General features: G+C 44.5%; 1 long non-coding RNA gene across 1 annotated transcript; it reads left to right on the top strand.

The window, feature by feature from the left end:
* Positions 1-18,728: 18,728 nt before the first annotated feature.
* On the top strand, positions 18,729-51,518 carry LOC131422062 (uncharacterized). The gene is made up of 3 exons (XR_009224019.1): positions 18,729-18,864; positions 50,152-50,318; positions 51,328-51,518. It is a non-coding gene; the product is annotated as an uncharacterized LOC131422062 (long non-coding RNA).
* The last annotated feature ends 20,571 nt before the right edge of the window (positions 51,519-72,089 follow it).

Below are 72,089 nucleotides of genomic sequence, written 5' to 3'. Positions count from 1 at the left end.
AGTTATGATAAACTCAGAGACCTACATGGAACAATGTTTTCTACGTCTTATCTCCCATGAGTAGTTCATGTCAGGGAGTATAGTCCACCAAGTAAACACTAAGCAGTGTCTCAAAAGCATCGGATACTAAAAGGAGGACATGCAGGGCTGGGTGTGGACCGCCATTCAGTGCCTTAGTGCAAAGAAGAAAGAGGTAAATGCATCCCTCTAGAGACTGGGATAAGAACAGGAGGTTAAAAGCACGAGGCTCCCTTTGTAGGTCTTTAAGCAGGGACGTGGAATAAAACTGTTGACACTGTGGATCATTGTTGGTTTTACAGGGAACTCATGAGGAAGATAAGGACATGAAATAATGATAATTATAATAACGGCAGCAAACACTTCTACTGAACCAGGCACTGCACTCTGAATGTTAATTCTGTGCTTGAACATACATTAACTCCCATAACCCTCAAAATATCCTGACGTAGTCAATGTTGTGCTTCTCATAATTTCATAGATGAAGAGACTGGGTACAGTGGCTGGAAAACTCAGCCAGGTTACAAAGCTGATACATGGCAGAGCCCAAGCTCAGTGCTCTTCTGTGATGCTCTTTGACTACAACTCCAAGTGAAGTCTCTAATGACTATCTTTCTCTCTATAATCCAATGGGGGAAACATCAAAATTCTTAACTCTAACACCCATGCTATCATTTAGGAAAAATTTGGTTAGGGAGAGATTTCTGAATAGTAACAATGACCTTCTATTTACTCTTCACTTATAGATCAGACATCAATATTCCTGATCAGTCCCCCAAGAAGAAACTGGGACTTTATTATGTCAAAAAGAAGAAAAAACAAGGAATAAAACAACCAAATTCTTTTAAACATCATTACACGAATGTGATTCTTAATTCCGTATTACAAATATAAAGTGCTTTCCTGGTTTGGGGCTCAATATAAAGCCGATGTTAATCTCATGCTACCTTCCCAGCCAATAACACAAAATATTTTAAGACAACAAAAGGCAGAAAGACAAAAAACAACCCAACAGAAAAATAAATATTACATCTGAACTCTGTACACTTTTTTAAAGATTACTTAAAAGTTAGATTTAGTAAAATTTGTATCTCTATCTTGCCTCTCCCAGTTATCTCTGAAGGTAAAGAAAAGGACTAAGAAAGGCACAACGAAGCCAGTTAGGGAAGCGAGTCAGCGGGAAGAGGTGAGGTGGCCGCCCCTCTGCAGATGACAGACAGAAATCTCCCCTGGGAGCCGTCTCAGGCCTCACAAGATGTGGAGCTTTGACCTCGGGCAGTGGCTACAGCTGGACGCCAGCAGCAGTGCTTCTCAGACTTCAGTCTACACGATAATAACTGGACAAGTCCAGTGTCCCTTCCCTGGAATTCTAACTCAGCAGCTTTGAAGTTGGGACATGAGAATTTTCCATTTAACAAGCCTACCAGTGATTTTCCTTGAGTTATTTGCAGATTATGACCAAAGGCACACCTTGAAGAGAAGCACAAACTCACTACCCAGTATGCACTGCACAGATACTTTGTGTCACACACTCTCAGAACATTCCCTGCTCCAGGGGTCCCACCTGCTTCAGCATCTTTGGGTCTGTGTTCTTCATCAGGAGGTTCCGAGGGTGGCAAAGCAGACAGGACTCACCTGGGAAACTGCCCTTCTGTGTAATTCAGTGAGAGCGTGGGCTGCCTGCAGCCCAGGTATAAAGTGGGTCTTGCTATATTTAAAAATAAATTTCTTTTCAATTTTATTGAGGTCATATGGCTTATAACTGTGTAAATTTCAGGTGTACATTACCATATTTCAGTTCTGTATAGACTGGATCATGTTCACCGCCAATAGTCTTGTTTTCATCTGTCACCATACATATGTGCCCCTTTACAGCTTTCCCTCTTTCCCTCTGGTAACCACAATCTCTACTCCTTATCTATGTGTTTGTTTATTTATTTTCCCAATATGAGGGAAATCAATCAGTATGTTTCTTTGTCTATATGACTTGTTTCACTTAGTATAATACAGTCAATGTCCATCCATACTGTCACAAATGGCATGATGTTGTCTTCTTTATGGCTGAGTAGTATTCCATGGTATATATGTATATATATCACATCTTTATTCATTCATCCATTGATAAGTACTTGAGTTGCTTCCCAGTGTTGGCTATTGTGAATAATGCTGTGAAGAACATAGGGACACATACATTTTTTTGAATTACTGACTTCATATTCCTTGGATAAATATCCAGAGGTAGAATAGCTGGATCTTATGGTATTTTTATTTTTAATTTTTTGAGTAATCTCCATCCTTTTTTCCATAGTGGCTGCAGCAGTTTGCGTTCCCACCAGTAATGTATGAGGGTTCCCTTTTCTCCACATCCTCTCCAACACTTAATATTTTTTGTCTTTTTAATAATAGCCATTCTGATGGGTGTGAGGTGATATCTCATTGTGGTTTTGATTTGCATTGCCCTAATAATTAGTGACGTTGAACATCTTTCATGTGCCTTTTGGCCATCTGTATACCTTCTTTGAAAAAATGTCTTTTCATAACCTCTGCCCATGTTTTGATCAGGTCGTTCATTTTTTTTGTTGTGGAGTTGTATGTGTTCTTTATATATTATGGAAATTAACCCCTTGTCAGATATATGATTTGCAAATGCTTTCTCCTAGTGGGTAGGTTGTCTTTTCATCTTGTTGACAGTTTCCTTTGCTGTGCAGAAACTTTTTAGGCTGATATAGTCCCACTTCGTTATTTTTTCATTTGTTTCCCTTGCCTACAAGAGACAAAGACAGACATTATATAATGATAAAGGGGACATTCCACCAAGAAGACATAATACATTAATATACATGCACCTAACACAGGAGCAACAAACTATGTAAAGCAACTATTAACAGACTTAAAGGGAGAAATTGACAGCAACACAATAATTGTAGGGGACTTCAACACCCCACCCACATCAATGGATTGGTCATCCACACAGAAAGTCAACAAGGTAACAGTGGCCTTAAAAGAAACATCAGACCAGATGGTCCTAATAGATATATAGAGAACATTTCATCCCAAAACAGCAGAATAAACATTCTTCCCAAGTTCACATGGAACATTCTCAAAGATAGACATATGTTGGGAAACAAAGCAAGCCTCAATAATTCTAAGAAGACTGAAATCAGATCATGCATTTTTCTGACCACAATTGTATGAAACTAGAAATCAACTACAAGAAAAAATTGGAAAAGTCACAAATATTTGGACAGTAAACAACATGCTACTGAACAACTATTGGATCAATGAATAAATCAAAGGAGAAATCAAAATGTACCTAGAGACAAATGAAAATGAAAAACAATACATGAAAACTTATGGGATGCAGCAAAAGTAGTACTAAGAGTGAAATTTATAGCAATAGAAGCCTAACTCAAGGAACGAGAAAAAGCCCAAATAAACAATCTAACACTGTACCTAAAAGAACTAGAAAAAGAAGAATAAACAAAGCCTAAAGTCAGTAGAAGGACAGAAATAAAAATCAGAGCAGAAATAGATGAAAGAGAGGCTAGAAAAAGAATAGAAACGTTCAATCAAACTAAGAGCAGTTTCTTTGAGAAGATAAGTCTCTTCCTTTTGAGGTAGAGATGGCATGTGGGCAGAGATTATAAGATCAGAAAATCCAGACGCTCAGTCGGAGAACTCCCTGAACTTTAAGCATCTTTTAAGCAATTTTTTAGCATCTTTAATACATTCAAATATGCTGTCCCTTTAACATCTGTTTGAATACGTGTGGCAAAGTCAAAGGACAGGCTGTACTAGGCACCAGAGGATGATAATACCTTCCCTGCCTTCAACAACAAAAGGTCCAGGAAACTGACTTATCTTAGGTCCAAGTTGGGAACTGTTTGGGAGAAATATAGTGAAAAAGTAAATAAACCAGACAAGAATAAAAGAATTGGACAGAGATCTGCTAGCAAAGAAAACTTTTCTCAGCTACAGACAAATAGAATCTGGACAGAATGAGAAGGCTCATAACTACACCTGGCACCAGGGAGTAAAGTGGAAATCTCACAAAGGAGGCCACTTTGAGGCCTATAAACACCTTGCAAAGCTACTCATTAGGATTTCAGAACAACAACATGTTTAGGATGTATGTGTTCAATATATGCATGTCCTGGGTTCTCCCTATGATATTTTCCTTACTTATATGTATATTTCGCTAAACTTTTGTTGATTATAAAGCAAAGCAAAGAGAATAAGAGTGTGGCAGAGGTAAAGAGCAAATTAAAAACAAAAAACATACTGTAGTCATCATGTTGAGACTATAAAGTAAACTGAATTGACTGATGGACAGGAGATGTTTTTTCTGTAATTTTTTTAACAAATTAAGAGATTCATAATATATTCTTCAGCATTGGCGGTAATATACAACGCATAGATGAGTTAGTTCAAGCTTTACCTTCAGGGACAGTCATTGACCCTTATAGAGAATTCAGATTCCAGGGGTCAGCTAGTCTTATATCAGAAAGTGTCACAATTCAGAGCTGGCTGTGCGTTTCAGCTATTCACGTCCCTTTAAGCTAGTCATATCTTGATAAGCACCACAGGCTTTGCTACTTAGCTTACTGAATATCAGAAATAGCTTTTCATTGGTAAAATGAGTGGTTCGTTTAATTAGCACCAATTTAGAAATGAGCTCTCATTGGTGAAACTGAAAGAATTCTGTATATGTGCATTGGCCAAAATATCAGAGAATATCCTCATACTTAGAGGAAGAAGGTAAGACTCGGGCAAGGGAGGATGTCAGGCGTGATGTCCTGACAGTGCTGCACCAGCTGCTGGTTTAGGAAAATGTCTCCCTGCCTGTTGCCAGCCATTAGGCACAGGATCCTGCCTCCTTCATATCTGTATCATGTGAACCTTTCATGGAAGTTGTAGCCGGGCATCTATCAGGGTAGCAAACTGCACATCCCCTGATGAATGCACTCTTGCTTAGAGTGCTTCCTCATCCTAATACAATGATTCCACTCAGTCTTGGACATCGCTGGCTCCATACAAAACAAGCGGCACCAACAGCCAAAGGGATAAATGGTTTCACTTAGGATTCCACGTTCACCCCAATACAATGTATGCTATAAGCACTCTATACAACCCCATGTAAACTACATATATACGGAAAGTTCAGTTGGTCCTCCAGGCTTTCAGCCACACCCCAGGACTCTCACACATTACAATGCTGTGATGTAATCTCAAAACCTCTCCTTCACCGCATGGCTCCAGTAGCAGAAAATAAGGAAAACACAATTTCTTTCATGGCTTTTTAGTGTCTACAGATGCCATCCCTTCAACCAGACTATCACTTATATTTTTCTACATGCCTCCCGTCCACCCCCGAATTTCTTCTCTCCCTGTTTCTTGAGTCAAACTCCACTTCTCTAGAAGGCCCTCCCTGGTCCTCCCCTCACAGAGTCTCATCAATCACTAAAGTCTGGTTGATGGCCCAGCTCACCTGGACCCCTCTGGAATCAGCACACAGACACGGCACACCTGCACCCCTCGTTTTGACAATAATGTTGTGCTTTCTGGAAGGGTGGCGGCTTAGCACTTTCCTGAGTGTATCTCATCTTCCCTCAAATGCACTGAAAGTCTCTTCAGCACGAGAAGTGTGCACACTTGTCCTGTCAATTCCCCACTCTTGACAATGTGATGATGACTGCATAACAGCCACTTAATGTCTATTGAATGAACACGCTTGTCAGGTAGAAAAATAAAGGAGATGGCTTGTCAATATGAGCAGCAGCTGTAGCTGGTAATCTCATATTTTCATCATTTGCTTAACAAGGGACCAAAAGATACCCACAAACTTTGTGGGTTTCATTTGAAAAACCAAGGTAGAAAGTTATCAGTTATATTGAAATAATGGCAATTACAGAAGATAAAGAAAAATATTGAGTAGACAAAAATCCTAGGATATCATCAATACTGGCGCCCAGACAGATCTCCTAATTTTACAAGGCCTCAGCGTTCTCATCAGGAAATCAGGAATGATACCCGCTCTGGCCCTGTTCATAGGGCTGGTGTGAGGCAGGAGCAAACACTATGCGGAAAGAGCTAAGACGATGACAGCTGTTATTCAGAAATAACACACCAGGAGTACCACTCGTTTTGACATTTTACAAATCTACGTTTAGGGCCGGCCCCGTGGCTTAGCGGTTAGGTGTGCGGGCTCCGCTGTTGGCGGCCGGGGTTCGGATCCCAGGCGCGAACCAACGCACCGCTTCTCGGGCCATGCTGAGGCCAGGTCCCACATACAGCAACTAGAAGGATGTGCAGCTATGACATACCGCTATCTACTGGGGCTTTGGGGGAAAAAATAAATAAATAAAACAAAAAAAAATCTATGTTTAGTTAGAATAATCACACATTATTTTCTGTGTTTAAAAATTTCTCCTCAGAGGAATTCAAAGTCATCACCATATGTCCACATCAAGGCCTCTCCAGAACCAGTGCTGAATCTTTGCTTTATTGTGAGAAGCTATTTGAGCTAGCTTGAGACTCCAGAGCTTTCTTGACATTTGTGTTGATTGTCACTGTTTTGCATTCACTTAATAAATTTGTTGTGGCATTTCCTCGACCATTGTGGCATGTCTTTTTCTCTGCTGTGTTTCTGTTTAGCATTTCAGAAATGTAGTTATTGGGGCCGGCCCCAATAACTGCTCGGGTTTTGAGGGGGAAAAAAAAAGGAGGAGGACTGGCAATAGATGTTAGCTCAGAGCTGGTCTTCCTCAGCAAAAAGAGGAGGATTAGCATGGATGTTAGCTCAGGGCTGATCTTCCTCCCAAAAAAAAAAAAAAGAAATGTAGTTATTTTCCAAGTAGGGTAATAAGCTCCTTGTCTGCAGACACTATATCCTATAACCCCTGTTTTCCCCAGGATATTACATATTCTGTATACATAACAGACACACAATGAGTACTAAGGAACTGATAAGTAAATGGCAAGCAATAGGATATATTGGAGCACATGAGAAAGCCATTTGGGGTAAAACTAATTTAGCCGGAGTTTGTTTTTCCAAAAGGGCCTGTCGCCTGCATTGTGTATCTGCTTTCCCATGTCCCAAAGAGAAGAGAATATGCCCTTAAGATAAGGATGCCCTCATTGACATTACCTTAAGCATGAGCATTTCTCCCTAAGCTAGGATTTGCTTGCTGCAGTCATCCTGTGACCACCTAGTTCGAGAGAACAGACCTGACACCAACCAAGCCCATCGAGACAGCAGACCTGCTCCCTGCTGTGTCCGTCAATAGTTATTCTGGCAGGGCAGTCTGACAGGGTGATCTTGTCACTATAGTAAAAGGGACATTACAATCCTATGTGATACATGCTCTTTGACAGCATATAACTGCTCTGTACACCCCACTTCGTTGATGCCCTTCCTTCCTTAGGGAAGGAAGGCCCTGGCCATGGTCCTCAAAAGGCGGCTCATAATAAACTCACTCCAATTTTGATTTATACATTGATTATGGATTATTTATGTAGACATTTGTTGGTGTAGTCATGGCAGGATTTCAGAGAAACCCACCAGAGGCCACCTGGAATCTACACTGAACTGGCATTGGGTACCAATAGGGGCCCACTGTGCCCTCCAGATCACTGCATTCTTCAGGTGACCCCAGTGAGTTCTCCTGAAACCTGGACCTCCTTATTGTAAGTCAACAGTTCAGAATTTATTTGAGCTGTTTTCAAGGCTTAAGGCTAGGTGTCTTAAGGTGTACTTGTACATAATCTAGGTTAGAGGAACCTAGGGTGGAATTCCTAGGAACGAGAAACCCAGGGGGAATTTCCTAGACCAGGGGAGGCTAGGGGGCAATTTTGGAGTGAAGGGGCCAGGCTGACCTTTTTAATTTCGCTTAAAATTGGGAAGAATTGTGTTTATAAGGTCTGAACAAAACTGCTTGATAGAGAAATGAGAGACTGAATCTGTTCAGCTCCGAAAAAAAGGGAGATTGCTCCTCCCGGCCTTTTGGGCATTCTCAGACCTGAAGCTGTAAAACTGCTAGAAGAAAACATAGGCAAGAGGCTCCTCCACATTGGTCTTGGCAATGATTTTGTGGATATCCCACCAAAACTGCAGACAACAAAAGAAAAAATCAACAAATGGGACTACATCAAACTTAAAATCTTCTACCTAGCAAAACAAACAACCAACAAAATCAAAAGGCTGGGAGAAAAGTTTTACAAACCATGTATCAGATAAGGGGTTAAATATCTAAAATTTATAAAAAATTTATACAACCCATAACAAAATTTATAATGAACTCATACAACCCAATAACAAAAAAAGCAATCCAATTGAAAAATGGGCAAAGGATTAAATAGACATTGCCCCAAGAAGATATCCAAATGGCCAACATGTACATTAGAAGGAAATCAATGTCACTAATCATCAAGGAAATGCAAACCAAAACCACAAAAATCTATCCTCTCACGCCTGTAAGGGTGGTGATCATCAAAGAGACAAGAGATAATAAGTGTTGGCAAGGATGTGAAGAAAAGGAAACCCTTGTGTGCTGTTCATGGGAATTTAAATTGGTGCAGCCACTATGGAAAAGACAGTGGAGGTTCCTGAAAAAATTAAAAATTGATACACTTCAGTATATTTATCCAAAGAAAATGAAAACACTAACTTGAAAAGATATATGCAACCCTGTGATTATTACAGCATTATTTATAATAGCTAAGATATGGAAACAACCTAAATGCCCATCAATAGATGAATGGATAAAGAAAACGTGGTATGGGCCGGCCTGGTGGCATAGTGGTTAAGTGTGTGTGCTCTGCTGTGGCAGCCCGGGGTTCAGATCCCGGGTGTGCACTGCCTCACCACTTGTCAGGCCATGTTGTGATGGAGTCCCATATAAAGTTGAGGAAGGTGGGCATGGATGTTTGTCCAGGGCCAGTCTTCCTCAGGAAAAAGTGGAGGATTGGCACATGTTAGCTCAGGGCTCATCTTCCTCACAAAAAAAAGTAAAGAAAATGGGGTATATATTTACAATGGAATATGATTCAGCCATAAAAATGAAAAAATCTTGCCATTTGCAATGTCATGGATGTACCTTGAGGTCATTATGCTAAGTGATATAACTGAGACAGAGAAATATAAATACCATTTGCTCTCAGTTATACATACAATCTGGCTCTGCAGTTTCTCACCAAACTGCCACTGGCAGGCCGAGTCAAGTACCAGTTTTCTTTAGCGAATCCAAGCGAATGCCTCTCAGAAAAGGCTTTTAATTGCAGTGTGTCTCGGAATTTATGTGTGAGACAGTCTTAATTCGTAGAGCTGAGGAAGGTTCTGCACAGTTTCAGATCCAGAAATGGAAGACAGAGATAGTTTGACTCAGCTCTAGAACAAGCCTCTAAGGGCTCTGCAGTTTCTTGCCAAACTGCCACTGGCAGGCCGAGTTGAGAACTGGCTTTCTTTAGTGAATCTGAGGGAATGACTCTCAGAAAAGGTTGGTAACTGCAGTGTGTCTGGGAAGTTATGTGTGAGAGAGCCTTAATTCCTAGAGCTGAGGTAGGTTCTGCACAGACTCAGTTTCAACAATGGAAGACAGGGAGAGTTTGGCTCAGCTCTAGGAATAAGCCTGTAAGGGCTCTGCAGTCTTCTTGCCAAACTGCCACTGCCAGGCCGAGTGGAAAACAGGCGTTCTTTAATGAATCCGAGGGCATGTCTCTTGGAAAAGGCTTGTAACTGCAGTATTAGTGGTGGCTGTGTGCCTTGGCAGTTCTGGTGAATGGCTGAAATTCAGTATTCAGATTATTCAATGCCATGATTTGGGATGTTCAAACAGAAACGGAGGCCCCTGTTCTGTGCCCAGATGGGAATTTATAGAGATATCATGAAGAGAGGTTCAAATTCAGTATACAAAATTCAGTTGATTTTCTATATACCAACAAATAATGGGAATATGAAACAATACCGTTAACAATACACACACATACACAAAGAAATCCTCAAGTGTAAATCCAATAAAATGTTTACAGATATCTGTGGAAAAAAATATGAGACACTCTTAAAAACAATAAAGGAAAAAATAAATCAATTGAGATATATTCCTTGCTCATGATCAAAAGTCACAATTTTATTAAGATGTCAATTCTTCTTAAATTGATCTAAAGATCCAGTGCAATTCCAATAAAAATCTCACCAAGCTATTTTGTAGATATTGAAGAACTCATTTGAAACCTTGAGTGGTCTAGACAATCCTGATGAAGAACAAATTGATGAACTCACACTTCTCAATTTCAAGATTAATTACAAAGTCAAGAGACTGCGATATTTTACAATACTACAATAATCAAGAGACCGTGATTTTTTTTTATAATTTTATTTATTTATTTTTTTCCCCCCAAAAAACAGTAGATAGTTGAATGTCATAGCTGCACATCCTTCTATTTGCTGTATGTGGGATGCTGCCTCAGCATGGCTGGAGAATCCGTGCTTCGGTGCACGCCCGGGATCTGAACCGTGATATTTTAAAAATAGGGCCGGCCCCATGGCTTGGCAGTTGGGTGCGCACGCTCCGCTGCAGGTGGCCAGGGTTTGGATCCCGGGCTCGCCCCGACGCACTGCTTTTCCGGCCATGCTGGGGCCGCGTCCCACGTGCAGAAGCTGGAAGGATGTGCAGCTGTGACATACAACTATCTACTGGGGCTTTGGGGGAAAAATAAATAAATAAAAATTAAAAAATAAATAAAAAAATAAAATGAATAGACACAGAGGTAAATGAAAAATCATGGAAAGTCCACACATAGACCTCTGCAAATACAGACAACTTGATCTTGATCAAGACAATAAATGCACTCCAACATAAAAAATAATAGTCTTTTAGGTCTTTAGTCTTTTAGTCTCTAGTCATCATCAACCATGGTGATGATACAAAAGGATGACCCTATGGAAATAAATGAACAAAGACACAAACTTTGCACCTTAGACATAAATTTACTCAAAATCACTCATCAACTTAAAATAAAATGCAAAACTGTAAAAATCATTCTGGGAAACAGGAGAAAATCTTCATGATTTATAGTTTGATGATTAGTTTTCATATACAACACAAAAAGCACCATCCATGAAGGAAATAATTGATCATGTGGACTTGGTTAAGTTTAAACTATCCAATCTGGGAAAGATGGCATTCACAGAGTGGAAATACAAACTCCTGACTAGGATAATATATTTGTAAAACACATATCTGCAGAAAGACCTGCATGCAAAATATTCAAAGAACCAATCAAATACTGCAACAAGAAAACAAACTCCCCAAATTAAAATAAATAGACCAAAATATGAATAGACAAGTTACCAAAAATATATATATACATGGCAAATAAGCAAATATAAATTTCTCAACAACAAGAAATTATTGGAAAATAAAATGCATTGTGCATTAAGAAAAAGCAAATTAAAACACCAATGAGATACTCTACTCTTCTAGTAGAATAGCTAAAAACCAAAAACTGACAATACTAGTTACTGGTGAGGATGTAGGACAATAGGAAATCTCATTCACTGCTGATGGGAATACACAGAGTACAACCTCTTAAGAAGACATCTTGCTAATTCTTGTGAAGCTAAATATAGTGTCACTATATGGTGCACCAATTGTGCAGCAATGTATTTCTCCAACTACTGTGAAAATATACATCCACACACAGACCCCTAAGAATATCTAAAAAGCAGCTTTATTCACAGTGGCCAAAACCTAGAAGGAACCAATATGTCCTTTAACAAGTGAATGACACTCAAGCGTGGGACACTGAGGGAAGACACTTGAGGCACACATGGGCTACAGGCACAAGGTAAGGAAACACACGAGTTCAGACAGGGGCTAGAGGAACAGTAAATGAAAACACTGGTTGTCTAGGTAGGCTGGAGGCACAGAGAATGTAGACAAACACGAGCTGGCATGGGCTGAAGCACAGCGGACAGGTATAAAATGTGGGCACAGGAGATAGAGACACTCGAGGAAATGTATGCGCTGCAGGTACATGAGAGAATTACATTAGTTGTCTGACATGGGTTTTAGAGAGAGGGGATGGAGACTCATATGGGTTGGCAAGGGCTACAGGAACAAGGAATGGAGACTTTTGAGAGGTGATATGGACAGAGGGGAGAGAAAATCTTGACAACACAAAAGGGCAGACATGGGCTGCAGTCATATGAGATGGTGACACTCGACACAAGATATGAGCTTCAGGTAGAGGGATGGAGACACACAAAGGCTGGCATGGTTGCAGGCTCATGGGCTGGAGACACTATGGGGCAGACATGGCTTGCAGCACAGAGTTTAGAAATACGCTAGGGAAGACAAGAGATACCAGCTACATCTGTGTGTAGCCTTAAATGAATGTATGAGTATGGAAGAGAGACAGGAAATCCACAATCTCAGCTTCTGTCTGAAGAATTAAAAAAGAACACTGGAAAAAATACAGATAGGAAACAATAATAAAGATAAGAATCAATGAAATAGAAAAATACTAAAGAAATAAATCAGGCTAAAAGTTATTTTTAAAATATTAATAATGTTAATAAACCACTAACAAAACTGATTAAGGAAAAGAAAAAGAAATGAAACACAAATGACCAGTATCAGAAATCAAATAAGAAGTATTCTCTACAGAGTGCTTAGATCTTAACGAGACACACCATTTTGTGAAATACTTAGCACTACGAATTAGACAGCAAAGGTCAAAATTCACTTTATAAAAAATCCATATACTGAAACTGACACACACAAAAAAACAGAAAATAGGAAAACTCACATATCTACTAAATAAATTGAATTGTTAGATGGTCAAACCAACTAATCAACAAGAACAACACTTTCCACAAGCAAAACTCTAGGTATGGGATTATTAACTATTCCAGACAATAGAGGGAGGAAGGAAAAAAAGTTCAGATTCCAGATTAGACTGAACACAAAAGTAATATAGATTTTATTCACATTGATTATAGTACAAAGATGATTCTTTACCACACAGGACCTCTGAAGTCATCTTTCCACTATACTACCCAACAAATTGAACCTAGAAAAGAACTGGAGAAAAAAAGCACAACACTTATTAAATATATTTATATATTTTTTATAATTTTATTTATTTATTTTTTTCCCCCAAATCCCCGGTAGATAGTTGTATGTCATAGCTGCACATCTTTCTAGTTGCTGTATGTGGGAGGAGGCCTCAGCATGGCTGGAGAAGCTGTGCGTCGGTGCGTGCCTGGGATCCGAAGCCATGGGGCCGGCCTTATTAAATATTTTTAATACAGTAAAGAAACTGAGGTTATCTAAACAGAAGAGGAAAATGCTAATAGGTGACATTTACCATCTTCAATGTATGAGGAAGTCCAGAGAAGGCTAAATTTAAAAAGTGGATATAAAGTGAAAATTATTTAACTAACACAAAGAAAAATTTTATTATATGGCAAAGTAATATAGCAGACAATCAACCAATCAATAAAAAACCAATTAATTAATGTATATCATTGATTAGAGATATCAGAACTGATTTCTGGAGTTAGTGGAGTATTTGTCCCCGGAAACTTCTCAGAAACAAACATCAAGGCATTTGTCCTGGATAGACTTTAGACCTTCTCCTGCTGGGGCTCAAGGCCCCTTCAAGTTTCTTCTGTAATTTTACTCTATTGCTAAATTAAATGAGAGAAGGCATAGTGAAGTCAAATATAAGTGTGGTCTGGGGGGTTCCTTAGAGGAGTGGCGGAGAAACAGTGAACACACCTGGGATGCCGCAGGGTTCTGAGAAGCAGAGCAATAAAAGTCTGTAAAGGGCTTGAGACATATTAGGTCCTCAGTAAATAACCATTGTTATCACTAATAATTCATTTCCAATAGTGTAGATAAAAGAAAGTGGGCTATTCTGTCAAAAAAAATCTTCCTCAAAAATGTCTTAATTGACTGAAGATTAAATAATCAAAGCTGGCTTTGTTTTTAATATTCTTTCCTAGCCAGATAGGGGTTGACGGAAGCAAGCAAAGGAATTGGGCAACACTTAGGAGAGTCACAAACCTTGAACTCAGAGTAATCTTTGCTTTAGTCTCTGAAAATTCAGGAGCCTCTAGATCCAAATGCCAACACATTGAAGTTGTTGGTGAATCTTGATTAGGATTTTGATAGTTTTGGCTGTCTGCTCTAGCAAAGCATCCTTTGAAACCTAAGGTTTCTAAGCCGGTGGTTCTCAATGTGTGGCTGGTCAGCAGCAGCACCTGGGAAATGGTCAGAGACGTAAATTCTCGGGTCCGCCATCCTACTGGATCACAAACTCTGGGATGGGCTCAGCACTCTGTGTTGTAGGGGACCTCCACACAGTTCTAATGCACACTGGAGTTCGAGAACCCCTGTCTTAGGAGAAGCCAGTCCTAGGTACAACATAGGGTTAGCAAGGATTCCTCTCTCACGAGGGCTTCTCCTGAGGCCCCATGGCCAAAATAAGGATTCTTTTTTATGGCCATAGGAAGAACTATCGGCTCAACTCCAGGTAGCCTTCTTCAGCAATATTTCCAATATGACCAGGAGCTCTGAAATTTGGATTCAAAAAAGAAAAAAATATAAAAAATTGGCTCAACGTTCAAGAAATTTTCCTGCTTTAGATTGAGGGTGGAGAAGTAGCTGAAATAGAGAAAATTTTCCCAGAACACTGATCTATCATTTCTTAATGGAAACCACTGAGTTCCTTCAGTGGAACTAAACAATGACCAGGAAGGTTATGGTTAGTCTGATGTGTTAGAGGAGAAAGAAACACAAAGATAAAGCAAAAAAAAAAAAAAAAAAAATAGGAGAGAGGAAGAGTAAGGAAGGGAGATAGAAACAGCGACCATCAGTCAGAGGTAGAGAGAGGAGGGGGAAGGAATAGAAGATGCAGAGGGAGAGAAGCAGCTGCCGCTCGGTAGGAAACATACCTGTTGACACGGTGCACGTGTGGCTTTCATAGAAAGGTGTAAGGTTTCTAAAAAGCAAAGAAAATAAAAACAAATCCATCCAATATAGTAACTTGTCCTAAATATTAATTGATCAGGTCTGATCACGCTGATGTCTTCCTTCTCCTTTATTTCATTCCTGTCTCAAATTCTATGTCCTGCCCTTGTCTAAGGCTTCAGAAACACACCACAATTCAAACTGTCACAAGGTGAACTTTTTAAATCATTTCAACTTCTTCTTCCTTGACCTTCTGCACAAAATAGATGCCCTACAGTGTTAGCTCACCTTTCGGTGCCTTTCAAAAAATCTTTAAACACTTTATTCTTAACAATACTGCTTTAGATTCACAGAGAATTGAACAGATAGTATGTCGGGAGAGGGAGAGAGTCTCCCTCTGCCCTTTCCCTTAAGGTTCTTATGGCTGGCCAAATAATTAACAAGACAGGTTAGCAGGAGAAAATAATACCAAGTTTAATAACGTGTATACATGGGAGAAACTCAGAAATGAGCAACTCGTCACTCTGTCTAAGCTGCTTGCTTAAGTATCGCAGCTAAAGGCGAGGAGCGTGTTGGGGGCGAGTAGTGGCTTGGGACTTCAGAGGGCAGGAAAACAATTCTTTTCAGGGTCATCTATAGATAATGTGGTCAGGAGACACAGAGTTTTTGATAAAAGAGGCTTGGTGCCTTTCCTATTGTAACCTCTATCCTACATTATCTTTACAGCCATCATGATAGAAGATCTGTTCCAGGAAGGAGCCATCATGTATAAATTCTTTAGGCAGTTAGTGGGGGAGGTCAAATGTCCCTCAGAGAAAACAATCAAGGTAAAGAGATATATTTCAGGGTGGCCAAACCTTGATCTCCCACAGTACATAGAGCTCCATACACCCACCGTACTGCCTCTCCCCTCTCTCCCAAGCGCCATCTCCCCTGTTATTAACACCTTGCATTAGTGTGATACGTTTGTTATAATGAATGAACAATATTGAAACGTTGTTATTGTTGGGGAAGTGAGAGAGAATCTCCCTCTGCCCTTTTCCTTAAGATTCTTATGGCTGCCCAAATAATTAACAAGACAGGTTAGCAGGAGAAAATAATATCAAGTTTAATAACATGTATATATGGGAGAAAGCAGGGACATTGCGTTTCTCAACACAATAGCAGAAATTCTCGTCTTAAATACCATGTTCAGCTAATGATAAAGGAGGATGTTGGGGGTGGGGAGAGTCAGTTACAGGAGATTATCACTAAAGCACAGTAAACAAGAGTAAGGTTATTATGCAGATTTAAGACCTCATTTTTCACATTGATATGTTTCTAGGAATGAGGTCATCCCCCCTCTTCCCAAATACAGAGAGGGAGATACCTTTACAAATGGAGATTTCCCGTATAAATGTAAATGTCTGTCTGGCAACTCCTTGCAGGGCCATCCAAAGAATGTGGCCAGAGACAGAACTTCTGAGAAGATGGGCTTGTTGGTGCCTTTTCTATTGTAACATCTATTGCACATTATATTACAGCCATCAGACAGAAGATCTGTTCCAGGAAGGAGTTACTATGTCAAATTCTTTAGGCAGTTAGTAGGGGAGGTCAAATGTCCTCAGAGAAAACAACCAAGGTAAAGAGATAGATTTCAGGTGGCCAAATCTTGATCTCTCACATTATGAACTACACTCCCTAGATTAAGGGTCACTCTTTGTGTTGTACAGTTACATGAGTTTTGACACACATATAGTGACATGTAGCCACCATTATGTACAGAACAATCTCACCACCCTAATAATCCTCTGAGCATCAGGTTATCTCTTAGTGGCTTTTTAAAATATTAACAGTTGTCAGAATGACATAAATTTTTACCACAAAAAATGTTCCACAGGTGTTAAGTTTTGTTAGTCTCACTATTATGATCACTATGAGAAATAATGAAAAAAATGAACTCCTATATAAACAGCAAAAATCACAGAATTTTAAAGATAAAAAAGATCTGGAAGATTAGGAAATCTTACATTCTTCAAGACCCTGCCCTCCAGTCTCTCAGCTTTCTGTGTCATTTATCTGCCGACTCCACTGAGGAGAAAGAAAGAAATCGATAAAGAAAAACAAAGCAAAAAACAAATTTTGGTTCTAAGTAGTCCTCTTGAGCCCGAGTTAATCAAGCGTGGATTCTTTTTTACTGCCTATTTGCATCAGGAACATAATTACTAGCTAGAGCCTAATTTGAGAATATTCATTAGAAATGAAAGATGTCATATCTAAGAACAGAATGGAATTCACTGAGGCTTTATTCTTGGGATATTTGTAGGATTAAGTCAGGACATGCTGTGAGAGTGATAAATAAGTTCTATATATTTTTCTTCTCCAAGACCATGGATTTCAGCCACACTTTATACCCATGTACTTTGCAACAATGAAAAACAATTAAACACTGACCTTGAATATTTTGCCCTCAGATACATTAGTCTTTAAAATATAAATTGAGCAATTTTAATCTAGATGAGTGAAAGACTATGGACATTTCTAGAATGTCACGTTAGGTCCTTTAGAAGTGAAGAATTGACTTTATAAAGCATTTCTATTCCTTGTCATACCTTGACAATCGTGCTACTGTGACTCTGTTTTAAAGAGGATAATGGCGGGCTTTACTTTGATTTGCACCTTTTTGTTTTAAGTACATTTACTTAATATTTCTCAGTCTCTTGAAAACTTTTATCATTAAGATCAACCTTCATTTAAATCACCAGACCTATTTGATGAAGGCGACGTGAATATTTACTAGCAAACTCCTTAGAAAATTACTAATTTAACCTTACTTCAGATGATCCATTGTAGAACTCAAACTGGATTTGCCAGGCCCCTCAGAATGGCTCATAACTGTGTGTTTGTACATTTATCTGGGAAGATATTATCCAAGGGTAATTGTTCTTCCCAAATGCTTTCTTTACCTCAAACAGCAATACTTCCAAAGTTTTAATGAATATGTGGCCAATTTGGTGAAAACCAAGTGACTTGTTTGTTTTTGCATGCCAATGAGATTAAGAAAATAAGTATTTTAACTATTGTTATTGATTACTAAAATCAGAAATTAAGAAAACAAACTTCTTTGTCCAAAGACATTTCTGCAAGTGAAATCGTCAGAAAAACTGACAGCTAGCCTCCCATTTTAACCACTCAACCATAAGAAATGTAATATGGTGGGCAAACATGTGAGTGTTGTCACCTGCACGAGTCCCCAACGCTGTGGCCCCATCACGGCCACAACTCAGAGGAAGGAGCCAGCAGAGGGGAGACAGCTGTGCCCTCAGCGTCCTTCCTTCCTAGGTCAGAACTCAGTCCCAGCTGCTCACTGTCTAGTCTTCTGGGGAAGCAGATAATTCTTCTGGGGACACGACACGACACATCAGGTGTTAAGGATGTCATTCTTCTTTTTTAAACAAATGTTAGATCGTGTAACGTGCTTCTCAGGACAGGAGGAGCCGCCTCAAGGGAAGGCAGATTTTCTCCAGGAGCTGATGGTCATCCAGGGAGAGCAGAGTCAAGGCCTGCAGAGTGCCAGCCAGCTCCCGCTCTCCCTCTCAGGTACACCATGGTCCCCGCACCCCCATCCCCCTCCCGGTGCCCCCCAGCGGCTCCCATTGTTCTTGGAGGCCGCGCATGCGCAGGACTGGCTCTCAGAGCGGCAGAGGGGCTGGGGAGCTGGAGAGCCCCGGGGCGTGTGCACTGGAGGCGGGGTCCCAGGTGCGCAGGTGGCTGCCTCGGAGGTTTGTGTAGGGGGATTGGCGGTTTCTGGATCCTTCCTCCATGATTTTCAGCACAGGGGAGCTCTCCTTTCTGCAGTGTGGAGGAGCGCTGGGCAGGAGGCGGCGCTGAGGTAGGCGGTGGGCGGCGGGCTGGGTGTGGAGATCGCCGCAGATGGCGGGAGCACGGTGGGGGGGGTCGGCGGATGGGGCCGGGGGCCGGGGCTGCTGGCGGGCTGCCCCAGGTGGGGGAGCCCAACTCTGTCCCTTGGAGGAGCAGAGGAGCGCCGCCTGGCTGGCGGGTCCCTCTGTCTTGGCGGGGCCCCACCCCGGCGGGGCCTCCTGCCCACCCAGCGGAGGTGCAGGGGGCGGCAGGGAGTCGCCAGCCCTCTGCTCGAGCCCTTGAGTTAGTGCTCCCCGGGGCCCGTCTAGGCCAGGTCTCGACATCCCGGGGTGAACACTTCCCTTCAGAAGATGGACTGTGGTCAGCGCTCCTCTGCCTGACTCCGCGCAGGCTATTGGGCTCCTCACTGCGTTCTTTAAACAAATAAATGTTCCTACTTCCTTGGGACCACCTTTATAGAAAAGCCTAGTCCCATTAATGGTTTCTGATAATTGACTCTATATTTGCAAGGGGAACTTTGAAGCCTGTGAATTGTTGTAAACTGCATTTAATGAAAGGAGCTTTAAACAGTCTTTGGTGCAAATTATGTAGCTTCCTAATAATAACTCACCTTCTGTTAACATAGACTGATGACTGATCAATTGATGATTGACATAATGTGTACGGAATTTTGGTTTCAGTGGAAAGGTTTTTCTTGGCAGTTGGTGCTAAAATTAAAATCGGATAAGGAGGAGGGTTTTAGAAGTAGTATGTAGTGTGTGTTTTGTCTCCATACTCATTTAGAATTGTAAGAATTTAGATTTGGAAAGCTCGTAGAGCAAGAATTTTCAAATTTTGATTTGATTGTGTCGGGGGAAGAGGTGGAATCTCCCTCTGCCCTTTTCTTTAAGGTTCTTAAGGCTGGCCAAATAATTAACAAGACAGGTTAGCAGGAGAAAATAATACCAAGTTTAATAACATGTATACATGGGAGAAAGCAGGGACACTGCTTTTCTCAACACAATAGCAGAAATTCTTGTCTTAAGTACCATGTTCAGCCAAAGACAAAGGAGGGTGTTGGGGATGGGGGGAGTCAGTTACAGGAGATTACCACTAAAGCACAGTCAACAAGAGTAAGGTTATTATGCAGATTTAAGGCCTCACGTTTCACATTGATAAGCCTCTAGAAATGAGGCCATTCCCCCCTCTTCCCAAAACAGAGAGGGAGATACCTTTACAAATGGAGATTTTCCTTATAAATGTAAATGATTGTCTGGCAACTTCTCGCAGGGCCATCCAGAGAAGGTGGCCAGAGAGACAGAACTTCGGATAAGATGGGCTTGTTGGTGCCTTTCCTATTGTAACATTTATCCTACATTATCTTTACAGCCATCATGATAGATCTGTTCCAGGAAGGAGTTACTATGTCAAATTCTTTAGTTAGTGGGGGAGGTCAAATGTCCCTAGAGAAAACAACCAAGGTAAAGAGATGGATTTCAGGGTGGCCAAATCTTAACCTCCCACAACTGAGAGGGTGAAAGGTTAAAAGGCCAAATACGGTAGGATTTCATTTATATGATATTCTAGAAAAGATAAACCATAGGGAAAGACAACAGATCGTTAGTTGCCATTAGTTTTAATATTTAGTTAATCATTTAGTTTAATAGTTTAATCATTAGTTTTAATGTTTCTGATAAAAAAATACATTTTATTGATAGCATCCTAATTATACTTTTGGATGATACCAGAATTTAACAACTTATGAAATTCTGCAGGAGGAACAAATGACATGTTGGTTATTGGTGTCTTGGAAGTGTAAGGATTGTTGGTAATGAATCTAAATAAGCATTGTTGGATTGTGAACTACTGATTTTTTTACTGGATTCTGTTGGACATGGCATATTACAAGTTTCAAAATGCTCTTTAAATTACTGTAGCAGGCTGAAGCTATTAAATTGTAATGTAAGATCTTTATAGATGAAACAGGCAAAAATACAGAAAGCCATTTATCTTTTTATCTTTGTTAAAAAATGAAGTAAATATTACCATATACATGAATGACTTCTGGCTAGACAGACCTGAACTTGACAAGACGGACTCACTAGTATGGTGAATTTGTTTTGGAATGTTAAAGTGGGAGAGGACATATGTTTTTCCTGAGGGTGACCCAAGTCAATATGGTAGGTTTTGCTGTTTATACGCTCTTCCTGAGTTACCATCTTGATTAAACAGCTTGTCATAGACGTACCAAGAAATTTGGGCCATTTTATGTATCAATATTTTTTTTAATAATTTATTTATTTTTTCCCCCAAAGCCCCAGTAGATAGTTGTATGTCATAGCTGCACATCCTTCTATTTGCTGTATGTGGGACACGGCCTCAGTATGGCCAGAGAAGCGGTGCGTCAGTGCGTGCCTGGGATCCGAACCCAGGCCGCCAGCAGCAGAGTGCGCACACTTAACCACTAAGCCACGGGGCCAGCCCTATGTATCAATCTTTTAAGATATGCTATTTCCCTGATAGTTTCTAATTTCAGGGTGTCTGGGAAAAACAGTTTCTGAACATAGGTACTTTGGAATATAATTTTTGATTGTTGACTTATTGAAGCATAGATTTGTGGAGTTGGAAATAATTTTAGTGGTTGTAGAGCCTAACCTCTTCATTTTCCAGTAAATGAAAAGTGAGGTTTCTCAAGTTAAGTCATCCATAGTCTGACTGCTACTTAGTGGCAGAGTTGGAACTATATGCTCAGATGCTTGTCTCCAGATTCCTAGTACAGTGCTGTCTGTGCTATGTACTATTAAGTAGACAAACCAGTGAGTTACCTTCCCAGATCATATATGTAGCCAGCAGGGTTGATTCTTTCCCATATGCATTTTTTGCTTTCTTTTTTAAATAACTACTAACCACAATTAATTCATTCCCATACCATGTTTAATAACTATACTTGTGTGTGTCTCCTCGAGCACACGTGGATTCCCTAGAATGGACGCCTGCCTGTGAGTGGATTGCTGGTCCAGAGGCTGATGTGCATCTGCAACTTGACGAGCTGCAGCCAAATCATCCTCTGAAGTTTTAACAATTTCCATTCTCGCCAACAGTGTCTGAGTCATCCTTGCCCTGGGAATTGTCAGATCGGCATTGTCAGATTTTTAAAGTTTTGCCAATCTGATGACTGAGAAATGATGTATTTGTTTTCCTCTTTGTACAACTGTTTTGACAAATGCATAGAGCTGTGCCACTACAACCTTCAATATACAGAACAGTTCCAGCACCCAGAACTCCCTTCAGCTGCTCTTTTGTAGTCAACTCTTCCCCTACCCTTAACCCCTGGCAACTAATGATTTGTTGTCTTTCCCTATGGTTTGTCTTTTCTAGAATATCATATAAATGGAATCCTACAGTATTTGGCCTTTTGAGTCTGGATTCTTTCATGTAGCAAAATACATTCAGTTTAGTGTTCATCCATGTTGTTGCCTGTAGCAGCAGTTCCTTCTGTTTTATTGCTGAATGTAGTATCTATTGTATGAATGTACCACAGTTTATCCATCCACCAGTTGAAGGACATTTGAGTTATTTTCAGTTTTGTCTTTTTTGACTATGAATAAAGCTGCTATAAATCTTTGCAAACAAGTTTTTGTGTGAACATTAGTCTTCTTCTCTTAGGTAAGCACCTAGAAGTGGAATTGCTGGGTCACATGGTGTGTGTATGTTTAACTTTATTTTAAAAACTGTTTGTGGTAGCAAAGTCATGGCCCAGAAAGATGTCCTAATCCCTGGAACCTGGGAATACATTAGTTTACTTGGCAAAGGTGAATTAAGTTTGCAGATGGAATTAAGGTTGCTAATCAACTGACTTTAAAATAGGGAGATGATCCTGGATTATCCAGGTGGGCCCAGTGCATCACAAAGGCCCTTAAAAGGGAAAGAACAGCAGGCGAGTAGAAAAAAGATGCAACAAGGGAAGCAGGGCCAGAGAGATGCCGAGTTCTTGCTCTTGAGGGTGGAGGAGGGGGGCCATAGGCTAAGGAATGTGGTTGTCTCTAGAAGCTTGAAAAGGCTAGGAAATGGATTAACCTTTAGAGTCCCCCCAAAAGAACCTAGCTCTGCCAACACCTTGATTTTAGCCCAAGGAGACCCGTGTCAGACTGTTAACCTACAGAACTGTAAAACAAATCTGAGCTGTTTTAAGCCATGAAATTTGTGCTAATTTGTTACAGCAGCATAACAAACTCCACTTGAAAGCTGTTTTCCAAAGAGGCTGAACCACTTTGTGTTCCTACCAGCAATGCAGGAGTGTTCCAGTTACTTTCCATCCTCATTAACACTTGGTATGGTCAACATCTTTAATTTTAGACATTCTAATATGTACATAGCAGTATCTCAATGTGGTTTTCATGTGCATTTTTCTCATGATTAATGACTTTGAGCATCTTTTCATGAGCTTATTTGCCATCTGTTTATCTTCTTTGGTGAAGTGTCCAATTCTGTGCCCATTTTAAACTTGGATTTTTTTATTGCTGAGTTTTGACAGTTCTTTATAGTCCTGTCAGATATGTGATTTGCAAAGGTCTTCTCCCAGTCTGTGGCTTGCCTTCTCCATCCTCTCACCAGTGTCTTTGGAAGGTCTGTGTAACGTAACTCGAGAGGCTCCACGTGACCTTGTCTTCCTTCGTTGGGAAACAGTGAGGTTGGAGCACCTGAGTCCAATCAGATGTTGATCAGACTTGGGGCTGGGTCTCACTTTTAGTAAACCCAGCCCTTCCGCTTTCCCCTGTTCCTGTTTGCTATGCTCCCCTCCCCCGCACAGGCGTCTGGCTCTAAGTCTGGTAGATCTCTGTCTCCTCGGGTTTGGGAGCCCACAGAAAATTCAGCTACGCCCTTCAGACATTTCAGTACAGCTCTGCAGCCTCCTACCTTACATCGCTTCACAATATGGTAAATTCCCTGAAGGTCAGACTAGCAGTATGTTGGACTTAGGCCACTTCCACCACTTCTGGAGGTTTCACTTTGCTTTATGGAAGCTTTGGCCTAGTTCCCCGGATTCCTGTGTGGCACCAAAACTTAGCACAGGTGCTGTGAGGAAGAGCAGTTGTGTGTCTGAAAGCCCTCAGGTTTCCTCTGCCACACCAGTCCTGCAGAATCACTACAAGTTTGCCTAGTTTCTCTTTTCTCTAGCCGAGGCTCAGACTGAGCAAGCCAGATCCTCAACAGGCACCCAGAATCAGAAAATGCTTCTGGGGGAAAGAAAGGTAAAAATTCTTGCTCACATAAAAGAGTTTTTCTTCTTTCTGGAATTTTAGTTGGTTGGTTCTGAAGTTCTCTGATGCTCTAAAAATATATCTATAATTTATCTGGCTTTGTCCGGTTTTGCAGCAAGAGTGCTTTCCTGTCCTCGTCTACTCTAAAACAGAAGTTCCCTTGTCATTAGTTTTTAACTCCATCAGTTATACATTGTCAATATTATTATTGTTTGGTAAAGTGATGCTTTCAATGATTTATTCAGATGTTTACCCTTTTTTATCCTCACAATCCATTTTTACATCTTAGCATTTCTTCTATCAATTTTTTGTTAAAGTACATTCATTTTACTTTTTAATTTTTTTCCTTGAGTAATATTAGCTCTGGGCTAACCTCTGTGCCAGTCTTCCTCTATTTTGTATGTGGGTCACCACCATGGCATGGCTGATGTGTGGTGTAGGTCCACTCTTAGGATCTGAACCCATGAACCCACGCCTTGGAAGCAGAGCGTGCTGAACTTAAACATCTACACTGGGTAGCTGGCCCCCTTAAAGTACATTCTTTAGAAGTTCCTTAATGAGCATTTATTGGTGGTAATACTCTTAGTAAATGTTTGCATAAAAACATCTGTAATTCACCCCAGTTCTTGAGATATGATTTGATTGGGTATACACTGAAAGTCATTTTCTCTCTGTATCTTTAAGATTTAATCCAACTCTCTCTTGCCTTCCATTGTTAAGAAATGTATCATAGGTCTAAATGTAAGTCTCTGTAAGTGTTCTGTCCCTCTGTGGGGCTTTGAATATCTTCTTTTGTATTTGGTGTTCTTTGGTTTCCCTGGATGGATCTAACTCTAGATTTATTTTTTTTAATTATGCTTGAGATGTGTTCACCTGCCTGAATCTAGAATAGAAGTCTTTTATTAATTCTGGAAATTTCTTTTTTTTTTTTTGTGAGGAAGATTAGCCTTGAGCTAACATCCATGCTAATCCTCCTCTTTTTGCTGAGGAAGACTGGCTCTGAGCTAACACCTATTGCCAATCCTCCTCCTTTTTTTTTTCCCCCAAAGCCCCAGCAGATAGTTGTATGTCATAGTTGCACATCCTTTTAGTTGCTGTATGTGGGACGCCGCCTCAGCATGGCCGGAGAAGCAGTGCATTGGTGCGCACCTGAGATCCGAACCCGGGCCATCAGCAGTGGAGTGCGCGCACCTAACTGCTAAGCCCCGGAACTGGCCCTGGAAATTTCTATTATGTCTGAATATTCCTTTAAATCATATATATATTTATATTACTTGTGAATAGCTTCTGTTGGACTATGAATGTCCTTTTTGTTGTGTCTTAGAGGAGGAGAGTTCAATAGGGGAAGCTCACTCTGCCATGATGTTGATGTCACTCTCTTCTATATATTTATATTATTTAATTCAAATATATGTACACATACTTATGTTATTTATACACATTCAATATATATTCATTATATATATTATTTAATTCAATATATTATATTATTCAATATAATGATTTATATTATCCAAAAAATGTACATATCTTATTTCTATATATGATCCTGTACTTGACCAAACTCAAGCCAGGCTCCATTGAGCCCTCTTCTTGACTAGGCCTCAATCTTATCCTATAATAACTACAGCCTCTCAGCACAAATGGTTTCACACCTCCACACGCATTATAAGACTTAAACACTGACACAGTTTCTAACAGCTCAAATCCACATCCCTAGGATGACCCCTGCCCCCTTAAAGAGTGTTGGCCTGAGAAAGCTCAAAGCAGCCAAAAGAACTGACTGTTTGTTCTGGCCAACACTCAATCATTTGCCTCTGACATCCCTTTCTTAGAGCATTTACCCAAAAGTGCTTACAACTGTGAATATTTCCTCTGTCCTTTTGAGTTTTATATATATATATATATTATATACATATATATAAATATATATTTAGAGACACTTATATATATAAGTGTCTCTAATAACCAAGGAATGCATTTCTCAAGGTCCTGAGAGCCATTCATTGAGATGAGGATAGGGTGTCTGTCTCCCAGACTCTGTGAGAGGAGAAAAGTGAAACTTTGATCATTTCCAACCAGCAGACACAACTGGCCAGATTACACTGCACTGACCAACACTCTGTAACTTTTCCCTCCCTGACTCTACTGAGCCCCTGCTCACCCCTCTGCCTGCTCCCTCATTCTCCCTTTCAAATGCCCAGTCACCTCTGTACAAATCAAATTTGAGTTCAGTTCACCCTGTTCCCTCTTCCCTATTGCAGTGGTATATTACTGATTAAAATCTGTCCTGACCACTTTCACTAGAGCCTGGTTTTGCATATATTCTACATTTAACACACATATAGATAATCTCAGGCATATGCATATATATTCAACATAACCATGGGTCCTCCAGGACCAGTTCAACTGACCCCATCTTATCAACAGAGTAGTTAAGAGTTTTCTTTCAGGAACTGAGACCCCTAGTCCAGTTCAGGCCAGTTGACACCACCAACCCATCAACTACACCTGCGCAAATGCTCGATAAATGATATTTTTGACATCAAGCAGCTAAAAGCTCCATCCTCAGATCATCGTAACACTGCCAATTTCTGAACACACATCCGATGAAGAGCCACAAAGCTTGACTTTGCTTGTGAAGATCATCAATTACCTCACTTCTCCTTGCTTTCAATCATCTACTTCCAAATGTCAGACTGCCCTGCCCTTCATCCCATAAATTGTGCCCCAAGCCCTGGATCGGGGAGACAGATCTGAGACAGACACATGGCCCCTGTCTCCTTGCAGATAAATCTCACAAAAATAAAGCTACAATTCTTTTCCCAAAAGCTGATGCCAAAATAACTGGCTTTTTTAATGTGCATTGGGCAAGAGAACCCCAATATTGTGCAGTAACATCAATACATATATATATATACACTTAATGGATGTTTTATCTTCTTTTTTTTTTTTCTTTGATGATGAGGATTCACCCTGAGCTAACATCTGTGCCACTCTTCCTCTATTTTGTATGTGGGCCACAGCCTGGCCACTGATGAGTGGTGTAGGTCCATGCCCAGGAACGGAGCCTGGGCTGCTGAAGTAGAGTTCTCTGAACTTAACCACTAGGCCATGGGACCGGCCCATGTCTAATTGTTTTGACGATGTTACTAGATATGCAATTGAAGTTTCACTATGATCTCTGGATTTCCTTGCTTCTCCTTTAGTCCTTCACTTCAGTGTATGTGTTTCTTGCTCCATTTTTCATGCTAGAGGATTTTCTCAAATATCAAGTGGTCCTTGGCTACCTGTTCATATTTCTGTGATGGGAAGAAAACAGCTGAGTAGGATCTCTGTGGGCCTGATGGGACCTGTGAATGTCTGGACTCAATGTTTCTTCAGGGGTGTTGAGTGTTGAACTAGTAACAGGCAAACAGTGTTGGTGCCCATGCTGATCTGTAACAACATACTTATTCCACACATTCCCACAATGACAGACATCCTCTGAACACATGGAAATGCTGACAACACACCCACACCCACATACACACTATTTGTAAATGACCATCAGCATTCAGTCTGTAAACTACATCTGATAATGCACACTGATACTCAGAACATACACACAAACTCACACACTTACAGACCACTCACTGTCTCAGAGCCCACGGTGACTTGAACTCTCTAAACACACACAGACATCAACAAAACACACCTTCACATAGATGCCATAATAGCTGTGCACCCTGTGACCATACAGAATTGCTGAACACACACACCTCCACACAACAAGGAGCACGGCCGTGCATGTGTGGTCTTGATCAGGAAGTTTTTCACACCTCAGCATCAACATGGACACCCCGGGGCAAGAGGGAGAGGCAGAGGGCACAGGGACAAAATGTGAGGAGCAGTCAGGAGGCACTTGCATAAAACAAATATGATACCTACAAAGCTGGTTGCTAAATGACATACGACTCAAGGATAGGAAGACCCAAGAGGATCTGAAATGGTACAAAAGAGGTGACTGATACAAACCCATCACAAGATATTTAAATGTAAGGAACAGTGATATTTTAAAAGGCACTGAGGATAGTCCATCAAAGCTTAGATATAATTTCAAACAATGAATGACATGGAATTCTGGCCAAAGAACAGCCATTATTGCTGTTAAAATTCCTATTTAAATGTTCTTATAAAATTATAGAAATACTCATTGAAAAATGACAAATGCTCATTGGTTTAAAACATTTCAGGGTAAAATTAATGCAGCTTCCACTTTTATTGAGTAGCTTTCCTGGGGCAGCTAGAAAAGCTGTACAATGCACACAGAACAGCTGTTTGAGGGGTCTTAGAACATCCCGTGCAGACAGGACTTGGGGGTCTACAATCTCTGAGATGAGGGAAGCAGAAGATTGTGAGCACCAGCTCCACGTGGCTTCTCCCCTAAGGCATTTGCTATTTCAACAGTGAGAGAAGAGAGTCTGAGCAGAAAGAGGAGGAAAAATGAACTGAAATTTCATTTCAGCCAAGTCCAGTAACTTCTGCTTCCAGTCAGTTGTGGTAAAGGCAGAGCAACAATTAAACGTTGATTTAATAAATACTGTAAGATTGAAAACACCAAAGGGATGTGGAAGCAAACAGGACTAGATGAAATAAAATTTCAAAAAGGAAAGAGCCTTTTTAGGTGAGATAGCCACACATGCCCTCACCCAGGGGAATTTGCTTAATCTGGACTCTGATAATCAGACCTGTCTTACCAGAAAACAATTGTAAATACAATCTGTCATAATTGGTCTATGTTAGCTTTTTAATATCACAAGCTTTGTTTGGCTGTTAATTTTTATTGCCTCCACTAGAAGACTCTGTAAAGGGAAAGACATTGTATCATTTGCCACATGATCTCCAGAACATTCTTCAGTTGGGGCTGTATGACTTCTATAAATATGTGTTAATTGTTGGTTTCATGAATGCTATGGACTGAATGTCTACGTAATCCAATTTCATAAGTTAAAATCCTAATCCCCGAAGTGATTGTATTTGGAAGTGGGGCCTTTGGGAGTTAATTAGCTTAGATGAGGCCATGAGTGTGAAGCCCCCATGATGGGATTAGTGCCCTTATAGGGAGATGGAGGGCCAGAGCTCTCTCTGCTAGATGAGGGTAGAGCAAGAAGCTGTCCTTCTGCAAACCAGGAAGAGAGCTCTCACCAAAAACAAATCAGCTTGAACCTAGATCTTGAACATCCCAGTCTTCAGAACTGTGAGGAATGCACTTCTGTTGTTAAAAGTGCCCAGTCTACAGATGGCCCGGCGGTGCAGTGGCTAAGTGTGGGTGCTCCGCTATGGTGGCCCAAGGGTTTGCAGGTTCAGATCCTGGGCACACACCGATGCACAGCTTGTCAAGCCATGCTCTGTCTGCATCCCATAAAAAAGTAGAGGAAGATGGGCACAGATGTTAGCCCAGGGCCAATCTTCCTCAGCAAAAAAGAGGAGGATTGGCATCAGATGTTAGCTCAGGGCTGATCTTCCTCACACACACAAAAGGAACCCCAAAAGTGCCTGGTCTAGGGGCCTGCCCCACAGCCTACTGGTTAAGTTCAGTGAGCTCCTCTTGGTAGCATGGGTTCAGTTCCTGGACACAGACCTATACCACTCATCAGCAGCCATGCTGTGGGGGTGACCAACATACAAAATAGAGGAAGACTGGCATGGATATTAGCTCATGGTGAATCTTCCTCAGCAAAAAAAATAAAGTACCCAGTCTATGGTATTTTTGTTATGACATCCCATACAGACTAGGACACTGAGTGTGTGAATAAGTTCGTTTAGATTGACGATCCTTCTTCTACATGACACATTATTGCCAATGATCCCTAAATTGGTGTGAGTCAAATTCCCCTTAAGGATCATAAAGACTTTAGGGCCCTTCTCCCTAGTTGTGCACATATTGCTACATATGAAAACATGTTGCATCATGTGTTTTATCGACACCTTAGTCTTACACCTCATCCCATTGGCCTTCAGCGAACTTCAGTGTTACAGCCAGTGCTTTGGGCAATAAAAGAAAGTCCCTGGACTGAAGAGGGGTCGGTATCCATCGTGCAGCTCCTGTCCTCTGCCCAGCCAGCTCCAGCACAGGGTCAATTTACAAGATGGGCTTTCCTCCAGGCAGCTCTGTGTTTCTCCCAGCCTGTTCTCATTTAGGATGATCTCACCAGGAGCAATGAGTGTAAATTTGGAGGGAAGAGCTACAGAAGGCATCTGCCAGGGGAAATTCTTTGTGGTTACATGGTCTAGAATATAGACACCTGGCTGCTCTAAGGTGTCTTGAAAATGGAAACCTTCTCACGTCTGTAATATCCTTCCATGTCTTCTTTCCCCTCCATCTCTCTGTTCTTTGTGGAAAAATTCCCTTGGCAACGACAATAAAAAAATGAAAGTAGGGAATGGCCCATTTCCAGTCTCAGAATTCTGTGAAATTTTACTGCCTATCCCCAGTCTCCCAGGACTGACACCTTTTTTACTCTTTTAAGATTAGATTACATTTTAATCTCCTTTAATCAAAGTTTTCTCTCATCCTGGTTATGTATATACATGTTCTAATACATAATATTGAAAACATTATTTTTGGCCCTACAATTTCCAGATTCATTCATAGTTGTTTTCTGATGGATGCATGACTTTGTAATTATGTTCATAACTCCATTAACTATAGAAATTGACTAAATGATGAGTAGTAATGTACTAATACAGGAAAATGGCCCATTTTTATTCAACATAAAGTTTCATGTTTTCATCAAGACAAATACACGAATACTTAATTGTTCAGCAAAAACTCTTCCTGTGTACATGTAAGCAATTATAAATCTATTGAAGTTGGTTTACCTTGTCGATTATTCCTTATTTCTGAGTTGTGCATTCAGCATTTCCATGAACACTTTAGAGTCCTGCATCTTTATCCTACCATTTTAAATACTAGGTCATCGACAAAAGTCCACATGACTTGTTCAGTTGTGTGCTAGTGGGTCCTTTGTAGGGTGTCTTCCCAGGTATGTTTTCACAGGGTCATCGACAAAAGTCCACATTACTTGTTCTGTTGTGTGCTAATGGGTCCTTTGTAGGCTGTCTTCCTGGGTACGTTTTCCAGTGTGAACTCCAGCTGATGGCCTTGTGACACTGATGTAAATACTGTTGTCTCCACAGATCATGGGGCCAATGATGTGTGGTCCTTTACGAAGTCATATATAACCTAATACTTTTCATTCAATTAGTGTAAGGCATGCTATGGAAAGTAGATTGGGGACAATTAATAAAAGATGATTGATTATGAACATGCTGTTAGGGAGAAAAATTGAACCTCTGGCTATACAGGTTTACGTTTCATTCAATTAATCAGCCAGCCTAACAAACCCCGTTCATAGGCAGGGCTATATACATATATATATTAGATTAAGATTATATCATCTATTAGTTTGAATGTGCTTTTGTAAAGTACGCCTTGTTTCTCTTGCCCTTTCTTACTGGGAGAAATATGGAATAGATAGAAACTGCCTGGATTACTCTGGTCTGAACTCAGATCACATAGGACTTGAATCATTCAACAAATGAGCCATTAATAGTGGCTACACCACTGGGATTTCCTGATCCAACATCGCAGTCATACACCCTATTGTGGATATGGACTCTAGAATAGGATTGTGCTGTTATCCCGAGGCTAACTTGTTCTGTTGATCAATATTTTGGATCAATAAGTGATGAAATATTTTGACTAGTTGGTCTAATCACTCAGAGGTTATTTTCTTCTCTGAGGTCACCCTAACCAAAATTGTTAGTCCATTTAAGATTTGTTATCCCTTGATTTGGCTTACTTTTTTTTTTTTTTGAATTAATTGAAGCTCCACAGGGTCTTCTTGTCTTATTTTGTCATTCCTGCCTCTTCAGGGAAAGGTCACTTTCACTGATTAAAAGTAAAAGAGAGTAAAACCCTCGAGTGGCTGTTATTACAAGTCCTCATTTAGACAACAAATGATGATGCTGCCTTTGCAGGGTCCAGTCACTGCGGCCTTTACACCGTGTCACTGGGCAAGCAGTGCCTGTAACACCAGAAATGCCAGAGGAGATGCTTTTGGTAAACAGGTGGGGGCTGTGTTTGCAGAGTTTACTTTTTTAAATCTTTCCTTGAATGCCTACCTGTGTTGGGTTAACAATTAATGTAATAAATAATTATTGGGTTGAGTTTATTTTATTGTTAACTTTTGGTGATTATCTGTTATAAGATTATGCAAGGAGAAATAATTCTTGTTGCTTATAGTAACAGTACTACTTCTATGAATTAATAGATTAATGCAGTATTAGATTAGGAGTTAGTTTCTGTGATTGAAATTAAGATAAGTATATTGTTGAACCTGAAGGCTTTCTTAACTGGTGGCTGAATTTAGGCCAACTAGGGTATTGTTTGTACTCCCTCTCTAAGGAAGGTTGTATCCTGTATCTAAAAGGCTGTACCTCTTTAGGGCTGGGTCTGGAGGAGGGTGGAGTCTGGACAAGTGTGGGGCTGGCTCTGACCCAGAGGGATGAGCAAGAGACACAGGGCACCTGCTGCCACACACAGCCGCAGCAGACATCACCCATCAGTCACGACATGCTGGGCTGCAGAGCCCAGAGAGCCCCCCAGTCCTCAACAATGTGCACTCGGAAGCCACTCCCGGGCAGAGCAGGGGACTGTGATGAACACATTTGCCATCCCAGCTCCCCTAAGACATGCTCCAGGCCTCCTTTCCCCACTTACTCCGCCAGCTCCTCACTGTCCTCGGGACTCAGGCTTTCAAGGCCCGCCAGCAGGCTGCTCCAGCACTTCTCCTTCCTTACCACCGCCTCCCCTCTCTGCTCCCACTCTAGTTCTAGGGCAAGTTACCTGTGGCTCCTGAGTGCTGCTCCTTGGCCTGGAAGGAGCCGCATCCTTCACCCTTCCACCCTGTGCACTCCTACTTACCCTTCAAGACTCGACTCCAGTGATGCCTCCTCTGGAAGCCCTCCCTGACGCTCCATCTCCCCAGGCCTGCTCTGCCTCCTGCCCACATCCATCACTGCCAGGAACCTTGCTGGGCCCCCTTGTCTGGTCTTCAAGTCCAAGCCCCTCAGGAGGGGAGGAAATGCTTGGGCTCAGGGCAATGGAGCAGATTCCTGGACTGTGGTGACACTGCCCACCTCAGGAGAGGTCATTCTTTGGGGCACTTCCAACTTGGACCCAATGCAGCTCAGCTGGAGCCAGGACACAGGGAGGCTGGCTCTGGGCCCAGCAGGTCACAGGGTCAGCCTAGGGAAAAGGCACAGGGGCCACACAGAGGGGCTCAGGACAGAACTCCAAGTCAACAATACCCTTGCTAAGGGCAGCAGGGGCCAAAGGCAGCTGCGCAGGGCGCACGAGGGTCTGGCGAGCTTTTCATCTGCTCAGAGAGTCCCAGGGCTGGATAGAAGGAACTCAGGAGGCCCATCTGAGGTGGAGGTCACCTCGGGGGCACGCAAGCAGAAGCTGAGGGTCCCACAGCAAGTGGAATCTGAAGAGCTGACTCTCAAAGTCCTAGTGGCTCTAACGTCTTCGAGTTGGAAGTCAGTCCCCTCAGTCACAGCCTCTAGCTGCCCCCTCACAGGGTTGTGCCTCTCAAACACAGCTCCCAAGGAGAGTGGAGGCTGAGGGTGAAGGCAACCTCCTACCCGTGAGAACTGCTATGATCACGGCCTCCCGCAAGGGGCAAAGGATGATGAGCAAGGGACAGAGGGACTGACCCACACGACTTCCCCTCGGATGCTGAACATGCTTGTGATTCACGGGGCCAATCAGTATCTGTCTTCATCCTCCACTCCTCTCTCCCCAAAAGGACATGTCAGTGTTTACTGTGACATCCACAGACACATCAAGGGCATCTGGGAAGAATCATGTGTACATCTGGAGAGAAGGGAACTGTGAAAACCAGTAATATCTGCATCCATGTGTGCAGATACCGACATCTACATACAGCTGTCACATTCCTCCAGCAGCCCTGGAATACTCCGCAATCATGTTGGCAGGTTTTTGGCACAAGGTAGCCAAACCAACTGGTGGTGTCCCCGAATGCCACCACTGCTGGGGCCTACCTTGAGGTTGGGGGGAGGCAGGGTGCCATGCCCTGTCTCACAAAAGTCTGGCTGGTGTCCAGGTGGGTCTCATAGCCTTTGATGATCATGCACTCCATGGCTATGTTTTCCTGGATGATCTCTGTCTCGTTTACTTCATTGTGCATTATCCTGTGGGGACAGAAAATAAGTCAGAGACAGGCTGCCCCCACCTCTCAGGGAGAAGGGAATGCCGGGCCTCTGGCCAGACCTAGGAAGAAGGCCTGGCACCCAAGATGCTCAGGTGGAGACTGTGGTCACGGAGGGGGAAAGAGCATGCATATTGAATACCTGCTGTGCTGGGCACTCTATGGGCATGAGCTCACATCATCCTTCTGACAGCCCAAGGAGACAGGTGTTCTTATTTCAGAGAGAAGGAAATGGAGATTAATAGCTAGAAAGCAGGTCTGATCTGAAAGTGTGAACCACGTGGAAAAGAGACGGCAAAACTGAGAGGAGGACGGGAGTACAGGAAACAACATTTCTTCATTACTCTGTGCCCCACACCACTACTGGTCTTATCTCCATCCATCGAACTCCACCCACCCATCCTGCCTCAGGGCCTTTGCACTTACTCTTTCCACCCCTCCTCCAATGCACTTTATACAGTTGCTTCCTTAATGTTCGGCCCTGGAATGGCTTAGTTTTTGAGCACCTGGCAATCGCACTGGCTCATGGAAAGACTGACTCCCGTAGGCTCCAGCACTTCTGGGGGGAAGTAGAACACACCTTGCCCCTTAGTCTGAGAATAAGGACAACTCTCCTATTTGTCCTGTTCTGACTGCTGCAACACTCCTCCTCCAGCAGGTGGCGCCATTTAACTGCTTTTTAAAAATAGCATTGGTGGGAAAAGAGGCCTGTGAGTTGCCAACTTTGCTCAGAGCCTTGGTGGGTTTTCAGGAATCTTAGGATGTTAGTAATTTTGTGGGGAGGAGCGTCTGGAAAAAGTACCCCACCTACTCCAAGAAAAGCACAAAACCTCTTATTTGTCTGCTGATGCCTCAAATTCTACAAGCACGACCAGATCACCAAGAGGGCTGGTTAATGTGTGTGGTAGTAGACACTGTCCAATTTAACCCTCCCAGCAATGAGAGATGACACTGGTTGAGCTGGATCCGTGATTAATGAACTCAGCGTGATGAGCAATTACTGGGCCCCTCTGACTCTCAGTTTGCTCACCTGTAGAAGGTCAGAGTGAGGATGGAAGAGGACGCTGATGGTGCTCAGGGCAAGCTACCCCAGGAAGCACCACTCTGGTATGTGGATTATTTCGAGCTGAAGACAATAAGGACTCAGGGAACTCAGGAAGAATATTTGAGTTTCCCCTCCCAAACTGCCTAAAGAATTTAAAACAAAAGATCTGTTTCAGGAAGGAGTTATTATCATGACTGCTATAAAGATAATGTAGGACAGAGGTTACAATAGAAAAGGCACCAACAAGCCCATCTTATCGGAAGTTCTGTCTCTCTGGCCACATTCTCTGGATGGCCCTGTGAGGAGTTGCCAGACAATCATTTACAAGGGAAGTTTCCATTTGTAAAGGTATCTCCCTCTCTGTATTGGGAAGAGGGGGGATGACCTCATTTCTAGAAACTTATCAATGTGGAAGGTGAGGCCTTAAAACTGCATAATAAACCTTACTCTTGTTTACAGTGCTTTAGTGATAATCTCCTGTAACTGACACCCCCACCCCCAACATCCTCCTTTGTCATTGGCTGAACATGGTATTTAAGATGAGAATTTCTGCTATTGTGGAGAAACGCAGTGTCCCTGCTTTCTCCCATGTATACATGTTATTAAACTTGGTATTATTTTCTCCTGCTAACCTGTCTTGTTAATTATTTGGCCAGCCTTAAGAACCTTAAGGAAAAGGGCAGAGGGAGATTCTCTCTTCCCCCGACAACGCATTTCACGTGCTGAGCTCAGGCCCAGCCCACACGGCAGGTGCTTGAATAAAGGGCAGTGATCACTGTTGCTATTATCACTGGTTTCAAAGTTGTTATTATAAAACTATTATCATCCGTTGTTTTCTGGTTATCAGATTGGGTCATGGAGATGGGGTATCTTCCTTAGGAGCCTCAGTCCGTCACTCCCAGCAATGCTCTCAGCAACCCAGGCCCTAGCCCTCTTCTAGGGAGGCACCTTTCAAAGATATGCTAGTTCCCTGGAGATGGACTCATATTTGGAGGTGAGCAAAAGTAAGCAGAACCATTTCTTTTGAAGAGGGTGGGGATTTTGCTGAGGAGGGCTGTATTTGCTACAAACAAGGGGGCGATCCCAGAGTAGCAACACTAGTTTCACTGTTAGACAAGTGCCAGCTGCAGCTGCTCAGGACTCCTGCCAGCCCCGGCTGGGTTTTGTGCTGAGAACCACACCGTCCACGCAGCTGGGGAGGAGTTCCCAGGGCCGCAGGCTCCCGGGGGAACTGGAACTGATGACCTGGGTTACAGTGAGCCCAAGAGATGAGGTTCAGGAGAAAAAGCGGGACAAAGGCCAGAGGTAGGAGAGAGCCAGCCCCAGGGGAGGAGTGTTTCTGAGCACAGCCAGGGAGGGTTTCTTATCTGATGGCTTCCTGCCGGGCTGGGAGCTTGCCTCAGTCCCCAGAGGGAGAGAGGAGGATGAAAGGGCTGCTGTCAGGCTGATAGGAAAACACTCTTCTGTGCCAGTAGGGCTGTGTTCAGGCCAGGTACAGGTGATCAGGTGGGACAAAGGACGAGTAGGCTGTGGGAAAGGGGATCAGGATCTTAGAATAAATGCCTTGGCACCCATGTGCCTTCCTCACCGCTGCCCGCACCAGGACAGGGCATCCCGCAGGGATGAGGAGCCTCGCTGGTGTCCCAAGTCTTCTCCTTGGGGAAGTGTGCAGGATTTGGCTACTTGCGACACGAGAGGACTGGGGTCCCCACCCCACAATGGTTTCTGTTAGTCTACAATCACGCTCTGATTACATCTGCTCCCTGAATGAACCTCCTCTCCGGGGCCTGTGCCCTGCCCTGGTCCAGCCTGGTCCTCTCTCTGCCCAGCTGGGATCCGTGGCCCTAGTGGCTGCCGCTTGCTGGACTCGGGAAGCCATTTAGGGCACTGAGTGGTTGGCAGAGCTTGGGACAGCACCTCACACGCTGCAGACCGACCCTCCTTTGCAGCTTCTGGCAGCCCATCACTGAGTACAAGGCTGCTCATCATATCTTGGCCTCCATAAGGTGCAGAGCCCAGGGCCTAGCTCATGGTGCACATCTCGTTCCTGCCTAAACTCACTCCCCTGGTGATCTCACCAGTCTTGTGACTATAATCCCAACTCCGAGCTGATGGCTCCCGAATGGCTCACTCCCTTACACTCCAGACTCAAATGCCCTGCTCTCTTCTTGTCCTCTCCACCACTGTTATCCATCTCAAGTTCAACATGCCCCCAGTTAAGCTCCAATGAAACAAGAAAGATTCCCCCTCCACACCTGCCCCTCCTGCACCTTTCTCCATCCCCGTTAGCAGCAACTCTAACCTTCTGCTTTCTCAGCCAAAAACTCTGGAATCGCCCTTGACTCCCATCTTCTCTCTCCCCACATCTAATGCATCAAAAACTCCTGTTGGTTCCATCTTCAAAACACACCCTGAATGTGAACCTCCTCCTCACCTCCACTGCCACCACCTGGTGCAGGCCACCGTCAACTGCTGCCTGGGCTGTTGTAGGCGCCTCCTCCCTGGTCCCCCTGCTTCTGCCCTGGCAGAGGAAGGTTCCCCCTGGGCTTTGGAGACTGAAAGAGGGGCAGCGGAGGGGCCTTGACCAGAGGGCTGGGGCCTCTGACACTGGACAAGTCATGGGCTTGCCCACTTGTGACACTGCCTGCTGTTGACTGCAGTCTTGGGCTCATGAATGCCCACCACCCAGGCTCCCCTCTGGGGCTCCTATACCACAGGTTGTGAGACACTGACACTGGAGAACAGAGGAAGTTGGCAGAGTGCCTGTGAGTCCCTGGGCCGATCCCCATCCTGGCAGATGGGCCCACGTGAGTGCCCAGGGCCCTTCTTCGAACCACAACTGTGCCAGGGACAGCACACCACCCACACCGTCCCACCAACTGCCCCCTGGGCTTCAGCTGTGAACTCAGATTGCTCCGGGGACCCTGCTTCCAGGTGGGGCAGGCTGGGGGTCCCCCAAACACCACCTCCTGGGATCCTAACCTGAACATGAGATTTACCATCTGGGGCTCAGCAAACTCCCGCTGGGGAGCATCCTCAGCCCTGGCCTGTCCACTGGCGGGGGCACCCGGGAGGCGAGCTCACCCAGACAACCCCCCCAGTTTAGCCCTGGCGTCGTCCAGGCTGTTGGCTGGATGTGCATGTGAAAAGTGGGCCAGGAGCTCGTGCAGTGTCAGAATGTGCCTGGGAATCTGCAGGAGGGAGAGGCAGGGGGAGAGGGACAGAGGCAAAGATGAGGAACAAGAGAGACTGTGATGAAGCAAGTCAGAGAAAGCAGCAATGTAGAGAGGGAGAGAGAAAGCAGATGGAGGATGGTTCTCTGAACTCCCAGCACTCCCATGAGCAGGGCTGAGGACGGATACACACAGCACTTCTGATCTCAGACTCTAATGTGGAGACTTTTCCAGGGTCTTGTCTAGGGCAAGAGCCCAGAGCTTGAGGCTCTAAGCCAGCAAGAGGAAGGGCCTGGAGGTGGGCTCAGGACCAGGAGCTCCCCCTCGCCTTCCCACACTGCCTGCTCTGTGGAGCTGGACAGGCCTGTGGTCCACTAGGTCAGGGGCTGGCTCTAACCCCATTCTCCAGGCAGCCCAGAGCTGGGGCCTGTTAGGGCTTGGGCTCTCCCGGCCATGGCCCCCTGGTGCCCCCAGCTGTGGCTTCCTCCCAGATGTGGCCCTCACTGTCATGGCCCCCAGTGGGCTCCCCGTGCATTTGCCCTCAAGGACAGGGCTAAATGCCAGCTGGAACATGGGGTCAGTAAGGAAGGTCTCCAAAACTCTCTCCTTGCAGTCAGTTTGGCCTCATAGTGCTTCAGCAGCTTGTCAGTCACTGTTCTGCTTGCAGTTGGCCAGGGTCTGCAGGCTGTACTGCTGGCTGGATACTAGCTCCTGATAGAAATTGAACACGGGCAGCAGGATGGCCAACAGGTCTGCTCGGTGAGATGCCCCACAAACCCTCGGTCACCCAGCCCCACCCACGGAGGTCAAGGCCAGGCTCAGACCTCCCACCCAGAGACACCCTTGCCTTTGGGGATGACTGACACCACTGCCCTATCCAGGGCCAGATAGGTGGCCCCAGGCATTGGGACCACATCAGAGTCACAGATCTTTATAGAGATGGGGCTCTGTCTACTCTGACACCTGTGTATTGGAAGGTCGGAGAGGGCTGTTGTGGGTGCTGTGGTGTGCCCCACTGCCTGAAGGGTCTGAAGGGCCACCCAGCTCCGGAGTTTTGGGGGTTCAGCTGAGGCCTCTGTGGTAACTGAATTGCAGCTCCACATCCCCCTCAGCCCTGGCTCCCCCAAGAGGCCTCCCAGAGTGCCCCACCAGTGACAGAAGTGACCCATCCGTGGTCATAAGGTGAATCAGTAGCTGGCCTGGAACCAGCTCTCTTGAGTCCCCCATTCCAGGGCTTCTCCGCACATGACATGCCCTCCCGGGTCATGTCCCCTCAGCTCTCCGTCCCTTTATCTGTGTGTCCCTGTCCTTCCATGCCTCCCCAGGTTCAGCAAGGTGGGTCTGTTGCTGGCCCGCTCTGTCCCAACCTCCTGGATACACAATACCCTGCCTTCCAGCCCCTGAAAGCCCAGCCAATCTCCCCAAACCTGCCCTTCAATACTTGATTGGCAGGGATGAACCCACTGAAACCTCTGCTTATAAACTCCATTAAAAAAGAAAAACGTACTTCCTTTGCGATAAACTCTTAAGTAGGAGCTCTTACACTACCCAAGGGACAGCACCTTCAATGACGCAACTACAGGAAGTGCAGACCTTTTCCTTCTAGGTAGTCTTCTCATTGTGACCTTGGGGAAAAGCGGGGCTCTCTGACTTAGGAAAGTGAACAATAAAAGGGTCACACTCAGTGTGGGAGAGGCGCTATGCAGGGGTCCTGCTGTGCAGCCCTCGGGGCCATCAGGACGGTGCAGCCAGCTCGGAGAGCAGTGACGCAGGGTGAACGGAGTGGGAGCCTTGACCGTGCTTCTACCTTTTCTTTGTCATTCTACTTTTGGAAACCTGTCCCAAGGAGACGCTCTCTCATATGAACATTTCAGATGCAGAGATGAGTGTTTCTAGTAGTTGCGACAACTGTAAGAGCCAATGATGGGAGATGGCTACATGGATGAGGGCATGCTCACAGGTACTGGAGCATCATACAGCCATCAAAAAGCATGTGCTAATCTTAAGTAAAAAAAAAACACATTAATATTCAAATTCAATATTCATATGTGTGACATTATGTAAATCAAATGGGGGGGGAATCCCAAGATCTGTGTATAGAAAAGTTTGAGGAAAACACATCAATGTGTTTACAGTGGTTATCTTTGAGAAGGAGAACTATGGTTGATATAGCTTTTAACATTTTCTGCTTTTCTAGATAGTCAAATTTTCTCAAATGTGTTCATATATATTATTTTTAAAAGGGAAAATAGATAAGAAACTAAAAATATCTCTTCTTCCTAGAAAAACAGCTTTTGCCAACTTGTCTTTCCTCTTCTGCTCCCTCTGAGGGATTATGTGAGTTTTTAAGGGGCTACTGTTACAGTCGGGGAGGATGGAAGTGCCGCCAGCCTGGAGGAGTGGGCCTTGGAGAGGGACTTCTCAGGTGGTGGCTGGGGACCTCTGCCAGGGCTGGCTGCTCACCCAGGCCCCAGTGGGCCAGCTGGAGATGCAGGTCTTTGGGCCTTGGTAAAGATGTGGTGCAAACACACAATGGCCTCACTGACAGAGGAAGCACAGTATAAGCTCCGGCCATGGAGTTCCTGCCCCTCAAAGGGCCTCTGCCCCCAAGTCCCAGCAGAGCTGAGGGGCCCAGGGAGAGGGCAGGGGCTGCCACCGTCCGTGGGACTCTAGCAGCAAACACCTTTCTCAAGTGACACCTTATGTGAAAACCACATCAGCGGGATAGACTATGTAACTTGTGGGGCCCAGTGCAGAGCAAATATGCAGGATCCCTTCTTTAAAAAATGACAAAATTTCAAGATGGTGACAGCAGAGCTCTACACCAAACACAGGCTTTTCTAAACATGGGTCACACTCCCCAGAAGCCGGCAGAGGATGGGAGCTGCTCTCGCTGCCAGCCTTCCTGGCACCCTCAGTGCCCACCTGCTGGGGTGACCCTAAAGGATCTTAGAGGAACTCAGGGCTCTAGAGAATTCAGAGGAAATGCCACTGATGGTGTGAAAAGAGCTAAGGCTTGAGACCCACTCAGAGCAGGCTCAAATCCGCCTTATGCTGCTTCTCAGCTGTGTGACCTTCAGCAAGATGCCTAACATCTCTTAACTTCAGGTCTTTCCTGGAAAATCTGAAGGTGAAATGAGGTCACCCCTGCAAGTAATGGGACAATTTGAGGGCCTGATGCAGAGAAGGTGCTCAGTAAATGCTAGCTCTCCACAACCCCATTTTGAGGGAAAACAGAAAAGCAAAAACACCCAGATTCTCCCATGCAAGTGCCCTGTCACCACCTAAAGAGCACTGGGAAACATGCCTTCTCACTGGCAGCTTAGCACCAGGCTGGGTAATGGCCCTCTGAGCACCCCTGGCAGCCACATTTGCTGTGGCTCCCCTCCCAGCATCCTCCTCTCCACCCATGCTCCCCAGCCAGCCAGCTCCAGAACACAGCCTGAGTCTCCTCTCCAGGGTGAGCTGTAAGGATGCCAGAGAGACTTCTGCTACTTCCTGCAGCCCCCTCCCCTCCCAACTGTTCCTCCTCTGCCTCTGCTCATAAACCCCATCTCCTACCACCCTGGAGAACTGGGAACTTCTCCAGTGTGTCTGGGGTTTGAGCTGAACGACATAGGGGATGCCATAGGGACTCTGTCGTACACCCCATTTGTGGACAGGAAAACAGGCCCAGAGAGAAAGTGTGAACCCCCCCGGGAGTCAGGGCAGCCCCAGCCTAGGAGCCTGTCCTCATCTCCCTGCCGTGGTCTCTGTCTTTCTCTGCCACATCAGATGCCCCTCCCTGGTCCCATTGTCCACGTGTGCTCTCTGCTCCCTCCTCTGTGATGACCCAGCACTTTGGCTGTTGGAGGCCCCTGGTGTTGTCCTCCTCGGGGATGTGTCACAGGAGGCTGTCCCCTCTCCCAGCAGTGTGTTGCCTGAGGGCAAACCCCCACCCTGGGGTCTCACTCCCTCAGTACAACAAGAGCAGGAGTGGAAGGTGCTAAATGGGTGGAGACATCCCTGAGCTGTGTGGCAGACGTCCAAAGATAGTAGCTCAGGAAATCACAAACACGCCACAGAGCCAGCTCTGCTCTCTTTTCAGGGCACGTGGCTTTGTCCCCTCAAGGCCACTTGCTGAACCGCAGGATGAATGGGCTCTGACAATTGAGTGAATGGAGCACTTTGAAAGCAAAATGGGACAGTTACCCTCTCTCCAATTCTGGGTTACTAAAACTGCCCCGGCCTGTGCTTGAAGAGCGGCTGAAAATATCTAATGGAGAAATATGCATTGCTGATGCAGGCTTTTCTATTTTTTCGATTCTCTGAGACCCTTGGCACATGAAAAAATGGCTGTTCTTGGATCTGAACTCTAAAGAGCTAAGGGACTCACACACAGGCTCGTGGAGAGCTCAAAGACACGTGAATGCCCAGTCAGCACCCTTACTGTCCTGATGTCATCACCCTCATGCCAGTCTGCTGTCTTTGCCAGTTCTGGTATCTGCACGTGGTATCCTTTTCTCTTTAGGCTGGAGGGATGTGTGTGTGTGTGTGTGTGTGTGTGTGTAAGACTAGTCTGTATGTAAAACTGATGGCGCTCTTCTCAGATACGTCTACGAGACATCTACTCCCCAGGGACAAGAGCAAAAACCAGATGCCGTCAGGTCAGGCACTCTGCTCCCTGCATAGGCAACACTGGCAGTCTGGGAATCTGATTTAAGGATTGGGCCAGGTTGGCAAAGCTCTGGAAAGCTGTGAGCCTGGGGACCCTGCAGAAGCCTTGGACCATGGCCCAACCCTGCTACAAACCAGTGTCAGGATGGCGGCAGGAGCCCCAGCCCCACTGAGATCGCAGAGGCCTCCTTTCCCTTATCCTGCAGGTCCCTTCTGGGGATGCATTTGCTTTGGATCTGGGTTTGCTTGGCTGACATCAGGGCCTGCTCAGCTGACCCTTGTCAACGATGTCCATGGAGAGTTTGGAATTTGGCTTACACCCCAACTCGCCAGCTAGAGTCCAGCTCTGTCTGCCCAACTGGGTCAATGCCTGGTGTCTCAGCTGAGCCCTGCCCACTTTCCACCCCACAGTCTGACCTTCTTGGCCCATCAGAGGCAAACCCTCATTTGTCACACTCCTTAGCAGCACTGCTCATCGGCTCCTGCCACACCCCAGTCCCCTCTCTGGAGACAGTGTCTTTAATCCAGAATGCATTTAGTCAGTGCAGTCATTGGTGGAGGAATTAGTCCTGGGTTTTCTCTCTTTTGTTAGCAAAGTTTTGCTAAAGATCTCTGCACTTCTTGCTTTTCCAACATCTGCCACACAACTCAGTTCTCTCTCCTTCATTCTCCATTCCCTCTGGCCTCTTCCAAGCCTAAGAGATGTCCATCTCTGTCTCCCTTTGTGCCAATCCTGTCAGCATGTCCTGATGGAGTCTCTGTGGTGGGCACCATGCTGGGCATGGGTGAGACACAGCCAGAGGTGGATAAGTCAGATCCCTTCCCTGGAGGAGCTTCCAGCCTAAGAAGAGGGTCAGATACCCACAGAGGTAACTTATACTCCAACAAGGTGCACACCTCCTGCAGTGGGAGGGTCTCACCATGGAAGCCACAAGCGCTACCCAGAGGTTTTGCAGGACAAATAGGAGCCCAACTGCGCTGGCCCCGTGGTGTAGCAGTTAAGTGCACGAGCTCCGCTGCTGGCGGCCTGGGTTCGGATCCCGGGCCTGCACCGATGCACCTCATGTCAGGCCATGTTGTGGTGTCATCCCATATAAAAGTGGAGGAACATGGGCACAGATGTTAACCCAGGGCCAGTCTTCCTCAGCAAAAAGAGGAGGATTGGCATGGATTTTAGCTCAGGGCTTATCTTCCTCACAAAGAAAAAAAGGAGCCCAGCAAGTGTGTTATAGAATGGAAGGAATTGGAGCAGAGGGGATGGTGTGAACAAAGATGCAGAGTACGACAGGGTGTTGAGTGCAGGACAGCAGGGTTGGGGATGGCAGGAGGAACATGGGAAACAGGACTCAAGGCACAGAGTGGGCCCTGCAGAGGGGCTGACTGGGGAGGGGTCAAGGCGGCTCTCTCCATGTCAAAGTTGGTTTGCAAACCTGATTCCATGGCTACAGTTTTACCTTAAACCCTGAACTAAAGATCTCTGCAGTTTCTTGCAGAGTCAGGCTTGCAGGATTCTGAGTGCTACAAAGTCAGGAAAATATCACCACCATCTCTAAACTCCTACCCTGCCCTTTAGAGCTGCCTGAGCCATCCCAACTTACTTCCAATCATAAATGGGAGAAAAATAGCTATTAAAACAATGAAATGGTGCCAAACTGAAGATTCTAGAGGAGCGGAGGATTCTTCTCAGAGGAGGATGCTCCCTTTGTTTTAGATGGTCCTTGGAGCTTTTTGGTTACAAAAGATAAGGCCCAAGAGGGCTGTTTAGATGGAAAAGAAGAGACGAAGCAGAGCTGGATAGTTTTGCTTAATAAATTTTGTGCAGACTTTTGTTTGGGTATGCTCTCCCGTTACCTCTAGGGAGACATGGCTGTGGGTGGGGGCTCCAGGGATGGAGAGTATACATGGAGTAGAGACAGGGCCAATGTCCTTGATGTGTGACCTGTCCACAGCCCGCTTAGAAGGGCCTAATGCCTGGTTTCAGGCTCTGTTGTTGTTGCCTTGAAATTCTTAAGAGCCTTGCATTTTCATTTTGCACTGGACCCAGCAAAGTATTTAGCTGGTCCTGAAGAAAGTGTATACAAGGGTATATTGGTAAAGGATTAATGACCAGCTCTCTGAAAAAAAAACTCTGACTGGTAGCACTGGCTGATTTCCATGGTGTAAACATTCCAACCTTGGCCCATTTTAAGCTACCAAAGGGCGAATAACAAGCTTGAAAGAGTCTTGAAAATTTCACAACAAACTTGCAAATTGGTATAAGCCAGCTCCAACACATCACTGGACGGGGGCGAGGGTCTTGGCAGATAAAGAGATTATGAACACCCCCACCACCAACAAAATGGTGTTGGAAGCATGTGGAGAGAGGCCAGTGTGAGGAGAGGAGGTCAGCAAGAAATCCGTGTAGCAGGAAAGGCTGAGTGACAGGAGGGCAAGGATGTCTTCTATTCACCTTTAAGCCATTTTCTGTTTCAGTACTGCAAACCCCTTCTACTGTATCTAAGCCTTTCAGAAAGTCTGGTCTATACTTGGCTGGTGTCAGGGGCTTGGGGACTGAAAGAGGAGCCAGTTGGGTGTCATTAGGTCTTTCCTGGATACTCTGGTTCTCCTCCTAGGACAGGACAGGACTGTACTTCCCAAGCCCCTGAAGTTGAGTGTGTTCAAGTGACTCACTTTGTCCAATGAAATGTGAGCAGTGCTGTCAGGCACCATTTGCCACATTGCTTCCCCTGCCCTGGGACTGGTGAATTTCCTGATTGTGGGAGACCCATCAGCCTGTGACCCTGACTCTGAGTCAGAATGTTGTGGAGCGGAACCCACAATGGACACACAGAGTGAGAGAAAAAGCAATCTTTGTTGTTTTAAGCCACTGAGACTTGGGGGCTGTTTGTAATTGCAGCAGAATCTAGCTCCACCTGATGGACACAAGGAGTGCCCATACGGGGGTAAGGAGCAGTCAAGACTGAGTGAAGACAGCCACTGTGAGAAGTGATACAAGAAGCCAGGAGAGCAGAATTGGAAGCCAGACGTGGCCATGAAAATAGAAGACCCTGAAAATCCTCAGGAATAAGTGGGATGGGGCTTGAGGAGTTTTTCTGGCTATCAGGTGGACCATGAGAGCTTGAGGCCATCCAGGTGACACAGTGGTTCCCGAACATGCACCTTTTATCTGGCTCGTCTCCCCAGCAAGGAAGGAATAAGTTGTGGGGCAGGCACAGGCCAAGGATCTGCAGCCAGGAGACCCAAGTTTAAGCCTGGATTCTAGCACTGGAAGTGACATTGGAGTGACCTTGGATAAGTCCTCCCTCTTCTGTGGACCTCTGAGTTCTCGGATCCCTCCCAGCTCTGACTTTCTAAGACCCTCTATCTTTGTCACGGGCGTCACTCATCACTTACTTGGCTTCTCAGTGCCTCCTGCCTACCTGATGGCCTACTTCCTGGGAAATGGGCTCTGTTTCACCTTCCTAAAGCCCCTCCAGAGCACACAGGTGCCCTCTGCCCTGCAGGATGTGGATGTGTGTGTGTGAGTGAGAGCGAGAGAGAGTGAGAGACAGTGAGAGAGAGAGACTACAGCCAGAAGGCTTTACCAAGCTGATCTTTCAGTCTTCTTAAAGAAATCCTTTGCCCTGGAGAGTAATGCACTCAGTTGAAAACGTTGCTCCAAATTCCCACCAAACAGGCCTCTGCTGCCACACTGACAAACACACACACACACGCACACACACTTTCACTCAAAACTGACCAGTTTTGTGCTCCCCAGCACCAGAGAGGGCCCTGCCTTTTGCACCCACCCCTTCTCTGGCCTACCAACCCATGAAACCTTTCAAGGCCATATGCGACATGAACCCGCACCTTCTTTGGCCATAAAATGACTCATTTTCTAGCTGGGTTCACACCACAAACTCTATTATGGCACCAATCACACTCTACCCCAATCAGACCTTAAGGGTAGAATCTTCCATCTCTTTACTGCCTGCCACAGAGCCTGATGCCCATTCATTCATCAAGCCCTTACAGAGTACCTACTATGTGTGAGGCAGAAGGGACAGAGTGATAAAGGACACCACTGCTTTCAAGGAGATCTCACCAGGCCGGGTTGGGGACAGACACCCAAGGACCTGGCTCTGACATGGCATGCTGAGGGTGGGAAAGCCGTGGGAGCAGGGGGCAAGGAGAACATTCTGGGATGAGAGTCCCCAGGAGGAGGCATTCGAGCTTGGTAGGATCCCACCAGGCAGGGAAGCGTGGGGGTGGCAGGGGCACTCCAAACAGAAGCCCCAGCATGTGCAAAGGCCAAGAGGTGCACAGCTCATGACCAGGGAGCACTGGCTGGATCCCCAAGTGATGGGGGAAGAGGAGCCTGGGGGAGAGGATGAGGCAGTGGTCAGCTGATCTTAGGCAGTTAGTGAATGAGTGAGTGAGTGAATGAATGACACCCGACACCCTCGATCATGAAGCCACTAACCTGGTGCTGGTCCCTAGACCTATTCCCTGGTCCCTAACAAGGACTCAGCTTGGTTTCAGGGATATGTGTAGGGCTAGGATAGATCTCAGAATGAACCAGATGGTTTAGACTCGGGACAAGCCCCCATCCCAGGAGCGACATGGGAAGAGGCTATGAGTAGAGTGGCAAGACTAGCAAGTAGACAAGGAGACGTGGGTTCTAGTCCTGGCTGTGCCACCTCCCAGCTGTGTGAGCTTGGGCAGGTGACTTGAGTTCTCTTAGCCCCCTTCCTCGTTCAATCCTATGATTATAGCTATGGGGACTGACTAAGGAAGCATGTCTGACAGTGCCTGGTGCAGGGTAGAGGAGGTGTGTGGAATCTGAACCTTTTGTTCAACCTCAAGTTCCGAGCTGACGTGACCATCAGTTCAGAGCTTGGCAGCGGCACCATAAGGTGGAATTGGCAACTTCAGATCTTTGAACATTCCAGGCAGAGCTGGCTTCAAAGTCATGTGATGGGGTCCTATGCTCAGAGGGCCCCGTGCTTGGGGCTTCAAGTTCCGCAGTTGTAACCTTGTAGTTCTTAACGATTTCTCTTTTATTTGTTTTCATGAGTAACATCTGATGGGACAATGGAGCACTCCCCAGGGGCTTGGAGCCTCAGCCCCCATGTGTTCCTGCCTCCTGCTGCCTCACTGGGATGGTCTCTCAGCTGCTTGCTCCACACACGTTGGCACCCCAGAACCCATGACCTCCTCTACCCTCTCTCTGGGAGCAAATGGGTCTAGTCAGCAAGGAAAACTCACATCCCTCCGTGAGTCACCCTCAACCCTCTTCAGGAGCCTCGGTGTAGGTGCAGTAAGAGTGGGTGCAGTGCAATCCCGATGGTGTCTCAGGGCAGGGTGAGGGACAATGCCTGGGCACTAGGTGGGTGACTCAGCAGGGACATCTTGCCCACCCCTCATCTAGGTACCAAGTGTATCATGGCACAGAGGTTAGAGGAGGTTGGAGGTTGAAATTGGGGGGGGCGCCTGTCTGCCATGGGTGGGTTGGTGGGCTGTGAGAAGGGGAGGTCGACTTCCCCGACTCCACCCAAGGCCTTGCATTTTTCCCTTGCCTCAGGCCCTACAAATCATACATCTGACCCTCGTTAGAATCTATGTTTCCATTTTCCCATCCTCAGCTCAGAGTCCACGGTCCTCGTGTGACGTGGCCAAATGGCTCTGAGCATCTGGTGAGCATGGTGAGATGAGGGGGGAGAGGCAATCACATCATTCGGCGCTGGGGTAGACAGCTGGTGAGGGGCGTCTAAGGGGCTGAGAGCCAGCGCCTCCCAAGCTTTAATGTAAATGGCAATCGACTGGGCTGTTGTGAAAGTGCAGATTCTGATTCTGGAGGTCTGGGCAGGGCCTGAGATTCTGCATTTCCAACATGCTCTTGCTTCATGGACCACATTTTGAGTAGTGAAGTTCTAGATGGCTTAACTTAGCAACAGCATGGCCTCCAGACTGATGAGCCTGGAGCCGGTGAGCCCCTGTAGGTGCTCTTATGACAGGCAGAGAGAACGACTGCTTGGAACTGAGCCAAGAGCCCACACTATGATGACTTACCAGGGACTCTGTGTCCCCGGACTCTTCAGCTGATAATGTGGGGATGCTTACTCAATGTGGTCATCAGCAGAGTAAATAAAAACTCGCCCATAAATAACCTCACTCAATCCTCACACCCTTGTCAGGCAAGTATAAAAAGGCTGTTTTATAGATGAAGGAATGGACGCATAGAGGATGGGAGGGCGCACTCCAAGTTGCAACTGTCAAGTGGCAGATCTGAACTCAGATCTGACTAAGGCCCTTCCCACTCTGCCAGCATCACTAAATTTACTTTTGGAGACTGGCTTAGTTGTGGCTGGAAGTTGGTCCCCACTGCCGGTCATGTGCCCCCCCGATCCTGCTGAAGCCTGGAGTGTGAGGTGTTGGGCCTGTGCCCTGGGCACCCCAGCCAGCCTCCTCTGCACCCCTCGTCAGCAGTCACCTCTGCCTTCAGCCGCTTGATATTGATCTCCCCATTCTCCATCTGCTGCCGTAGCTGCTTGGCCACTGTCTTCTCGTCTCCACGATCTGCAGCAGGTGCAGGTACTTCTGCATCAGTGCTTCGTGCTCCCTGGCCAGGGTCTGGGAGCTGTGGACAGACAGACTTGGTAAGACACTGCCTTCTTGTCCCCCAGAGATCCAAGCAGAAATGGGGCTCCCACACTGACTGCAATTAGAAGATCCTGACCCCCAGACATGGTGCATAGGGCCTTGACCCGGCTGCTGTGCTGTTACCGACTGCTCTGGCCCCTTCTCCAACTCCTGTCTCACATTCTGACCTCTGGTTCCTCTAACTGATCCTGTTCTCTCCCCTCCCCCTCCAATCCACCCCCCCCCCCCCCGGGCCTTTGTACAGTCTCGCTCTCTTGTTAGGGGTAATGCATCCGGTGACTTTAACTTAGAGTCAATGCTCAAATGGAACAACAAAGCCTGGATGACAGCACATCTGTTTAGTACATCGTTCACTGAATATTTTGAACTCATTGTTGAGACCTACCGCCCAGAGAAAGAGATTCCTTTCAAAATATGACTGCTCACTGGTAAGTGTTATGGTTGCCATGGAGAGACTGATGCTGGTGTGTGTCCCCCTCCACACACACACAGAAGTTAGCAAAAGTCTTATGACTCACATAATAGACGTCTCTGAGGAGAGCAGGGTCAAAATCACAAGCAGCTCTGAAATGGCTTGAGGGAGCAAGGAAAGAAGCCAGGCCTGGGTTTTTATCGTGGTTGGAGGTTTTAAAGAAAAAATATTCAATGACACTTGTCAAAAATGGTAAGGCATATTTTATTCAGAACCACTGCAATAAGTAGAGACCACTGTGATGGGATTCACAGCTGGGGAGAAATGAGATTGGGCTCGACTTTGAATGCAGCATGGGCAAGTGAGCATTCACGACCAGGCAGCATTGTGGGGGTCAGGAGATGGAAAATTACTAAGAGAAAAAACAAATGTTGGGGTTTCTAGCTAACCTGACCTAACAAGATTATTACCGAAGACAGGCCAGAGTTATCAGACACCACCTGAGGGATGGTGGGGGACGTGGAGGAGCCCAAGCAGATCTCGAGGGTGATCAGATCTACGGGTGTGGGTTCTGCTTAAACTGACTTAGCAAGGTTCTTACTAAAACTGGATTTTACAAGGAAGTGCACACACAAACCTAGGAAAAGGTTCAGGATCCTGACTAAAGTTTGGTCAAAGCAAGAAATCTTTGCCAGGGGTGAGACCAGGGCGAGAGTTCTGCACACATACGGGGGCTTGTGTGGTTGGATCCGAAGCCAATGCCAGAGAAAGGAGACTCTGGACTTGCTCTTCAGCTTGTCCAGGTGTGGACATGAGGGGAAGAGGGAGAGGAGAGGCGTAAGCTGTCAGCACACATCAAAAAGTGCGGAGTCTGACTGCTCATTACAAGGACAAACATGCAAAGAAAAGCATGCATCCGCAATGGCTTGTTTTTATATAAAGAAACACTAACAGAAGCTCAAGAACGATCAGAACTGCGCACTGGGGGTGGCTGGAGTAAGTGCTGCCATCTTGCTGTCCTGTAGGCCACGGGGACCAGTTCCACATCCCATAGAGTGTTGCCCAGAGCTCTACCCTCGTGGTGGTCCCACTCAGAGGTGGTGAGGAGGGGGACGGAGCCTGGCGGTGCAACAGCCAGAGGCCTGAGATGGTGTTCGCTGTGCGGCCACGATCTGCTCCCATTGGCCAGGCAACGAGGAGAAACCACCGTCTCCTTCCACAGGTAACTGGTCGCCACTGCCCAGTCAGCCCCCCATGAGGTCCAGCCCGAGGTGGGCAGCACTTTGTCCTTGGGGCCTGTCCAGCAGGTGAGTCAGCGCTGGGTGCTGTGTAGCTGTGGTCTGCGCCACCGTCTCTGCTCGGGGCACCTCGGGCCACCATGGCCACCCCACAGCCACCAGCACCCACCTTATGGCCTCCACCACCCTCTCACCCCTACCCTGCAGCCACCCTGCTCTCCACTGATTTGGGCTAGGGCCAACAATGTCAAGTAACAGGATAGTTTGGAAACGCTCTTCCTTAGGTCACTATCTTCTTGGATTTGTTGTGACTTTTCTGCTCTTTTGATGGCAAGGAGCCTGCCTTGATCTCTGCAATCAGGAATGTGGCTGAGCAAATGCAGCTTGTACCTGCTGGATGGATACACCTCCCAGATGCTCTGTTGCTAGAAGGTTCCTGGCAGTGCAGGGAAAGGTGGCTCTGCAGGTGGAGGTGAGTGCTGGAGAGGTGTCTGACAGCATCCTGGGCAGAGCAGGTCAAGGCCCACTCCTCATGGGAAGGCTGACCCTGTGGACTTGGACTCAGACAGCATCCTGGGAGGAGCAGGGTTCAGCCCACTCCTCAAGGGGAGACTTACGCTTGGGACTCTGCATCTGACAGCATCCTGGGTGGAGCAGGGCGAGGCCCACTCCTCACGGGGAGGCTGACCCTGCAGACTGGGCATCTGACAGCATCCTGGGGGAGCAGGGCACGGTCCACTCCTCATAGGGAGGCTGACCATGTGGACTTGGATTCTGCATCTGACAGCATCCTGGGTGGAGGAGGGCACGGCCCACTCCTCACCGGGAGGCTTACCTCGGGGACTCGGTGAAGGGGCTCCTCTCTACACATCATCCTTGGGCTCCTACAGCAGGGTGAGGTGTTTGCTTTCCCCCTGGCCTGGCTCCCTTCATGAGGGCTTCTGGAATTCAGCTAGTTCAATGAGTCCTTTCCTGCGGACTCCACACTGGAGGTCCCAGAACAGTGCGCTGAAGACATTCTACTTTGAAAACCTCCTGGCAGATCATTTTGTTTCATGTTGCAGGTTATTATTGAATTTTGAAAGACCTGAATGCCACTTGTTGTCTGTAGTCTTGTTGAAGGTTTACAGTGGTTTGTTCTAATTCGGAAGTTGTTACAATCTATCCAAAGAACTAGTAACATGAGCTTGTTTCAGAGGTCAGCCACCATGCTTTCTTGACGGTTTCCTTCAGAGCCTGTGTCCCAAAAGTTTTGTAACTGTTTTGAGAATGAGGCAAAGCCCTGCAGAGAAGGTGGCTCTTGGCATGTGTCATGGTCTAATGTGGTCTGGGGGCAAATGAGGTAGGAGTCCTTTGGTAACTAGTCACAAAGCATTGAGAAAGGTTAGAAAGTCATGTTGCTTGGAACTCCCTGAGGACCTAGTATCCACCTGTTCTGGTCCACAGTGGCCTCAGGGGGGTTAGATGACCTCAAGTGGAACAGAAAGCCCTCGGGACAGACCCCCCCAACCCCCGACATGCACAGTTTGGTCTAAATAGAGATTTTACCTTAATGAGGAGAAGAGATTATGAAGTGTCTTGGTCAGTACCTTGCAGGGGCTGGTTGATTTGTACAGGAAGCAGCTTTCCTCCTGGTAGTGGGAGGACAGGAGTAATACTGATCCACAGCTCTTGGGGCTGACCTCCCCTTGGCGGTGGTCTCGCATCCTCAGCTGCTTGAGCAGAGCTGGGGCCAGGCGCCCTGCTGGGTGCCTGGGAGGCTCTGCTGGCCAACACCTGGCCTGGCTTTGAAATAGGGGGACCAACCCTCCCCATTTTAGCACCCAAAGTCTTGCATCCTAGGGACAGCAGGAGGATTGGGCAGCCATGAGCTTCTAAGAACTATTTCTGAGGCTTTTTGAAGCCTTTCCTGTTGTCTTGATGCCATCCTGTGTTATCTGCCAGAACGTCTGTGTCCCTACAGGGCACTTACCACAGCCTGGGAGGAGGTCCTCACCTTCCTTCCTTCTCTGCCCTACAGACGGTCACCTCCTTAAGTTAGACAGTGGGTCTTTCATGTTTCTATTCCAGTAATAAGTTGCAAGCAGGTGTTCCTTAAATCTTTACTAAAGGTTTAAATGGGCAAAGTGGCTACAGGTGTGGGTGTTCCCAAACACACTTGTTTTGCTTTTATAGCTGATTATTTTAGGGGGAAACATTTAATTCTTTCTTTCTAATTACTTTTTCATTTATCCTTGCAGGCTCCACATAATGGGCTCAAAACGTCTGGTCCAGTGGTTAAAAGCTGTTCACAGGGGTGACTGGACCCCACTAAGCATTCTTTCGTCTGTAGTGAATATTTCACCAAAAACAGCTCTAGGAAAGGCTGGAGGATCAGTACTATGTGCTCAAGCCATGGCCACGCCCTCCATCTTCCACCTGACTGAGACGGGGGGGCTGAAGGCCACAGCCACCCCAGGAGAAAAGACATCAGGAAGGCCACCGGGGGCCTGAGGAAGATGCGCGTAAAGCAGATGCGAAAGGAGCTGCAAGTTCATTGTGGGCCTTGAGGGAAAAGCTGAGGGCCCAGCCGTGGTCCCGCAAGTGGAAGTAACCCGCTCTGCAGGGTGAACACGCACCCAGTGCCGCCCAGGGAGCTGCCAGTCAGGATTGGGCGCAGTCTCTGGAAGGAACTCCAGGAGACAGTGTGGCCTCCACAGCATTAGGCAGCCAAGGAGATGCAAACAAGTCTGCTGTAGATGCTGGCGATGAGACCCCCTCTTCCCAGCCAGGGCCTGCTGGGTAAGAGTGGCATTTCCGTGGGTGACTTTATCCCTCAGGATCGGGGCGTGCAGATTTATTGGCTGGCTTCCTTCTTACAGTTTCTTCTCAGAGCACACTCAAGAGAGGCCATCTGTCCCTTGAGAGGCTGTTGACCAAAAGAGGCTGAAGAAGGATGTGGAGCCCAGCTGCAGCGGGACCAGCCTGGGGCCTGATGAGAGCTTGGCCCAGAACCCCCAAGTTCATCATTCACAATGATGCCTCAGAAACCCTCCCAGAGCCCCTTCACCCTCCGACGGATGTCACCCTGAAGCCAGCAGCAGAAGCTGTGCGGGGCGAGAACAGCGACACCAGCCCTCCGTCCCTCAGCGGGGTCATCCTGTCAGCACTGGGGGCCCAAGATCTCCTCGACTGCTGCACTCCTATTGCTTCTGCTCCCGGGGGAACAGGAGCACGGGTGCCGCCTGCGGGAGCAGGTGGAGAAGAACGGCCAGCTGAAGAGGGGCAGCCGCCGACAGCCAGGTGCACAAGCTGCAGGAGGAGCTGGACGAGCTGAAGGGAGGGGCCTCCCTGCCTTAGCAGCCTGGTGCCCCCCGCCGAGGTCAGTCCTGGGGCTCGGGGCTCCCCCACTGCCTGCTCATCATGAGGGGTTTCCTGCTGCGCAGCAGACGGCCCCTGAGCACTTCTGTGTGCAGCATGCCTGCTGCTGTCTTGGGAGAAGGCTCTGCTGGTAGCCGCCCCTCGTAGACAGGGAGCCCAGGTTGCAGAGCTCACTCCGCTCGCTTTAGGGCGCTCGAGAGGCAGCGGTAGTTGTCAGGGTTTAGCAGGTGGGGAAGGAGGCATTGCAGGTCTGCTGGGAAAGCCAGACCTACGCAATGAATGGTTCCTGGATGGTTGGTTTTCCACTTGAACAGGAGAAAATCAGCTTCTGTTGCATCCCTCAAACAAATGTAAATTCCAATGAGTTAGGATCTAAATGTGAAATAAAATCGACATAGTAACTATTAGAATAGTTACAGGAGACTCTTAAAGTCATGGGGGGGTTCTTTCCCTTCATGTTTTAATGAATATCCTTGAACTGAAGTCATTTTGAACATTTTAATAATTTCTTTAAAATTTGAAACATCTTTTTGAGTAGAATACATTCTCTTTTGTAAAAATTAAAACACTCCAGAAATATACAAGCTAACAAGTGGTAAAAACTCCTATTTCTCACGTACCTCCCAACTTTTATTCCTTGTTGGTAGTAAAATTTGGTGTGTAATCTCCTAGACTATTTCCTGTGCTTTACATACATATTTCTCTACCTGTACAAATAGGTTGGAATATTGTTGGTGTGTTTATTGGCTACATTTCTGATTTTCCTGCTCTTTTACAGTTTAGTCCTTGTAAACATTGGTTTCTCGATATTCCTTATGTATTGAGGGTACCATCTTTTGCCTGTTATACACCCATGGAGAACATTTCCCTACCACATTGTTCATTTAATCTGGATCAGTGCTTGTCTTCCCAGATGTCAGTAACACTTCAGGAGGGAAACGGCTCTATATGACAGGCTGTTCAGGACCTCCCGGACCCCCAGGGCAACAACCATTAAGAAAACACAAAGCAAGAAACAAAACCCATCCTGCGTGTTTCCAGATGCATCCCGGGGGAAGGACAGCTCCAGTTGAGGACCGCTGATGTCCTGGTCAGAGTTATCCCCTATGTTCTCCTATCACGTTAAAGCTGTTTCTGTAGTTTCTTGTACCTGATGGTACAGTTTGGTGCCTTTGTCTGTTCCTTTTGGTCAGATTGCGCAAGGTTTCTCACTGGTACAGGTCTTTCCAGACAGTCAGCCCTTGACTCCATTGCTCAGGTCTACATTGTTGTTCTTGTCTTGTGAATCCTCACTTCATTCTGCTGATGTTGGTTTTATTGTGGTGTTGTTCTGGCTCCTGGAGGGAAGTGCTCAGCTTCTTCGTGTACAGTTGATATTCCCTGATACTTGCAGTGGAGGCTGTGTCCCTTCTTCTCTTCCTTTGTCCCCACGCCATAGATTTGTCTCATGCTCCTCTCATTGCTATTCATTTCTAAAGAGGTTGTCCTGTCTGTCTGGATTCCCTCTTTAACCTGAGAGATTTAGAAGGGTTTGGATAGATTTTCAAGTGGATAGGTTGGGGGAGGGGAGCCAATATTTTGTGATTATTTTTTACTTTTATTGTTTTAAGGTCCGGTAATATGGTCACATAGATTTCTGCTTTTTGGACTCTTTAGAGATTTCACTGTGGCTTAGCACACAGTCCATTGTGGTGACTGTTTCATTGTGGTTTGAGAAGAATGTTTCCTCTCCACTAGTTGCTTATGTTGTTGTCCCTTGGGCTGAGTCTAGATCTAGCTTTTTTGTGTTCATCATCAGATCTGTTTCCTAACTTACTGTATCAGTTGACTTGTGGATTTCTAAGAGAGGTAAGGTAGGTTTCCCTGTGATTCTTGAGGTGCCTGTGTCTTCTTGTTTGTCCAGTTTTGCTTTATGTTTCAAGACCATATTGTTAGGTGTATGTGTTCCTGACAGTTATCAACACAGAGAACCCCTTTTTGTCCCATTTAAAGTCTTATTTCTTTATCTCCTTATTTTCAACCATATTATATACCTTTATTTTATAACTATATTTTAACTCAACTTGAGAGCCTTCATCTTTTTATAGAGCAATTTGATCCATTTACAATTGTGATTATCAATAAATTGGAAGTTGAGTCTACCATTTAATTTAATTTTTAATTTGTTAGGCTTTCTCATGATTTTTCTATTCTTCTAGTGGGTGTCTTTCAGCTTTTAGGAACAACGATTTCTGCCTCTCTTTCTGTAAATTCTTAGAATCGATCAGTTCCTGTGTTCTACACTCCCAACTCATCACCTTCCACTCCCCAGCTCGAGACTGTCTGATCTTACTTAGTTCTATGTTCTTATTTTCCCCATCAAGCAACGATGGTTATATGCAAGTAGACGTTTTATTGGTTACTTTGTTCACTACTATTTATTGTTGCCAAATTTTTCCTCCTTTTTGGAAATATTTGATGCTATTTTGGAACTCATATGACAGTAAAATTTTGAAAGGAATCGAGTCTGAAATACTTCTTAGGTGCTGACACTGGGGAGCCAGCACCTATCCTCTTAAAGTTGCATCAGTGTGTCTGCAGAGTCAGGATGAGGTCAGAGATGTTTAAAACCATGGAATTGAATGAGGTCTCCTGGAGACACTGCAGCTGTAGAAAGGATGAGGGCCCAGCCTAGGAGCAGGCAGTGTTTACAGAGGTGCAGCTGAAGAGGGTCCAGGAAAGGAGACTGAAAGGTTGGAGCATGGAGTTGCAGGAGCCACGAGGGGAAAGGGTATTGCAGAAAGGAGGGGTGCTCTGCTGGGTGGGATACAGCTCTGATCAGAATGGAGAAAAGATGGCTGGACTCGGCCACAGGGGATCACTGGTGACCTCAGTCTCCTTGAGAGGGTGGGAATGAAGCTGGGTCTAGAGTGGGTGAAGGGGAGCCATGGGAGGGCAGTAGGGATGAGACACTTTACTTAAGAGGTTTAGCCATGAAGGGGAGTCAGGAAAGTGGACAATAGCCAAAAAGGAGCATGCGTCCAAGGGAGAGTTTTGTTTGTAAGGTGGAGATGAGCTAACAGGTGCTGCAGGTAGGACCGGATGGAGAGGAGGAGCCTGAGGGTCAGGGAGGAGCATGCTGGGCCCTGAGGAGATGCAGGGCTGGGCTTCACCGCCTGGGGAGGTGCAGAGAACAAGAGGACAGATGTGCTGGTGGAAAGGGCACCCTGTGCCTCTCTTCCTGTGTTCCTGGAGTGTGATGTGGGCAGTGGCTGGGAGTGGAGGGGCGATGCAGGAGGTGTTAGGTGAGCGGCAGGGGGAGGAGGGGGAGAGGGAGAGGGCGCTCTGGCTTGGTTTCCATGGCCCACCAGGAGCTCCCCACTGGGGTCCCCGGTCCCCAGCTGCTGTCTCTCTTTGATGTCTTCCTCAAAATGTCAGCTCTCTTGATGGTTCTCAGGGCTATTATGAATTTGTTCAACAATCAAGGAATCTTTGGGTCATTTTTTAGGGATTTTATGTCAAGGGGGCTCTACATGTGTTTATTCAGTCTATCATCTTTACCCAATACCTTTGTTTTTGGACCGATTCTGTACAACAGAACAGCCGGGCCAGTGGCCTGCAAGTTCCAGGGTTTGAGAGGTTTGCCCTCCAGAAAGCCGGTGATGATTGGGTTTCTCACAGGACGTGGTACACTGTCCCTGAGCCTGCTCTAACTGTGAGTGTCACAACGTTGTAAATCTTCTGGCAGTTCTGTCAGGGCCCATCATTGGCATTTCTGTGACCAGCGAGGGCGAACATTTTTCCGTGTTCATTATCTGTCATTTCCCTGACTGTGCTGTCCCCTGCCTTGCTCACTGAGCTCTGAACCTTCCTGGTGGAACCAGGACGTTCACTCTCTATCCAGTGTGATTGCACATTCCCTCAGTGTACCCCTTGAGTACTTGCTTCAAAAATATGTTTTCTTCACATTCTTTTATTCTTTGTACATATAATCTAGATTTAACCTGGAGGTTTAAAAATGTTTTATTGTGGAAAACCTTTAACATACACAAATTAAACAGAAAAGTGTGATAGCCCCCCATGTCCCTATTACCCAGCTCCAACACATTAATATTCTGATATTCTTGTTTCCTCCATATTTCTACTCACTCCCTACCTTGCATTGATTAATTTTTAATTAATAGATTGTTTTTAGGAAAGTTTTAGTTGGACAGAGAAATTCAGCAGACAGTGCAAAGCGTTTCTCCCTCCTCCCCTACAGTTTCCCCTACTGTTAACATCTTGCATGACCACCTGTGTTAGTGCGGTTCATTCCTTACAAGTGAGGAGCTGATGCTGCTACAGTGTTCGTAACCAAGTCAGTGGTTTACATTAGGGTTCACTGTCTCACTGTCACGTACTTGGATTTTGACAAATGCATAATCTCATGTATCCACCATGACAGAGCCTACAGAAGAATTGGATTGCCCTAAATTCCCTGTGCTCTGCCTCTTCATCCCTTGCCTTCCAACTTCTGGCAACACTGATCTTTATACTGTTTCTATGGTTTTGCCTTGTCTAGAATGTCGTGTGATTGGAATATATGAAAACTATGGAACAGAGTATATAACCTTCTCCAGTTGGGTTCTTTCACTTAACAATATGTATTTAAAAGTCCACTATGTCTTTTTGTGCCTTGATAGCTAATTTCTTTTTTTTTCTTTTTGTATATTGAGTTAAAATATACATAACAAAAAACGTGACATCTTAACCATTTTTAAGTGTATACTTCAGTGGCGTTAAATACATTTACGCTGTTGCACAGTCATCGCCACCATTCATCCCCATTACTCTTATAAATCTGAAACTCTATACCTATTAAAGAGTAAGTCTCCCTTCTCCCCTCCCCCAGCCCTTGGGAGCCACCATTCCTCTTTCCATCTCTGTGATTTTGACTAATCTCAGTTCCTCGTGTTAGTGGAATCATACAGTATTTTTCTTTTTGTGACTGGCTTATTTCTGTTAGCATAATGTCCCCAAGGTTAATACACATGTAGCATATTGCAGAATTTGCTTCCTTTGTAATGCTGAATAATATTCTGTTGTATGGATATACTACATTTTGTGTATCCATTCATGTGTCAGTGGACACTGGGGTTGTTTCCACGTTTTAGCTATTGTGAATAATACTGCTATAAACATGGGTGTACAAATCTCTCTTCAAGGCTCTGCTTTCAGATCTTTTGGGTGTATATCCAGAAGTGGAATTGCTGGATCATGTGATAATTCTATGTTCAATTTTTTGAGGAACATTCATACTGTTTTCCATAGCGGCTGCACCATTTTACATTCCTATCAACAGTGTACACGGATTCCCATTTCACCACATCCTGTCCAACACATGTTGTTTTCTGTCTTTCCTGTAGCACTCATCTTAGTGGGTGTGAGGTGGTGTCTCGTTGTGGTTTTGATTTGCATTTCTCTAATGATTAGTGGTGTTGAGCGTCTTTTCATGTGCTTATATGCCATTCATAAGTCTTTGGAGAACTGTCTCTTCAAGTCCTTTGCCCATATTTGAATTGGCTTGTTTTTTAGTTGTTCAGTTTTAAGACATCTCTGTATATTCCGGATACCAGTCTCTTGTCAGAAATATGATTTGCAAATATTTTCTCCCACTCTGTGGGTTGCCTTTTTACTCTATGCACAGTGCCTCTTGATGTACCAACTTATAAAATTTTCGTGGAATCCAAGTTGTCCGTTGTTTTTCTTTCGTTACCTGTGCCTTTGGTGTCATATCCAAGAAATCATTTGCAAGTCCGGTGTCATAAAGATTTTGTCCTGTTTTCTTCTAAGAGTTTTCTTATTTTAGGTCTTACATTTATATCCTTGAGTTAATTTTTGTATATGGTGTTGGATGAGGGTCCAAGTTCATTCTTTTGCATGCAGATATCCAGTTTTCCCAGTACCATTTGTTGACAAGAAACGTTTCTCCATTGCACTATCTTGGCACCCTTGTCAAAAATCACTTGACCATATATGTCAGGGTTTGTTTCTGGGCTAGCTATTCTATGCCATTGGTCTCTATGTCTGCCTTTATGCCAATACCATACTGTTGATTACTGTGGCTTTGTAGTAAGTTTTGAAATCAGGAAGTGTGAGTCCTCCAGTTTTGTTCTTCTTTTTCAGGATTGTTTTGGCTATTCTGAGTCCCTTGAGATTCCATGTGAATTTTAGGACGGGTTTTTCTATTTCTGCAAAAAACATCATTAGGATTTGGATAGGGATTACATTGAATCGGTAGACTGCTTTGGGTAATATTGACACTTTAACAATACTAAACCTTCCAATCCATGAATATGGGATATCTGTCCATTTATGTATGTCTTCTTAAATTTCTTTCTGAAATGTTTCGTAGTTTTTATGGTGCAAGCCTTTCACCTCCTTGGTTAAGCTAATTCCTAAGCATGTTATTCTTTCTGATATAAATGAATTGTTTTTGTAATTTCCTTTTCAGAGAGCTCCCGGTTCATGTATAGAAATGCAACTAATTTTTGTGTATGGACTTTGTATCCTGCTACTTTCCTGAATTCTCTGTTAGATCAAACGCCTTTTTGTGGAGTCTTTCCGATTTTCTACATATGAGATGATATCATCGTCAAACAGAGACCGTTTTACTTCTTTCTTTCCAATTTGGATGACTTTTATTTATTTATTTTTATTGCCTCATGGTTCTGGCTTGAACTTCAGTACTGTGTTGAATAGAAGTGGTGAAAGTGGGCATCCTTGCCTTGTTCCTGATCTTAGCGCTTTCAGGAAAAGCTTTCAGTCTTCCAACACTGAGTTTTGTGTTTGCTGTGTGTTTTTCCTCCTATTCCTTGTTTCTCGAGTGTTTTATCATGAAAGGGTGTTGAATTTTGTCAACAGGTTTTTGTCCATCAATCGTGATGGTCCTGTTTTTTCCCCTTCATTTTCTTGATGTTGCATATTACATTGATCGATTTTTGTGTGTTAATCTACCCTTGTATATCAGGAATAAATTTCACTTGGTGGTAGTGTATAATTCTTTTAATACGCTGTTGAATTCAATTTGTTAGTATTTTGTTGAGGATTTTTGTATCTATGTTCATCAGGGGTAATGGTCTGTAATTTTATTTTCTTTTAGTGTCCTTGTCTAGTGTTGGTATCAGGGTAATTCTGGCGTCGTAAAATGAGTTTGGAAGTATTCTCTCTTTTTCAATATTTGACAGAGTGTAAGAAGGCTTCTTTTTAAAACTTCTTTATATGTATGGTAGAATTCACCACTGCAGTCATATGGTCCTGGGTTTTAATTTGTTGAGAGATTTTTTTTTTATATTTCTTGAAATATTAGTGACATATAACACATGTAAGGTTTAGGTGTTCAAGATGATGATTTGTGAAAGAATTACCACAATACAGTGAGTTAGCACCTCCATTCCCTCACATAATTAACTTGTTTTTTCTAGCGATCACTTTTAAGATCTACTCTCTTAACAACTTTCAAGTCTATAATATATTATTGTTAATTATGGTCACCATGTTGTACATTAGATCCCCAAAGCTTATTCATTTTACAGCTAGAAATTTGTGCACTTTGACTTACCTCTCCCCGTTTCCCCCAAGCCCAAGGTCCTGGCAAACACAATTCTAGCCTCTATTCCTTTGAGTTGGGCTTTTTTAGATTTCACATATGGGTGAGAATATATAGTATTTGTCTTTGTCTGTCTGACTTATATCACTTAGCGTAATGCCTCAAGTTCCATCTGTGTTGTTACAAAATGCAGGATTTCATTCTCTTGCATGGCTAAATAATATTCCATTATATATTTCATGTATATATACATATGTCTGACATTTTCTTTATCTATTTATCCATTGATGGACACATGGATTGTGTCCACGTCCTCATTTTGTGATTAATGCTGAAATGAACATAGGGGTACAGATATCTCTTCAGAATAGTGACTTCATTTCCTTTGCATATACAAGCAGAAGGGGAATTGCTCATTTATATAGTATTTCTATTTTTATTTTTTGAGAAAATTCCAAATTTTTTCCATAGTGACTGTAGGAATTTACATTCATACCAACAGTGCACAGTGTTCTCTTTTCTACACAGCCTCGTCAACACTTGTTGTCTGTTGTCTCTTTGAAAATAACCATTCTAGCAGATGTGAGGTGATATCTCATTGTAGTTTTGATTTTATTTCCCTGATGATGAGTGATTACGAGCATCTTCTCATGTACCTGTTAACCATTTTTATGTCTTCTTTGGAAAAGTATCTATTCAGGTCCTTTGACCATTTTCATATTGTTTTGTTGGTTTCTTTGTTGTTGAGTTGTAAGAGTTTCTTATATACTGTGGATATTAACCCCTTAATTTGCCAATTATTTTATTTGCTGTGCAGAAGATTTTTAGATTGATGTCATCCCACTTGTTAAGTTTTACATTTGTTGTTTGCACTTTTGATGTTATATCCAAGAAAATCATTGTCAAGATGAGTTTCTTGGGGCTGTTTTCTCTATATTTTCTTCTAGTTGTTTTATATTTAGTGTCTTGCATTTAGGTCTTTAATTCAATTTGGGATTACTTTTATTTATTTATTTATTTATTTAATTAATTAATTAATTAATTAATTATTTATTTTTCCCCCAAAGCCCCAGTAGATAGTTGTGTCATAGCTGCACAGAGAAATCCTTCTAGTTTCTGTATGTGGGACACAGCCTCAGCATGGCCAGAGAAGCGGTGCGTCAGTGCGGGCCAGGGATCCGAACCCGGGACGCCAGCAGTGGAGCTCATGCACTTAACCGCTAAGCCACGGGGCCGGCCCTGGGATTACTTTTAGAGTGTTGTAAAATAGGGGTCCAATTTCAGTTTTCTGCATGTGGTTATCCAGTTTTCCCAACACCATTTATTGTAGAAACTATCTGTTCCCCATGGAGTCTTCTTAGCTGACTCATCAACTTTTAGCAAAGTGTATGTGTGTGGTTTTATTTCTGGGTCTTTGATTCTGTTCTAATGGTCTATGTGTCTCTTTTTACACCTGTATCATTACCGTTTTTATTACTATAGATTTGTAATAACATTTGAAATCAGGAATGTGATGCCTTCAGCTTTTTCTTTCTCAGGGTTGTTTTGGTTATTGGAGGTCTTTTGTGGATCCATATGAATATTAGGATTGTTTGTCCCATTTCTGTGAAAAATGTCATGGGAGTTTTACTAGGAATTGCATTGAATCTTGAGATGGCATTGGGTAGCATGGACATTTCAACAATATTAATTCTTCTGATCCATGAACATAAGATATCTTTTCATTTCTCTGTGTCTTTGATTTCTTTCATCAATGTCTTATAGTTGTCAGTGTCTAGATCTTTCACCTTCTTGGTTAAATTTATTTATGAGTATTTTACTGTTTTTGATGCTATTGTAAATAGGATTTTTTTCTTTATATCTTTTTTAGATAGTTCATTGTGAGTGTACAGAAAGGCAACAGATTTCTACATGTTGATTTTGTCTCCTGCAGCTTGAGTGAATTCGTTTATTAGTCCTAAAAGTTTGGGGGGGAGTCCTTACGTATTTCTCTATATAAAATCATATCATCTGCAAACAGAGACCACTTTGATTCTTCATTTCCAATTTAGATGTATTTTATTTCTTTTCGTTGCCAAATGTCTCTGGGTGAGACTTGCAGCAGTATGTTGAAGAGTGGTGTTGAGACTGGGCACGCTTGTCTTGTTCTTTGTCTTAGCAAGAAAGCTTTCAACCTTTCACTGTTCAATATGATGTTAGCTGTGGGTTTTGTCATGTAAACCTTTTATTATGTTCAGGTATGTTCTTTCTGTAACCCTTTATTAAGAATTTTTATCATGAATGGCTGTTGAATTTTGTCAAACTGCTTTTTCTGCATCGATTGAGATTATTTTGTGATTTTTATCTTTCATTCTATTAATGTGGTGTATCACATTCATTGATTTGCATCATGTTGAACTTGATCATGTTGTTTGATCCTTTTTTTGAGTTCAGATAGTTTTGTTATAATGTGTCTTGGAGAAGAAAGTTTTAGTTTGAAATTTTAGGTTGACAGATTGGCTTCAGGACCTTGGATGTGTAAATCTCTCTCCAGATTTGGGAAGGTGTCAGCTGCTATTTTGTTTAAGTAAACACTCTTTTCCTTTATCCCTGTCTTCTCCTCTGGTACTTTAATAATGCTTATCTATTTCTTTTCATGGTATCCCATAATTCACACTGCCTTTCCCCATTCCTATCCATTCCCATTTTTCTTTTTGCTTCTTTGACTGGATGATTACAAATGACACATCTCCTTGTTCACTAATTATTTCTTGTTATAGTTGAATCTGATCTAGAAGCTCTCTATTGAATTCTTCAGTTCACACATTGTGTTCTTCAACTCTAGGATTTCTGTTTGTTTTTCCTTAATGATTTCTGTTTCTATAGTGAATTTCTCACTTGTTCATGCACTGTTTCCTTATTTCATTTAGTAGTCTATCTATGTTTCCTTAGAGTTTTATGATTTTCTCAAAGAGGGTTGTTCTGAAGTCTTTGTCACATAGTTCCTATATCTCCATAGCTTGGTCAGTCATTGAAGTTTTATTCTTTTTCTTTGGGGGTGTGATGGGTTTTTGATTATTCATGATCCTTGTGGCCTTCCATTGGTGTCTGCAAATTTGAGGAAGTAGGCACCTCTTCCACTCTTTACAGACTGGCTTTAGCAAACCAAAGCCTTCACAGTCATCCCATCTAGGGGTCCTGTGTAGGCCATCTGGTAGTGTCCAGGTGCAGGCTTGCTGCTGGAGTCCTTGGGCAGCCTGGTACTGGGGTGAGTGGAAAGCTTGGGTCTATGGTATTGTGTCTGGCCCTGGGCACAGCTGGGACCCTGAGTTCATGAGTAGCCCCACTGGAGCCTGGTTTGGCAGGTCCTCATTGAGAGCCTGTAGCCACAGGAGTCATCCAGGGCCATGAGAGTTCGCCAGTGCTGGGATGAGCTGAGAGCCTTGGTTCATGGGAGACTGCAAGGAGCCTGGCACCACGAGAGACAGCTTGTGCTGTGGTAGGCCAGATGTCTGGATTCCTGGGAGCCTGCTGGGATCCTGGGGCCACAGGAGCTGCCTGAGGCTGCAGAAGCCAGCAGGCACTGGGTCAAGATGGAAGCCTGGGTTCATGGGAACCTGCCGGTGCCTGGTGCCATGGGAGCTGCCTGGGGCCGCCTGAGTCAGCAAGCACCTGGGTAAACTGGGGGCCTGATTTTGTGGGAGCCTGCCAGGGGCCTGGTTCCATGAGAGCTGTCTATGGTTCCTGGAACTGGCAGGTGGTGTGGTGAGCCATGGGCCTGAGTTCCCCAGCAGCTCTTGGGGAGCCTGGTGCCATGGAGTCTACCTGGGGTTGCTGGAGCCAGCAAGTGCTGGAGTGACTTGGGGTCTTGGGGGTGTGGGAGCCTACTGGGTGCCCTGATACAAAAGCTGCCTGTGGCTGAGTGTTGCCTGTGGCTGCCTGGAGTACGCAGGACCTTGGGTGAGCCAGGGTCTGGATTCACCAGAGTCCACCAGGAGCCTGGTGCCAAGGACACCACTTGTGGTCACAAGAGCCACCTTGGGCTGTTTAAGATGGCAGCTCCTAGGCTGAGATGGGGCCCTGGGTTCCCAGGAGCCTGGTGGGAGCCTGGTGTCAAGGATGCTGCTTGAGGCCCCCAGAGCTGGCATGCTCCAGGGTGAGCCAGGGGCCTGGATTTGCAGAAGCCTGCAGGGAGCCAGCTAGGTCCGCAGGAGTCAGCCTGGCGCTGGGGCAGGCTGGCTAAGGTCAGGCAGAGTGGAGAAGTCCCTTCTCGTTGGGAGGTGTTTGATTACTGATTCAGTCTGCTTATTTGTTACTGATCTGTTCAAGATTTCTATTTCTTCATGATTCAGCTTTCATAGGTTGTTTCTAGGAATTTATCTATTTTGTCTAGGTTACCCAATTTATGAGTGTACACTAGTTCAGAACAGTCTCTTCTGATCTTTTTCTTTCTGAAGCATCAGTTGCAATGCCTCCTCTTTCATTTCTGATTTAGTTTGAGTCATCTTTCTTTGTTTTCCTAGATATTTTATCTAAGGGTTTCTCAATTTTATTTTTTCCAAAACTCTACTTTTACTTTTATTGATCTTCCATACTGTCTTTCAATTTTTTTCCACTCTCCTCTTGGTGACTTCCGTCCTTCTGCTAACTTTGGGTTTCATTTTTTTCTTTTGTTAATGCTGCGTGTTTTAAGTCAGGTTGTTTCTTTGACATCTTTCTTCTCTTATAATGTACAAGTTTATCACTATAAACTGTCCTCTTACTACTACTTTTTCTGCATCCTAGAAGTTTTGGTGTGTTTATTGTTTCTTTCTTTCTTTCTTTCTTTCTTTCTTTCTTTCTTTCTTTCTTTCTTTCTTTCTTTCTTTCTTTCTTTCTTTCTTTCTTTCTTTCTTTCTTTCTTTCTTCCTTCCTTCCTTCCTTCCTTCCTTCCTTCCTTCCTTCCTTCCTTCCTTCCTTCCTTCCTTCCTTCCTTCCTTCCTTTCTTTTCCTTTCTTTCTTAGGAAGATTGGCCCTGTGCTCACATCTGCCAATCCTCTTTTATTTTATTTTATTTTTTTTTTGCTGAGGAAGACTGGCCCTGGGCTAACATCCATGCCCATCTTCCTCCACTTTATATGGGACGCTGCCACAGCATAGCTTGCCAAACGGTGCGTCGGTGCACACCCGGGATCTGAGCCGGCGAACCACGGGCCGCCACAGTGGAGCACACACACTTAACCACTTGCGCCACCGGACCGGCCCCTATTGTTTCTTTTTGTATGTTTTGAGCTATTTTCTAATTTCCCTTTTGATTTTTTCTTTGATCTACCTTTTTTTTGTGTGAGGAAGATCAGCCCTGAGCTAACATCCATGCCCATCCTCCTCTTTTTGCTGAGGAAGACCGGCCCAGAGCTATCATCCTTGCCCATCTTCCTCCACTTTATGTGAGATGCCACTACAACATGGCCTGACAAGCATGCATCGGTGCGTGCCCAGGATCCGAACCCGGGCCACCAGCAGCGAAGCACATGCACTTAACCGCTACAGCACCTGTCAGCCCCCGATCTACTTTTAAGTTTAAGCGTTTTTGTTGAACTTCCACGTATTACGAATGTTCCAGTTTTCCTTCTGTTATTGACTTCTGGTTTCATGCCACTGTGTTTAGAAAAGTTACCTGGTATTATTTCAGTCTTCTTAATCTTGTTAAGACTTGTTTTGTGACCTAACACGTGATCTGTTCTGGAAAATAGTCTGTGTGCCCATGAGAAGAGTGTGCATTTTGTTGCTGTCCAGCAAAATGTTCTGTGTGTGTCTGATAGCTCCATTTAGTATTTAATGTTTTCATGTCTGCTATTTCCTGTTTTCTGTCTGGATATTCTATCCATTGTTAAATGTGGGTCTTTGATGTCTCCTACTATTTGCAACTTATATAAGTGAGAAGGCTCTTATTTTGAGAATATATAAAGATCTCTTAGAACTCAATTATAAAAGACAAGTCAATGAAACGGGGTAAGCAACTGGAATAGGAAATACATAGATGGCCAATAAGCACAAGATAGTTGCTCAGTATCATTAATTATTAGGAAAATGCAAATTCAAAGCACAATGTGATACTATTTCATGCTCAAAATGAAGGCTATATTCAACATAATGGAAAATAACAAGTGTTGGTAAAGATGTGGAGAAAGGGAAACCCACATACGTTACTGGTGGGAAAGTAAAATGATGCAGCCACTGCAGAAAACAACTTGGCATTTTCTAAAATCTTAAACCTAGAATTACCATTGACCTGGAGAGGCCCATGGTAGATATGTCCAAAAGAGCAAACTTGCCCATAGACATTCAAAGCAACAGTGTTCACAATGGTCCGAAAGTGAAACAAACCCAAATTTCTATCCAGTTATCACTGCATAAACCAAATGTGGCCTATTCATAATATAGGATATTATAAGCCAAAAAAAAGGAATTAAGTACTGCTACATACTAGGCCATGGGTGAACCTTGAAACATGTGTGCTCACTGAAGCCATCCACAAAGGCAATAGATAACTTGATGCCATTTGAATGAACTGTCCAGAATAGGGAAATCCATAGGGGGAGAAAACAGATGAGTTGTTTCCATGGGTTTGGGTTAGCAGAAAATAGATTGTGAATGAGTATGGGTTTGTTTGGGGGCGTTGAAAATGTTCTGGAATTAAATAGTGGTGATAGCCACACGACATAATCATTGTGCTAAAAGCCACAGAAATGTATACTTTGAAATGCTTAAAACGGTGTATTCTACGTTAAGCAGATTTTCCACATAAAAATTTTGAATTTTTAAAGTTAATCAGGGTATTGGTTAATTTTAAGTTGGTTAGTATATTTAATAAGTGTAATTAATGGAGTTATTAGGAGTATGGCAGGTTGTAGCCAAGAGAGTGAACATCCGACGAGGGCTATAGTAAGAAATCCTATGATTATACAGGCAACAATTTAAAATCCAGTCCATTTCCATTGTCCACAACATGGAGAGACCAGCCATGAAAATAGGTCAGTGATCTCGGGGGCCTTTGGTATCTATTCAAAGATTTGGGTAATATTATGCAATATTTTAACCTCTTGGGCCATTTGGTGGAGGTAGGTTTGAACTTCTCTGTTGATGTACACTCAGCAAGTGGTTCTAGGAAAGGCACCAACCCCTCCTTCCTTGGCCAGTATAGACAGTCTAGGGCCAGGCCATTTTCTAAAACCATTTAGGCGAGAGACTCATGAGACTGTTGTTCAAGGGCTAGGATATGTTCTTATGGAGTTGTTGTCCATGTTGTGTTAAGGTTGTTGATACCTCTTAGTTGCCTCAGTTTCCTGATTTTGTGTGGGTAGGGCCACCACACCTGTGCCCAGTCCAGTCAGTCAATCCTAGTAGAACTGAACACCCAGTGCTATAGGACTGACATTGTTTCTATGGGTTGATGGTAGCTAGTCAGAGCAGGAAACTCAAAGGACCTGCGAAATGAGAGAAGCAGGCTGAGAGAGAGACAATAATGCTTTACACAATATAGCCTGGAGAAAGCTGTTCACGGGGTTGGGGAAGAGAGAAGCTCACTGGATGAGAGCCTTGTGATATCAGCCCACAGTAAAACCCAAAAGTGGATGCTCCTGGTGTGAAATATTCCTTAGGTGTCTTGAGGTAAAACCAGTAATTTGCACCCATTCACTGGTTACCTGTGCTATATGATTTCAGAGGTTATGGTTAAAGTGTTTGTGGGCCAAGAGCTGTCTGGGCCTGGGCACAAAATCACCAAGGTGGCCTCAAAGGCTGACCCAAAATGACCCCTCAAGGAGCAGTTGGGGCAGAAAGTGGGGAGAGCATTTTGAAGGAAGCCTGGGGCAAAGATGTTGTTCGATGGAGTTGGCTACAACTGAGTCTCTCTGCAGGGTAAGCCCTTCATCTGGGGTACAGTAGGTGATTGGAGGCCAAGTGACAGACCCTGTGACTCCTGATTCCCAGTGCACGGGCAGCCCTCTCAGCCCACTGGACATAAATGGTGATGGTGTTTGTGAAGCATCTTGATGGCTGTATGGAAGGTATGGGGGTCGTGTGGTGGGAGATGCCATGATAGTGTCGGGGGGAACTGTGTGTGAGATTACGGTGTTGAAGGGGAAGGATTGGAGGCAGGTGCAGTGGGTGTGTGACCAACAATGGTCAGTGAAAGGACAGCTGGGGTGTAACTGGGGAAATCAAGGACCAACAGAAGTCATGTGTTTAAAACAAGACACCAGGGCCTGCCCAGTGGCTTAGCAGTTAAGTGCGCATGCTCCGCTACTGGGGGCCCAGGGTCGGATCCTGGGTGCGCACTGACTGGCACACCCAGTCCTTGCAAATTTCCCACATGCATTTTACATGCATTTTCTCTTCTGTTGATGGTCGATGAGTTCTAAGGAAATGGTGAAGGCACAGTGAGGAGGAATTGTGGGTTTCTGCACGACTACCTCTAGGAGTGCCGCCCCCTCAACCTGAACAACCACCCGGCACTGCTAGAAATGAAAGACATCCCATCACCATGGATTGGAAGACTCCTTATTGTGACGATGTCAACATTATCCAAAGAGATCAACAAATCCAGTGCAGTCCTTACCAAAATCCCAAGGACGTTTTGTGCTGAAATAGAAAAAAACCCATCCTAAAATTCTTATGGAATCTCAAGTAAGCCCAGATACCAAAAATAATCTTGAAAGAAGGTACTAAGTTGGAGGACTGATTCTTCCTGATTGAAAACTTACTACAAATCTACAGTATCAAAACTGCATTGTCATAGCATAACGTCAGACATATTGACCAATGGAAACAGAATTGAGAGCCCAGAAATTAACCCTCACTCATGTGATCAAACGATGTTTGACAAGGGTGCCAAGGTTATTCAAAGGGGAAAAGCCTTTTCAACAAGTTGTGCTGGAAAATGTGGATATCTACATGCAAAAGAATCAACTTGGACCCTTACCTAACACCATATACAAAGCTTAATTCCCAATAGATCAAAGACCTAAATGTAAGAGCTAAAACTATAATACTCTTAGAAGAAAACATAAGACAAAACTTTACAAGATAGGGTTTGGTAATGATTTCAAGGATATGACCCCCAAGGAGCAGCCAATAAAATAAGAAAATACACATGCTGGACTTCATGGATATTAAAAAGTTTTGTATCTCAAAAGACATTATCAACAGTAAAAGCACAACTCACAGGATGGGCGACCATATTTGAAACCATGTGTCTGACAAGGGCTTAATATCCAGAATAGATAGAGAACTCCTAAACTCAACAACAAAAATCAAACAACCCAAATCAAATTTGAACAAAGTACATGAGTAGACGTTTCCTCAAAGAAGATCTGCAAATAACCAATAAGCATATAAAAAGACGCTCATCATCACTAATCATTAGGGAAATGCAAATCAGAAATACAGTGAGAGACCACCTCACATTCATCGATCAAAAAAAAAAAAAAAGATGGCATCCAAAAAAAAAAAAGAAGAAGAAGAAGAAGAAGAAGAATAGAACCAGTGTTGGTCAAGATGTGGAGAAGTTGGAACCCTTGTACACTGTCTTGGGAAGATAAAATATATAGTTGCTGTAGAAATCAGTATAGCAATTCCTAAAAAAAAATTAAAAATATAATTA

The sequence above is a fragment of the Diceros bicornis genome, chromosome 26 (genome assembly GCF_020826845.1).
Source record: "Diceros bicornis minor isolate mBicDic1 chromosome 26, mDicBic1.mat.cur, whole genome shotgun sequence".
NCBI classification, from domain to species: Eukaryota; Metazoa; Chordata; class Mammalia; order Perissodactyla; family Rhinocerotidae; genus Diceros; species Diceros bicornis.
The sequence above is the reverse complement of the archived record's forward strand: the minus strand, read 5'-3'. Positions and strand labels throughout refer to the sequence as shown.